Genomic DNA, 66,340 nt, shown 5'->3' on the forward strand with positions numbered 1-66,340 from the left:
TGGGATGTGATCGGCAGAGATCATCAAAAAGTTCCCCTCCTGATTCCCTGAGGGTGGGGACCCAGATCACAGAAATATAACAGGACAGTCTTCATGATTCAAGATGTCTTGATATACCCATGAACTCTCCATTAATGTATTCACTATAGAATTGGCTGTGTAGGAGCCCAGAATGTGCTAACCCCAAATATGTCTTTTTACTATGATAATTATTTGGGATTGATTATTTTGAGAAGTTGCAGACACAAGAGAAGCTCTGAAGATAGAATATACATTTCCATTTTGTAAAGAAGATTTACACGTATAAAGGCAATGTTCCATGATAAGGGTTTCTCCTGTGCACCAGGAAGAAAAGGTGACTCTAAATCCCAAGAGCTCTTATTAATGAAGAGATGCTGATTTACATGTGCATATCCACATTTACCTTTTTACTATTTCAAATAGCCTTCTCATAATTTGGCTCCCTTATCCATAAACTCCAACACCTCTCTCTCTCTCTCTCTCTCTCTCTCTCTCTCTCTCTCTCCCCCAAGAGGTTATATTGTTAAATTAAATTTGGCAGGGATGAGGGGTGGAAAAACGGTGTGCTTCCCTTTCTTGAACTCCTCCATAAAGAACTGCAACCCTGTTTAGTAGGTAAAGGGAAAACCCAAGTTCGAAGTGTACATTTGTAACAAATAGCTGAGTCTTAGCCAATCACAGCAGCCACGTTTTCAATGGATTGCAGGTTACCACCTGATTAGACCCTTGTTTAAAGAAGGCAAATGCTGGGGGCTGGGGATGTGGCTCAAGCGGTAGCATGCTCGCCTAGCATGCGTGCGGCCCGGGTTCGATCCTCAGCAGCACCACATACCAACAAAGATGTTGCATCCGCCGAGAACTAAGAAAAAATAAATAAATGTTAAAATTCTCTCTCTCTCTCTGTCTCACTCTCTCTTAAAAAAAAAAAAAAAAAGAAGGCAAATGCTCAGCTGTAACCAATCAAGCTGCTCCCTAGCTCAATTCCATTTCCTGTCTGTAAATAATACCTGTTATACCCACAATTTAGCTATTGTGAATTGTGCTGCTATAAACATTGATGTGGCTGTGTTCCTGTAGTATGCTGTTTTTAAGTCCTTTGGGGATAGACCAAGGAGTGGGATAGCTTCATCAAATGGTGGTTCCATTCCTAATTTTCCAAGAAATCTCCATACTATTTTCCATATTGGCTGCACCAATTTGCAGTCCCACCAGCAGTGTATGAGTGTACCTTTTCTCCCACATGTCCTTCAATAGATGAATGGATTAAAAAAATGACATATATACACAATGTACTATTACTCAGCAATAAAAGAATAAAATCATGACATTTGCAGGTAAATGGATGGAGTTAGAGAAGATAATGCTAAGTGAAGTTAGCCAATCCCCCAAAAAACTAAATGCTGAATATTTTCTTTGATATAAGGAAGCTGATTCATAGTGGGATAGGGAGAGGGAGCATAGGAGAAACAGACAAACTCTAGATGGGGAAGAGGGATAGGAGGGGAAGGGAGGGGGGCATGGGGTAATTAATGATGGTTGAATGTGATGATCATTATTATCCAAAGTACATGAATGAAGACACGAATTGGTGTGAGTATACTATGTATAATCCAGAGATATAAAAAATTGAGCTTTATATATGTAATAAGAATTGTAATGTATTCCACTGTTATATATAAAAAAATTAATTAAAAAAATAATACCTATTGTAGGCTGGACTTCTCTGAACCTCTTCTGGTTCAAAGAATGCTGGATTTCTGAATTGTTCTTTGCTCAATCAAATTGTTTATTTATAGTTTTGCTCTGAAAAACATCAACCCAAGTTTTAATAACTCTTTGAGTTGCTCATCTGTTTCTCCTGAGATATTATACATGTTATCAGGCTTTATTTTTCTCTTTAATCTGTGTTTTGTTAGAGTTCCAGCTGAGAACCTAGAAGGTTAGAAGAGTATACACATTTATATATTAAATATATTTATTTATGTATTTCCAAGTAAGTAAATTTTCCTTCTTTTTGGGAGATAGGGTACCAGTATTAAATATTTAACCCAGAGGTGCTTAACCACTTAGCCACATCCACAACCATGTACACACACACACACACACACACACACACACACACACAATTCTTACAGCAGTCACTGATATTTTCCCTTATAAACTATGTAAGCAACCAAGTCAGCCTTTCAAGCATTGTAGATGGATTTTATCTCTGGTCAGATGTGTGAGCCTTCTCTGGCCAGACACAATGGTTCATTTCTGGGCAGAGTGACCTTTAATTCTTTAGGAACAAGGCTGCCAGACTTGGTCAAATAAAAATACAATTGTGGTACCTGGTGAAACTTGAGTTTCCGGTAAACAACATGTGGTCCCGACTTAGGATGTTTCCACTTTATCATGGTCTGAAAGTTATATGCATTTGTTAGAAACTGTACTGTGAATGGGCTGGGGGTATTAAAGGCATTTTTTTTTTTATTGTTGGTCGTTCAAAACATTACACAGTTCTTAATACATCATATTTCACAGTTTGATTCAAGCAGGTTATGAACTCCCAACTTTACCCCGTATACAGATTGCTGTATCACATCAGTTATCCTTCCATTGATTGACATATTGCCTTTCTAGTGTCTGATGTATTCTGCTGTCAGTCCTATTCTCTACTATCCCCCCTCCTCTCCCCTTTTCTCTCTCTACCCCTTCTACTGTAAATCATTTCTTCCATTTGTATTATCTTGTCTCACCCCTCCTTTCCTCTTATATATCATTTTGTATAACCCTGAGGATCGCCTTCCATTTCCATGCGATTTCCCTTCTCACTCCCTTTCCCTCCCACCTCTCATCCCTGTTTAATGTAAATCTTCTTCTCAAGCTCTTCGTCCCTACCCTGTCCTTGTTTACTCCCCTTATATCAAAGGGGTCATTTGGTGTTTGTTTTTTAACGATTGACTAGCTTCACTTAGCATAATCTGCTCTAATGCCATCCATTTCCCTCCAAATTCTATGATTTTGTCATTTTTTAATGCAGAGTAATACTCCATTGTGTATAAATGCCACATTTTTTTTATCCATTCATCTATAGAAGGGCATCTAGGCTGATTCCACCATCTTGCTATCGTGAATTGTGCTGCTATGAACATCGATATGGCAGTGTCCCTGTAGCATGCTCTTATTAGGTCTTTAGGGAATAGACCGAGAAGGGGAATAGCTGGGTCAAATGGTGGTTCCATTCCCAGCTTTCCAAGAAATCTCCATACTGCTTTCCAAATTGGCTGCACCAATTTGCAGTCCCACCAGCAATGAACAAGAGTGCCCTTTTCCCCGCATCCTCTCCAGCACTTATTGTTGTTTGACTTCCTAATGGCTGCCAATCTTACTGGAGTGAGATGGTATCTTAGGGTAGTTTTGATTTTCATTTCTCTGACTGCTAGCGATGGTGAGCATTTTTTCATGTACTTATTGATTGATTGTATGTCCTCCTCTGAGAAGTGTCTGTTCAGGTCCTTGGCCCATTTATTGATTGGGTTATTTGTTATCTTATTGTCTAATTTTTTGAGTTCTTTGTATATTCTGGTTATTAGGGCTCTATCTGAAGTGTGTGGATTAAAGATTTGTTCCCAGGATGTAGGCTCCCTGTTTATCTCTCTTATTGTTTCTTTTGCTGAGAAAAAACTTTTTAGTTTGAGTAAGTCCCATTTGTTGATTCTAGTTGTTAACTCTTGCACTATGGGTGTCCTATTGAGGAATTTGGGGCCCGATCCCACAGTATGTAGATCGTAGCCAACTTTTTCTTCTATCAGATGCCGTGTCTCTGATTTAATATCAAGCTCCTTGATCCATTTTGAGTTAACTTTTGTGCATGGCGAGAGATAGGGATTCAGATTCATTTTGATGCAAATGGATTTCCAGTTTTCCCAGCACCATTTGTTGAAGATGCTATCCTTCCTCCATTGCATGCTTTTAGCCCCTTTATCAAATATAAGATAGTTGTAGTTTTGTGGATTGGTTACTGTGTCCTCTATTCTGTACCATTGGTCCACCTGCCTGTTTTGGTACCAGTACCATGCTGTTTTTGTTACTATTGCTCTGTAGTATAGTTTGAAGTCTGGTATCGCTATACCTCCTGATTCACACTTCCTGCTTAGCATTGTTTTTGCTATTATGGGTCTTTTATTATTCCATATGAATTTCATGATTCTTTTATCTATTTCTACAAGAAATGCTGTTGGGATTTTGATTGGTATTGCATTGAACTTATAGAGAACTTTTGGTAATATCGCCATTTTGATGATGTTAGTTCTGCCTATCCATGAGCAGGGTATATTTTTCCATCTTCTAAGGTCTTCTTCTATATCTTTCTTTAGGGTTCTGCAATTTTCATTATATAAATCTTTCACCTCTTTTGTTAGGTTGATTCCCAAGTATTTTATTTTTTGGGGGGATGTTGTGAATGGAGTAGTTGTCCTCATTTCCGTTTCAGAGGATTTGTCGCTGATATACAGGAATGCCTTTGATTTATGCGTGTTGATCTTATATCCTGCCACTTTGCTGAATTTATTTATTAGCTCTAATAGCTTCTTTGTAGACCCTTTTGGGTCTGCTAGGTATAGGATCATATCATCTGCAAATAGTGATAATTTAAGTTCTTCTTTTCCTATTTTTATGTCTTTAATTTCTTTCGTCTAATTGCTCTGGCCAGTGTTTCGAGGACTATGTTGAACAGAAGTGGTGAGAGAGGGCATCCCTGTCTTGTACCAGATCTTAGAGGGAATGCCTTCAATTTTTCTCCATTCAGAATGATGCTGGCCTGTGGCTTATCATAGATTGCTTTTACAATGTTGAGGTATGTTCCAGTTATCCCTAATTTTTCTAGAGTTTTGAACATAAAGGGATGCTGAACTTTGTCGAATGCTTTTTCTGCATCTATCAAGATGGTCATATGGTTCTTATTTTTAAGTCTATTGATGTGGTGAATAACATTTATTGATTTCCGTATATTGAACCAGCCTTGCATCCCAGGGATGAATCCTACTTGGTCATGGTGTATAATTTTTTTGATATGTATTTGAATCTGATTCGCCAGAATTTCATTGAGGATTTTTTCGTCCAGGTTCATTAGAGATATTGGTCTGTAGTTTTCTTTCTATTAAAGGCATTTTTAACTTATGATATTTTCAAGTAATGATGGGACAGAACTCTATCATATGTCAAGGAGCATCTGTACTTTTTCTTTTTAATTTGTAATGGTTTATTGCCTTACAAAATATCAGTCTTTCATTGATAGAAATGAAAAATCTAAACAGGGTCCTGATAAGTAATTTGAAAAGTACTAAAATTGACAATGAAAAAACAAATACTACTAAAGAAAACAAATACAACCGGGAAAAAACAGAGGCAATTTAATTGCCAGGAATATAGGATAAACTGAAAAGAGTGAAGAAGATTGATAAGAGAGCACATGAAGGCCACGCCTGTAATCCCAGTGGCTCAGAAGGATGAGGCAGGAGGATTGAATGTTTGAAGCCAGCCTCAGCAATTTAGCATGACCCTGTCTCAAAAAAAAAAAAAAGGAGTGCCCCTAGGTTCAATCCCTAGTATCCTCCCCCCACCAAAAAAAATCAGTTAACGTGCAAGAATGTTTTAATATTCATCAGGGAAATAGATTAAAACTACAGGTAGGACACAAGCCTGTAGATGAGTAATGTTACAGCTTTACAATACTGAGTGTCGCAAGGCCACCATCCAGAGAGGACATGGGACACAGCCCCTTAGAGACCTTGTGGGCAGCATCAATGGAAAGGAACGCACCCAGGAACACCCATTCCACTCCTTGGCTGGGAACCCAGACAGCTCCCACACTCCCTCAAATGACAGGTGGGGACAACAATTAGGCAAAAGTAGCCAGAGTGAGATGTGCTAGGCGAAGAACCCACATATATTCAGTGATCTCCTGGACCTGATTTGTCCGTCCTCAAAATCACCTTCCTCCTGGTAGGCAGATGTCCAGGTAGAGAATGAGAGTCTCTCGAAGGCATCTAGGGCTAGGGGCTGGGGAGTGTTCTGCCCCTCAGAGGTCGAGGCACTGGGGCCCTGAGGCTGGGTTGAGGCTGTTTACAGTGGTCCCTTCACCTTTTGAATGTAACCCTCCGTGCTCTAATGTTTATTTTTTTAAGTTTTTTTTTTTTTCTCTTCTCCCTTCTCCCCCTCCCTAACAAGATCTGGGAGACAGTGTTATCTTTTCTTCCCCTAGTTAATTGCCCTTTTCTTCCCCACTACAGGAAAGAGATGCCTCCTGAGGATCTGGGAAGTGAATATCTCCCAGGTTAACAAGAGAATCCTAACAAGTCCTCAGGGCGCCCTAGGACCCCCTTCCAGAGCACACCCGGAATATAACCCTTGAAGGGTTCACAGCCTTTGGGACAGGAGTCTCCTGTGTTTCTCCTTTGCTAGCAAAGCAATAAACCCTCTCTCTCTCTCTCTCTCTCTCTCTCTCTCTATCTTTTTTTCTCAATACCATGTCCTCATTATTAAATTGGCATTGGGGACAGGGACCAAGCTTTCGGTTACAAGGCTGCTGGGGACGTCCTCCTGGGTGCTGCATGGAGGGTACCCACAGGCCTGGACCTGACTGGAGAAGCCGGGTTTGTCCTCTGGGAAGAAATCCTGAGGACTGGCATTTAAGCTGCCCATTGCCTCCGGTCCGTGCCCAGAGCAGACACTGGCACTGTCATTCACGCTCCAGGCGTTTGTGGATGTAGAAGTGGAGGCTGATCTGGGTCTGGTGGACTCTTTTGGCTGGTATGAGCCCCAGCTGGGACACTGCTCGCGGTTAGGGTAGGAGGCCTGGCGCTTCACAAACCACATCCAGTAAACCGTTCGGTTCTTCCATCCTAGCTCCTGCTCTGTTCAGGTGCATCTGAACTTTTTTTTTTTTAACCACTGGTCAAACATACAGCAAAAAATTACTCACTATGAATCTGAAATTAAAACTAAATTGCGCCTTCTTGTGTTCTACTCTTTTACCCAGCGGCTGAGGAGGCTGAGGCAGAAGGATCATGAGTTTGAAGCCAGCCTCAGCAAATTAGAAAGGCCCTAAGCAATTTAGCTAGACTCTGACTCTAAATAAAATACAAAATAGGGCTGGGGATGTGGCTCAGTGGTCGAGTGCCCCTGAGTTCAATCTCTGGTACCAAAAAAAAAAAAAAGGAAGGAAGAAAGAAAGAAATAATGCTCTTCTAAAGAGGCTTTTTGCACTGGTTGCAAATGGATCTAATTAAATAATAAAGACTAAGAAACACCTGTCTTTAGGGTGTGCTCTCCTCTAAAACCCCTATTTTATAAGCATATAGAAGACGTGGAGAAGAGTCTCTTTAAAGTAGTCTTTTTATTTAAATATTTTATGATAATACACATACAAATATAATCTACCAAGGAACAAATGCAAAAACTAATGCAAAGTACCTTTTTTAGGAACAAAGAAAACCGTTCAGAACATGTGATCATGTTATATATACACACATGACAGGTTTGTTTTCCACACCTGCCCCAGGAGGCCTAAGATCAAGTTTTGTTTGTTCTAGGTCAAATGTATATTTTCACACAGCAAGGATACTCCTGCTGCATATTTGGCAAAATACAACTAAGACTACAATAAAAACAAAACAAAACAGAAAAATTACCAACTGGAGAGAAAACAATTCTAGATCATGGAAGAAGAGTGGACTTCATCTTAGCCACAGCTTATGATCTCTAAAATATATGCCCTTACTATATACATTTAGTGGAACACATTGTATATTCCTTTCATAATACAATTCAAGTAAAGAATATTTTTAAAAATGTCTATAAAACATTTCAATTCCGGGGTTGGGGGCATAACTTGACAGTACAGTGTTTGCCTAACATGTGAGGCTTTCAATTTGGCCCCCAGTACTGCCAAAAGAAAGTTTCATTTTCCTAGCAAAATATCTTAAATGTCCAGAAATTAGTCTAGAAAAGTTAAGAAAAAAAGTTATTGGAAATAGATATACAAATCATTACTGACATGTAAATGTATTTTGAAACATTTCTAGGAGCAATACAATACAATTTAGGAGCCAAACAACCCAAATCAGGCCAGTTTTTATTATTATTTTCAAATGCAAAATTTACTACTCATGTACTAAGACATGACCAGTCAATAGCTTTGGGACATCAGAATTGAATCATAATTTGAAATTATAATTATAGGATCCTAGGGTCTTTTGATGTCTTGGGCAACTGAATATAAAAGAGAATGGTTTGTAAAATTCAATTTAATCCCACAAAAATTTATTTGACATCCATGCTAGGCATTGAGGACATAAGGCCACGAACCAGGCAGTATTCCTACCATAGTAGCTGGTGAGTTTAGCTGCACTATATTGTGACTAGTAAGAAGATAATATATCCTGAGTTTTTTTTCAAAGCATTTAATTATTATAATAAGTAAAATTATCTTATATTTATAAATTTTTTCCTAGATTTTAAACTGAATATGAAGCATTCAAAAAAGTCATGATTGCTGAGAGACAAGAAGGCACATGTCATTTTTAAGACCATGATACACATGTGCAGGCGTGTCATGTACACAAACAATAATGTGTGTTCTTCCCATGTCAGTATTCTAGAATTTCAACATTTTTACACAATTTAAAGGGTTCCAGTCTTAAAGAAAACCAACAATAAAATTGGTAGCCCAGACCATTGATGTATTTTTGGAAAAATGAGCTGTTAATAATCTGTAAGGTGTAGTCATGGGCAAGAGAATGGGCAACATTCCATGTCATGAGACCCAGAAAGTTTCTTGGGTTGCTCTGCTGGACGGCTGATGAACTGGATACTTCATGTTAATTTGGTAAATTCTCAGAAGCCACATTTCCTCTGTTTTGTTTTACAAATATTGTTTGTATAGCTCACTAAAAGGCACTTCAGAAATAGCATCATCACTATGTCCTCAGTAAATCACAGGGCAACTCTGAAATATAACCCATGGAAGCAGAGAAAAACTTTAAGCTCAATGCATACATGTCTCTGCATGTCTGAAAGGTTTACAAAAGACCAGGGACAAGGAAACCTTAGAGCCAATTCCTGATGGCTAAGCTCTGGGTCAGTCTGTGGCTGGTGGCAGCTTAAGAGTACGAATGTTGCACAGTGCTACGATTGGTGACCCTGGTGGAAGATGTGGTGATGGTAGAATTAGAATGACCAGTTTCCTCTAAACCAAAATTCGACAGAGGGTCAGAGACCCCTGCACCAGAAACCACCACATTTCTGGCCTTCATAGAGGTTTCAATGGGAATCTGGTGACTGGATTGCAGAGTAGAAGCAGGTGTTAGCACTCTTTCAGTCACTGTCACGTTCTGTCCTACTGCCACATTGGGCACAACCAGAGTGGATTGCACCCCTGAGCTGGGGGCAAGGACTCTCTCTCTCTCCCTCACCATAACATACTGTGCATCTTGCAGATGCTGGGTACCCTCCAGAGGATTAGGGACACCTCCGTTGGGCTGAATTACTCTTTCAGTTACCATGACACTACCCTCATTAGCATAATGCTGATCCACCAAGGTGGAAGCTGGAGCATATACCCTCTCGGTCACAATGAGGTTCTGGGGCTGTCTAGGACCCAGGATCACAGTGCTTGGTGGTATAGAGGAGCCCGTGGCATAGGACGTTTCTGTCATTATGATATTACCAGAAGGCAAGGGCTCGGCAAGAGGTGGTGCTACCTTTTGACCCTGCCTGGAAGATACAGATCTTTCGGTGACTATTTCCTGAGTTACTTTTTCTGCATTTGCTTCATGCAGAGATTTTGGAACTTGGAAGCTGCTGCCAGAGGAGTAGGAAGTCTCTGAGTTCACCACAGTTTGGTCATAGAGTGACTGTGGAGCTGTATTCATATTTGTGTCTTTGACAGGTTTTTGCCTCTGCTCTATTTCCATATCCATATCTATCTTTTGACCCAAGCAAACTTCAGCGAGTGTCTTGAATTTAAGTCCCAAGTCATCTAAGAAGCGGTCATCTAGCTCTCCTTCAATAAAGCTGCAGCAGCCGATGGAGCCATGTGGAGATGCCGTTTCCTCCTGAGAATAAACCAGAAGGCAGTCCTTGGCCATGTGAATGTCATCTTCCTCAGTGTAGGAAGCCACTTTCTAAAATGGATATAATAATAGAGATAAGTCATCAGCGATGACTATTATTTCTGCTCATAAATGCAAAAACTTAAGTCTGATTATAAAGGAAATATCAGAGAAACACAAACATCAGAGTACACAGTTTCAACTTTATACTAACTGCTCCTTTTTTTTTTTTTAAAAAAAATTTCCTTTGTTTATCCATGGGTTATTTGCAAATATGTGACTTACAAATATTTGGGTATATTTTATACATTACTTTGTTATTATCTTTGGTTTGCGAGTGCCAAAGTACTCTGCCTGATTGCAATTCTATTAAATCTATTAAAACTTATTCTATATCACAGAACAGAACTTATTTTATACAAAAAATTTATTTTATATCTATGTCAAAAGGGAAGTGTATTCTACTTTTATGTCATTGAGTGTTCTACTGATGCCAAGTAGATCCAGCCAAAATTTGGCAGAGGGCCAGAGACCCCTGCTCCAGAAACCATGCTATTTCTGGAGCCAGTTGATAATGTTGTTAGGTTTTCTATATCCCAGGGTCTCATGCATACTAGGCCAATGCATTACCACAAAGCTACATCCTCAGCCCTTCCTTGCTGATCTTGTGGACTTGTTCTTTCAATCACTGATGGGTTAAGTTGAACTCTCCAGCTATAATTATGGACTTGTGTGTTTCTCTTTTGGTTTCACTGCATTTCAAATTTTTGTTATTAGATACTGACCTATTTTAGAGGCATTAGGCCTCCAGATGAACTGATCCATTTTCCATTATGGAATAAATATCCCCAATAGTTCCTAGTAATAGAATATGTTCTGAAATACACTTTGTTTCAAACACTTTTATCTTCTAATTCCTAATTCTAGGCATGAGCTTCTCTGGATGTTGTTCTTTGGTTTTTGGTGGTTCTGGGGATTGAACCCAGGGCTTTGCACATGCTAGGCAAGATGTACCAACTGAGCTACATCTCCATCCCCATGAGCTTCTTTAATGCATTTGATCATCATTGCTATAACTTTCCTCATCGTTTTTTAATGAATTCTCCTAACAGTACAGCAGGTAAAATCTCAGCAGACTTAACAGCTTGTGTTTTTTAGGTCAGGTATTCTCTGGTCCTCCCTCCTGGATTCAGGCCTAGGGTTGTGCTTTCTGACCCACTAACATTTGGTATGACTGTGTGATTTGCTCTGACCAATGAAATGCAAGTGTAAAGAAAGCTGAAGGCTTTATGTTGTCATAACCTGCTTCTGCCATTACTCTTTTCCCTGTGTCACAACGATGGCAGCTTCTCAGATACAATCTGCTATTTTTGCATGCAAATTGAAATGAAGCCAACATGGAGCAGAGCAGAGCTGAGCTGACTGGCCAAGATATGAACATAAGTGAGAAAAACGTCTTTGGGAGAACGTAGAAGATGTGGGGTCATTTGTTATCACAGCATAGCTGAGCTAATACTGACTAATTCAATGAGTATCATTCCTCTTTTTCTCATTGCCTATGAACATGAACTAAAAACAACCAAACAGAAAAACCCCCAAATCCCATTTAGATTCTTGGCAATGAGTACCCTAAAACCATATTCCTTTCTTAATTATTTTTTTCCTATACATAAAAACTCATCCTTACCTCAGTGAAATAATTTCTTAAGTACTCCTCATTCACTGCCACAGCACCTGCTCTAGCTCCAGCCATGTTTCCGGAAGCCCCTGTGGCTCTTGTGGTCCTCGTGGTTTCAGCACCACCCACCATGCCTCCTGTAGTCCCCATAATCTGGGTTGCCCCACTAGAAAGGAGGCTTCTATGTTCTTCCCATCTTCCATCCATCGCCGACAAATTATGTTGTGCTTTGGTAAAGGAAGCAGAGCTACTTCCTTTCATGGTGGCTTCCTTGGCCATTGTACCTCCTATTCCATTTCTTACTGCTGAATTCTCCGCATGATCCACTGCCAGCAGGGTTGGCACCACCTGTGAGCAAATACCGATGAGGACTGAGTCAGAAGGATGGAGGGTCTATATGGTAGACAGAAGCGTCTGAGCTAAGTGGGCATAAGGAGGGATAAACTATTTCCTCAGAAGCTAATCAGGAAAAATATTTTGGGCTAAATAACTTCTACTTGAGTCTTTTTTTTTTTTTGAGATAGGCATTATCATCCTCATTTTATTCTATTTTTTAAAATTTGAGTCTTATAGATATCTCCATTCTACCTTCTTATATTTCATAAGTGATTACAATCAAAGGAGGAACAAAACCCAAACTTTCCTGTATGGTTTCATCTCACTCATCGACTGGCACCGATGACATTTCAATTTTCCTCTAGGGTTTGATGACTTCTGCTGTAGTTATAGAACACTTAATTTTGTTTTTAGTTGGATGGATAAGGACTGCTTCCAAGCCTTGCAGCTACTAGGCGTAGCCACCTGAGATCTGGTTGATGTGAGTCAAGCAGAAATGGTGTAGGCAACTTCTGGGAAAAGCACTTACAGAGCGATTCTTCACTCTTCTCCCACATGCTAGTTAGGATGTGAGGACAGTAGCTAGTGTCTGGAACACAAGGAAGGTGTGGGAATGGAACTCATCTATGGAGGGATGAGTTCCAAAAAAGAAGGCACCTGGGGCTACATGCTGTGGGATTATCATGTTGATCCTGACCTGCCCACAAAAATGTCTAAGGAACCATTGTTTGAATTCACTAAACACTGACATTGATGCTGAATCATATCCTGTTGGATATGGAGCTCAAGGCAGATGCAGAGAGACCCAGGGTGAAGATGCAACAGAGAGATCAAAGAGATGGCTACTAAATAATTAGGAAAGGGGACTTCACAGCATTTTACAACTGTCATAGTGGCTGGAGGTTTATCTCTGTGTCTATGGAGGGGGATGGAAGCAGAGCAGTTCTTGGTTGAGAAAGACTAACCATTTAATATTGGGACCCCTGCTCCACATTCTCTGGGTCACTGCCTGATGCACGGTCTACATTCTTATTAGCACAGGATACATCACAGTGCAGTAAAACCACCTCAACTCCGCCCTGGCAACCAACCCCAAGTACGTTGTCCTTTGAACTCTTTGTTTAACAAAGCCAAATGTGTGAAATCTTTAGTGAAAACCAAACCACTCTTGTACTCTCTCACCACAATGGCCAACACAAACTTCTGTGACCTCAAAAGATGTGGCGATTTCTCCCTACTAGCAAACAAGCAATCAATTCTGCAGCAGGCACCAGCTGCGTGGCCTTTAAGTCAATATAATTCTGACCCAATCTACCTGGAGATAGTGTCAGATTTCACAGGTTGAGAGCAGTTCCCAAGATGACCCAGACTTCACTGCCGCTTCCATATGTCTAGACGCTATCACTTAGGAGATGCCAAAGATTTTAGGAGTTGTATGCCAGGGAATGGGGATGAACACCAAACATATATTTTACTACATCCCAACTACATTACTCTCATGACCAAAAATGTTAGAAACATTCCCCATCACCCAAGGCCCCTTTAAAATCAGAAAAGATGACAAGGAGTATCAGTATCTGATGAACTGACCTTGTCTTCAGGTGGTGCCCCTTCATTATTCCAAGGGTGCAGCATCTCTATAGTCCCAGGTATGGGCGTAAAGCCTTTGGCGCCCTCTCCACAATGGCACATCAGCAGCAGAAGTGGCACAACTGTGCAGAAGCAAAATAGAGATCTTAAATTGCAGATGTGGTTTCTAAGCTTAAATGGTACAATTTTGGAATTTGCATCTCACTTCTAAAAGTTTAGTCTTCACTTACTCACAGCCCTATTTTTCTTTCCTTCACCCTGATTCAATCTCCACAATCTTGTTTTGGGTAAGTAACATTAAAGGTTGAGGCAGAAGGAGAGGGTCACATACTCCAAGCCTGTTTATTACAAAGAGACTTGCAGTGGTTACTGGGGGAAATACTGAGACTGGATGAGACAGTACCCAAAGTTGCAAAACCAATTTAAAGATGAAAAACATTTAAACCATTGTCCAATTTTTTTTTTTTTTTTTTTTTTTTTTTTAGTAAATTTACTGTCCAAAATAGTATGTATTAAAAAAGAGCTTAGGAGTGAAAAAATTTTAGTAAAAAAATATTAAAACACTAAAACTGCTATAATACTTAACAAAGTTTTTTTTTGCACAGACATGATTGTCTAAGGTCTCAATTAACCTCCAAATTATCCTAAGTACTGTTTTCTAAAATGATTCTACATTAAAATGTGCATATCTATGTAGACACACACATTTTATCTAGCATTCAATATATTACTTTTTTTTTTTTTTTGATGTGGTGCTAGGGATTGAACCCAGGGCTTTGTGAATGCTAGGCAAGCACTCTACCAACTGAGCTATATCCCCAGTCCCCTTATGTTTTATTCTGCCTTTATGAGGAAACAAAGACCAGCTGGGATTGGCTCTCTGGTCAATGCAGTATAGAATTAACCACATCTGCAAGCAGTGTGGGTTAATTAGTCAATGGGTTTCATTTGATTTTACTGTCATTCCCATTTGGCAGTTCGACGAACTGAATACTTCCTAGATTCCTTCTCATCTAAAATAACTGACAGCATTGCAACTACAGACTACAGCTACTATGCTTAATACAGAGATGAAAATCAACCAGCAGTGATTCAACAGTTTCAGTACATTCGATAAATATTGAGTATCTGTCATGTGTCAAGTGCCACATTAGGCTCCAGAGAATCTGAGATGAGAGGCAGTGCAAGGAATCCCTACATACAGCAGGCAGTCCCAGCTCCAGGACCTACCCACACATTTGGTAAACTGAGACAAGTCACTTATCCTTATGTGTCTGTATTTGTAATTACCCACAACATGGAGATAATGGAAATAAGGTACACTGTAAACTGTTGAGCTGTGCATTCAACTGGACATCTACTAATGGCTTTCTCAGGCTCCTCCTCTCCCTCTGAGATAGCCTTGGAACTGGTGGTCTGCCTGAGTTCAGAGGTCAAATGGAGTGGGACTCCATGACCTTAGTTGGGCAGTCCTTTATTCTTTCATGAAAGGAAACCCAAGGGCTTTGGAGGGTAGACAGAGCGGGCAGATGTGGTTGAGAACAGCCTGTCATTGCTGGGATGTAATTAAGTGCATGCAGGTCTGGCTACCATTGGTACTAGTGAAGAAGCAAGCTAAGCAGAGGGGATCATGGGAGGCAGAGCTCTGGCAAGTTAAGTCTGAAAAGAGTCCTGCAATAAATTTTGGAGAATTTATCAATCACCAGTGGTCATTTCCCTATTTACCCTCAGAAGTGTTCTAGGATGGTTGAAGAACACCTGTAGAGACATCAAGGACTACTACAGTAACAAACCACTAGTGGACACTCAAATTACTAACAGAGCTAGGGAATGGCTTTTAAGGCTTACGTAGCAAGAGTAGAAGGGCCAAAATCATGAGCGCCACTGCTGCAGGTCCCAGGCCCACGTAGGAGTCATGCTGGGCTTCCACGCAGCCGCTGCCATGCAGACATTCACAAACGGTGAGCTTAAGGATCTGCTTCTCAGGACAACTCAAGCCTTGACTGTCTGAAATCAGGAACTGAATCTCACTCCTGCCCAGCTTCTGTTCGCTTTGTTGCAGCAGCACACTGGTACCTTCAAGGGTAAGAACCAGGGAGAAATAGAAGCAGGTGATTACCAAGGAAAGGGAGAAATTAAATCATGGAAAGAATGTTCTTTATTTAGCTCCACTTAGAAACCTTATTTTTTCCTTAACTTCTCATTGAATTCACCCTGTGAGCTCCTTAAAATCTGTTCACAGTCCTCCAATACTGTTCGGTAGCAAAGATTTGGACACTTTATTTTTGTGATGATTAATTTTAATAAATGTATGTGGCATATCAAATATGAGGAATACAGTGATGAACAAGGGAGGAGTTCGACATTTTCACTGACTGACTTTATTTTACTATTTCTTAAGAAAAAACTTAATGGCAATTTTCCAAATATAGACAATAATAGAAAAGCATAAGTCTTATGGTACCCATCCAACTTTAACAATTTTCAACAATGTTCTATGATTCCTTCCTTTTTGCTTTTAATACTGTGTATTTGAAATTTTGAACATTTTAAACCTTCAGAAAAATTGTAAGAATATTCCTATCAATATTGATAATACTGTTATGGCTTGAATATGAAGTATTCCCTGAAAGTTTGTGCATGAGACAAAGCAAGGATGTGCAGAAGCAAAAATGATAAGATTATGAGAGCTGAAACCTAATAAGCTGATTAATCCATTTGATGGATTAATAATTCAAATGGACTAACTGGGTAGTAACTACTGGCAGGTAGGGTGTGGCTAGAGGAAGTAGGTCATTGGGGGCATGTTCTTGGGGATTTTATTTTGTCCTTGGCTCCTCAATCTCTTTCTCTGCTTTCCAGCTACCATGAGCTGAACACTTCCCTTCACTATACCCTTCTGCCATGATGTTCTCCCTCATCTCAGGTCCAGAGCATTGGAGTTGGAGACCTCTAAAACTGTGAGCCAAAATAAACCTTTCTCCTCTAAGTTGTTCTCATCAGATATTTTGGTTACAGTGACGAAAAGCTGACCAATACATACACCCTTCACTAACTGTTTACATTTTGCATCAATACTTTCTCTCTATATATACATGCATACTTTTTGCAAAAAATTCTATCAGAACTATTTCAAGGTAAGTTATAAATAGCATGATATTCTTCAGCACAAACTTTTTAAGGCCAAGGAATATTTGTGCTCTTAAAAAATTATTATTGATACAATAATACTAAGTAATATATATAACTCATTTGCAAACTTTTCAGTTGTTATAAAAATATCCTTTTATAATATCCTACAGATCTCTGTCCATTTTTCTCTCTCTTTTGATCCTGGGTCCAATCAAGGCTAACACATTGAATTTAGTTATTATTGTAGTCCCTGCTTATTTGGAATTTTCCCACTCTCTCTTTGGCTTTTCAAGACCTTGAAATATTTAATAGGCCACTTATTTCAGAGAATGTTCTAGTTTGAATTTGTCTGGTTGTTTCCTCACGACTGGATTCAGGTTATGTTTTTAGAAGACTATAACACTGGAAGTGTTGTGGAATATCTCTTATTTTTTAAGTATATGCCTTGGTGATGATTTAAATTTTTTTTTTCACACAAATAAAAATAATGACCAGTTTTCACATGAATTAAAGCCATGATTAATTAAATTGCGTAAAACTTTTCTGACATATGTAAATGTTTATTAGAATAATTTACTTATAAGGTATGATAGAGAACACAAAGATACAAATCAAGTGTTTTGGTTTTATCTTTGTTTTTGAAGTACAAAATATTTTAAGCTTCAAGTTTTATGGAATTTGATCTGTATATTTCTAAATAAATAATAAATAAATCATCACAAAAATTCTGGGGAAATGAGGAAAGGATGTAGTCATTGGTTTAAGAAATATGGGCTCAGGGAGACAGGGCCTGGAAAAATACAACTAAATTCATGATGGGCTCTGATGGGCTATGTGGGAGGGGAGGATGGGATTTCCACTCTATTAGTTATCATCGACAAATGAAAGTTGTGACACAAATACAAAAAAGTGTTAATATTTTTTTGGGGGGTGGTGTCTTGCTATGTTGCTGAGGCTGGTCTCAAACTCACTGTCCTCCTACCTCAGTCTCCCAATTAGCTGGGATTATAGGATATACCACTATGTCTGGCTCATTAATATATTTTTCTTCTCTACTTATTTATTTTCTTTTTCCACATTTTTATTGGTGCATTATAGTTGTACATACCAATGGGAATTGTTGTTACATATTTGTACTTGTACACAATATAACAATATAATTTGGCCAATTCATATCCCAGCACCCTACCTCTAACCCCCTGGTCTCTTTCCTCTATGGATCTCCCTTTGATATTCATGAGATCCTGCTCCTCCACTTTTCTTTTCCCCTTTCCTTTCTAGCTTCTACATATGAGACCCTTGACCTTCTGAGTATGGATTATTTTGCCATACATTTTTCTGCAAATGACGTGATTTCATTATTCTCTACAGCTGAGTCAATCGTTAATTTCTTTTAATTCTAAGTAGTGAGTGTAAGACTATATCATTTAAAATCCTCTAGAATTTTCCATATTTTAAAATTTTCCCAGATAAATAAAAATAAAAATACAAAGAAGCTATGTATCATGCTAGCTGGTCGATCACCTTGTTATTTGATCAGGGAGAAGAAAACCTGAGTTAAAGAATTCTCTCTAAACTGCATCGTTATATAATGAATAATCTCAGTGACTTCCTGTAACAACACTGTTAACACACTTCCTTGAGAGTCTTATGTTCCTATGACTATTAAAAAAAAATTCAAGGACTCATCAAGCTTAAATATATTTATTTTTAGACAGAAAAGCCACTTAGAGATTTGGAGAGGCAGCACAGCACCCAGGCAGAACCAGACTGCCTGGGTTGAATCTGAGCTCCAAGTCTTAACCTAGCTGTGGCCTCAAGAAAGTCAGGAAAACTCACTGTGCCTTTGTTTCCCCACCTGTAAAATGTTGACCATTGTAATACCAAATTTCTAAGGTTGTTAACAGCAAAACGTGCTGAAGACTATGCCCAGCATGTACTAAAGTCCATGTGGTTCTCAGATAAAATAAAGGAGTCTTGGGATTCCAAGTTCAATGGAAAACTCATTTACATATCTTGGTCAAGGAAAGACAAGCTGCAGTCAGGCATTCAGGGTAGGAGTGTCCCAGGCCTCTTAGGGTACAGAACTGGTTATTTAATTCAAGTTTTGATGTCTATGATGAAACTACCAGAAGAAGCACCTTGGACGCCTGCCACTGCAAGGCCCTCACTGGCTGGGAAGTTGTCACAGAGAACCTCAACTAGCCACAAAGGTGACTCATCCTCAGTGGAAAGGCAACCTGAGCTAACCAAGGGCATGGCTGCTTCAGGTGAGCTCATCAATCGAACTTTTGGAATTAAACAGAGGAAAGTTGAAGCAAGTTAAGGACACTGTTTTAATATTTTTGTATTGTCAGGAATTTATTTACATTGTTTTATGTATTTATGTTATAAACAATTAACCCTATTAGGATGACAGATTATAACTCTAGAATGTATAATTGGCATTACTGACTTAGACTTGTGGTTTTAGGCTGAAATGTCACTCGTTTGGTATGAAAATACTGAAGAGAATTCTAGGTGCAATATATTTATAAATTCAATTTATTGGAACTTAGGGTACAAAATCACAGGGAGGATTTACTTGTTAATTTGGATCACTGAAATGTATAAAAAAGGAAATCAAATATACTTAGTTTATATAAAAAGTTTGAAATGTTGACTAGTAAACTGGTCAAAAAATTAATCAAAACCTCTTAAAATGATTATAATCACTTGCTAGACTTAAAATACCATAACAAACCTATAGACTCAGAAAAACTTGCGGATTGTATTTGAAACTTTTCTGAAATGAACACTGATTGTTTAAAACAAAATAGTTTTCTGGATAGAGTTTTTGGCATGCAAGGTCACCCTAAAGGATATCAAAACTCACGTTAACTGGAGGGCTGTGTCCAAGATGTGGACCCATGGGTGTGTCTATTGGTGTGGAGCAGAGGAACATAAGACAGACCCTTTGTCATGTGATTTCCACCACACTAGCATTTTAACTATGAATAAGTTACTGAACTCTAGTTAAGCTAAGGTTTTCTCACCTCTAATCAGGGAATAATGTTATAGATTAAGGGTTAAATATGGTAATGTACCTGGCACAGAGTAAGTGCTCAAAAAATGCAAATTCCCCACTTCAATATCTGTTATTTTAGATGGAATTATCGTTAGCATACTTCAAGAGTTATAGAAGGCACTTACTATGATTGTTGTGTCTAGAAAAGCTTATCAGAGAAGAGCTTTTGAGACTTCAAGAGCTATTCAGAGAATACCCCACTAACTCTAGACATTTTATATAAATTTTCATCTTTCCATAGGCATATACTATGTCTGTAGGTTCAGAACCTCATTTTACAAATGCCCTTAAAAATTTTATTGGAAATATATGTTGTGAGAATAAATACAACCTATAAGGATTTTAAATATCTACCATGCTTAATATTTTGATTTTAAGATAGTCCAACAATTCTGCTTACTTTCTTGTCGTATTATTTTCCATTTTTCTGCCATTCCAGGTGGTTCATCAATGATAGAGAAGCTGAATGGCTCACTGTTCAGGTATCCATCAAGGTCCTCTGCAGTAACGTTCACGAATGGCACATTCTCACAGATGTTCTGCACTGGGTCCACCAGTGTGGGACAGTTGTCATTGATGTCTTCAACTGTGATAAGGACGGTGCCAGTGATGGTTTTTCTAGGATACTCTGAACAATAAGAGAAGGAAAAATTATTTCTATTCTGATCATATTGTTGAATTGGCAAGTTTGAATTCTCTTGCCACCTTGGAGTGTACCAACCACTTACGACACTTCCTATCCCAGATATGTCTCATATTCAAGGTCAAGTACTATCTTTAGTCACTGAGTAAGTAGGAATATGAATCTTTATCCTTTAGAGAGATTAGATTTTTATATATATTCGAAATAAAAGTTTCTGATGCTGGAAGATAAAATCTAAATTCACATAATCAAGAAAAATGTCTATTTAATAACTTACCGTCTGATATAGCCATAATCTTTACAGTGTATGTACCATTTTGGACATATCTAGATTCAAAATCAGGAATTTTTACAAGTTTAATTTCTGATGTGACAGGATCCACAGAAACCCAGTTGTCTTTATCTTCCAATTTGGCATATCTGTTATAAAACAAACATCAAATTATTTTTAAAATTCTGGACAAATTGGGAATCTCTACAACTCTTTAAAAATTAATTTTCATCTCACATATGTTCTTGTTACAGAAATTTGTTTGGATGTCTTTAATTTCTTAAAAACTGCTTCAACATGTGACATTTTCTTGACCCTTCCTTATTCCTGTGGTGTACCTGAGACACACAAATAAGGAGATCACCCTTAATCTACTAATCCACGAGGTTGTCAGTTACTCTGACAACCTGTGTAGCCTGTCCTGTAGCTGTTGATCTAATCTCTCCTAAATTTGGGTTAAGCCTTTGGGGAATAACTTAGTAACAGAAAAAGACAGATGGACAAAAGTAGACTTACATTACACTGTTCACTGGGATGTTGTTAATAATTTTCAGGTAGAAATGGTTAAAAGTGGAAACAATGCTGACAAAATGATTTCTGGGTTTCCTTGCTCAAAGCAAAGAGAATGACTGTGAAAAGAGCCAGCTATGGGGAGGCAGGGAGAATGTTCCTACTATATTTTCAGAAATGTGCATAATGAATACCATTTAGTTTAACATATAAAGATACAAATATAAACTAAACATGAGTATCTTGGCTCAACCAATCAAATTGATGATTTATTTTCTATTAAGTGGTTGTTTAGGCACACAAGAATGGGTGGTTAATTTATAGCAATATATATGTACTGTGTTTAAAAATTTTTATGTATTGTATTTTTAAAAATCCAATCATACATTTGAACTATGTTTTTATGCCTCTTAGTATTTCTATTGGTAAATGATAGTTCATTTGGATTTTCACAAGTACCTCTGAATTTCCTGTGAGGAACTTTAAAGCTGGGGTCTATTTGCCATCCACAGTTTCCCTCATTCATACTTAAAAGCAAAATCTTAGTAATAAGTATCACACTTCACGCTGGATTGCCTTCTGTGATCTAACTTTGGAAATATCCTAACTGCTCTTTGTTGTGAAAATGAGATGCCATTCAGGTAGGATGGCAGCTCACATGCTGTATCAAATATCCATAAACAACTGCTACAGATGAAAAATTATCAGAATAGTATGATAAAGTTAATGATTTTTTCGCTGTCCTCATTAGGATTTCAAAATAAGGGCTGGGGATGAGGATGAAGTGCTCGCCCAGCATGCACCAGGCTCTAGGTTCAACCCTCAGTAGTGCAAAAAAGAAGAAGAAAAAAGATCTCAAAATAGCAATTACTAATTATTTAGGTGAACACTGGAAGATAATTTAACTTAGCTGTGCCTCCTATTCTTTCTGTAAAATAATAGGTTTGAACTGAAGTTTAAGATTTTTTTTTTCTCATTCTAAAGTTCTGTAATTGCAGGTTAAAGAAGCACAGCTCATCATTCTTACAGGGAGAGCAATAGTTTTTTTTGATATATTTATAGCCTTTATTAAAAATAGCAACCCAAATTTTAAAAAAGATTGGTGGGAAACAATTTCCAATTGACAGCCACAATACTATTGGCAGAGAGTTAGAACAACACAGACTTCTCAGTAGATGGCAGTGAGAATTTTCACAAAGAATGTCACGGAGAATCCTCATTTCTGTAGATTCAGTTAGGGACTGCCTTGTTCAATGCAGAGCAGGGGAAATTAAAACTAGACCACCCAAGTCAGCAGAGGCAGACTGGCTCCTGTGGGGAGGGTAGGCAAAGATGGTCACCAAGACCCTGTATGTAAAAAACAGTGGATGCTGTTTCTTAATACTATTTTAAAAAATAATCACTTGGCTGAATTCCATAGGAGACGTGTTCAAAGGAAAAAGATCATTGAAGAACTTTCTCCATTATTTCCAGTTTGGCTATAGCTGGCCATGCTACTAAATACAACGTTGTATGAAGCACTGGCACACAGGGTCATAGGCAGAAGCAGAAAAAGTCACCAAGCAGCTCTGGCCCTTAGGAAGTTGCAAAAGCTGTGTGTCCTGGGCAACAGGTGGGAATTCTTTAAATCCAACACGAATCCCTGTAATTTCATAAATAATAGCCCCATAGAGAGTTTTCTTTTCTATGGCATGGCTCTCAGAGCTAGAAAGTAAATTTACTTTGAAAAATTTAAAGTATGCAAATCCAAGATGTCACTATAGAGTAGACACAGCCAGGTCCCTTTTAGTACAGGCATGGCACTATGGCTCAGTAAATGGATTCTGAGCAAAAGCCATCATCATCAAGACAAACACAAAAAGTCTGCCAATCTCTGAAGCAAAACAGCATAATTCAGGGCAAGGTTAATTATTAAGATTTATGTATAAATAAAACTCGATTTTCCTCATTAAAACATGAAGGAAATTTTTTTTTAAATTAAATTGTGTAGAATAAATTTTGTGGTAAATTTTATCTGCTACTTTCTCACCTCTCAAGACTCTTCATAAATAAGAGAGAGTTTAGAAAACATTTTTTTTTCTGAGCTTTTCCTTTATTGCTTTTTAGGCATCTATGGCCAGAGCTGCTTCTGTGGTGAGCATTCTAGCCTCATCCTCACACACAGGTGGGCAAAGGAAGGGGATTCTGGTGAAAATTCCTCTTCATGTCAACTTCGGGAAATTTAATCTATAGCCCTTTGGAGAGTTACAACTCTGGGGTATAAAGGAATGAGGTGCTTAGATTTCATTAAGATATTTGAAAATAGGCACTTAAAGTAACTTAAAATTTGGATTTAAGCTCACAACTATATCTTACTTTACTTGAGCTGGTTGTCCAGTGTCTTCATCAAAAACTTGAAATTTTCCAATCAATAAGCCTTGGCTTGACTTATCCATTCCTTCACTAGCACGGAAAGAAATTGTGCTGCTTCTAAAATGAATGCCTTCTTTCACGTTTTTCACCTTTACTTTGATAGGGATGGATGTGGGCTTATATTTATTCCTAATGGACTTGTGAAAAGCTGCTTTATTGGTGACAATGATACTGAAGTCAAGATTCTTCATTTGTTCATAATCAACTTCCTAGAAAGGCAAGATCAAAGTTTCTTTTAACAGAGAAAACAACCAGAACATACAGGGTGAGTGCGCGTACACACATTTTAAATGTTAGATAAGATCATTTGACACACAGCAAGTACTACTGCATCGAGTATTCCAACTCACATCCATACCAAGTAATTACAAATTCCCTTTCAATCTGGATATTCATATTTGTTAAAAAAAGTTTAAGAAGCATTCCCAGTTCATTTTTTTAAAGGTCAAGTTTATTTTTAAAAGTATACACTTTTATTTTTAACAATCTAAAGTGATTTTTTTCTGTAATGGAAACATTAATGGACAGTCAGTAAAAATTAATATTGCCTAAGAGGTACTCCATATTAGTCCAAGGACTATGCATTATATGGTAGTATTACTAGTTCTGTCTCCCAGGTAGACTGACACACACACCTACATCCTAAAAACCCCAGAATTCCTGAAGTGAAGAAAAAAAAAAACAAGGCTTTTCAAATTTGTTTAAACAAAGAACCTATTCCCTTCCTTTGTAGCACAGTATCTATTAATATCTGCTTTGCTGTTAATTCTATAAAAGATTAGCCTTCTTTCAGATAGTTCTTTGTGAATTATGGCATTTATAATGTCCATTTGATATAATCTCTGTATCACACTCTATCTATATATTTTATGGTCCAATTTTCCCATTTTCATTTTATAAACATTTCTACAATATATTATTATTTAGATATACTTATTTACCATTCTATTACTAGACATTTTGGCCATCTGCAATTTTTAAATATAGTTAATACTTTCTTGAACATTCTTATACAACTTATTTTTCTGGGTGACCTATATAAAAATCACTGAAAGAATTACCTAGTCAAAGTTTATTTAGGCCCTATTCTTTCATTGCTTTTTATTTCTAGTGTTCCCAGATAACTTAGATGCATGTGCCATTGCTTGTTTCATCAAATACATACGTTTACAGGATTCTAGAAAAGCTGTTCACTTCTTTTTGGGTGATTTATTATGAATTTTGCTTTATTCTATGCAGGGTTTTGTATGGACAATTTATTTTGACCCTTTTAAGAGAATGACAGAAATTTTCAACATCATGAGCAATGTATGAGGCCAAATGCCTCTATTTTTTACAGCTTTACATATTTTATCATTTCTAATTTTGCTATTTTCCAATAACATTATGGGTTTAATTTGTTGGTAAAGCTGTGCACATTTTCTCATGTAATGATTTATTATCTCTCTTATACTGTTTATCTCCTCTACCTTTTTTTTCAGTTTGGTATAGTTTACAGACAATAAAACTCACCCTAAGTTTACAACATGATGATTTTTAGTATTTGTCATCATCATTATGATCCAATTTTAAACATTTCCATCATTACAAAAAGTTCCTTTATGCCTCCCTTATATCCCCGGCCCTATGCAATCCCTAATCTGCTTTCTCTCTCTTATTTTGCCTTGTTTAAAAATCTCTCATAAATGACATCATAGGATACGATGTCATCATAAAATAGAATTTTGTACCTGGTTTCTGAATAACATGTTTTTGAGATTCATCCATGCTGTAGCATGTATCAGTACTTCAGTCCTTTTATTCAATAGTATTCCATTATATGGATATACCACATTTTATTTATCTGCTCATCAGTTGATGGCCATTTGGACTGCTCCCAGATTATTATGTGGTTAGGAACATTTTGCACAAAAGCCTTTGTATAGACACGTTTTTATTTATCTTGGGTGAATGAATGCCTAGGAATAAGATTGCTGGGTCATAGGGTAACTACTGTATGTTTAACTTAAAAAAAAAAAAAAAAAAAAGACCTACCAAACTGTCATTTTATATTTCCACCAGCAATATATAAAGGTTCTACTTTCTCTATATTCTTCAATACTTGGTGTTGTCAGTCTTTTTGATAGCTGTGGTCTGAATATTTGCATGCCCATAGAATTCATAGACTGAAATCCTATCCCCCATAGTGATGATATTGAGAGATGGGGCTTTAGTGAGGTCTTAGGAACCCTTGTGAATGAGATTAACTCCCTTATAAAAGAAGCCTCTGGGGTCTTGCAGGCCTCTTCTGCCACATAAGGATACAGCAGAAAGGTGCCATGTATAAGCTAGAAATAGGGCCTTTGCCAGGCACTGTTTATAGGCTACGAAGTTGATGGTACTTTGTTATAGCCATCCAAAGACAGTTGATTTTAGCCATTTTAGTAAGTGTATGGTGATTATCTCTTATAGTTTTTTTAAAAATATTTTTTCGTTTTAGTTGTAGTTGGACACAATACCTTTACTTTTCAATTTATTTTTATGTGGTGCTGAGGATCGAACCCAACACCTTGCACGTGCAAGGTGAGCACTCTACCACTGAGCCACAACCCCAACCCTATCTCCTATAGTTTTAACTTGCATTTTTCATAATGGTTAAGGACATTGGGTACCTTTTCAAATGCATATTTCTGTGCATCTTCTTTTTTTTAAACTTTTCTTTTTAGTTGTTAATAGACCTTTATTTTATTCATTTATTTATATGCAGTGCTGAGAATCAAACCCAGTGCCTCACACATGCTAGGCAAGCACTCTACCCCTGAGCCACAATCCCAGTCCTCTGTGTATCTTCTTAATCTCATTTCTTTTTGATGAAATCTGATTACTGCCTTTATAATTTGTAAGCAACTACTTTAAAAAAGTATTTATTTATTTTTATGTTGTTCTGAGGATCCAACCCAGTGCCTCACATGTGTGAGGCAAGTGCTCTACCGCTGAGCCATACCCCAGCCCCTGGAAGCAACTGCTTTATATAACTGAGATAACAAATTTGTAATTCTCTCCAACTGCTGCTTTCATTGTAATGCTGATTTTACTACTTTTCATCCACACTCTCCTTGGAAGAGTGGGTTGAGAATATTTCCAGCACCCCCATCATTCACCAGCATATGTTTGCTTCTGTGTATGTTGTTGACTTTATCTCAAACATCAGGCATAGTTGAACGTATAATTGATCTAAAAATTATGCTATTTTCACATAAGCAGGTAAATTTTTATCTCTGATGATTATTTCTTCCATAATCATAAAATGTGTCTTCCTTTTAAAAATGAGAAAATGTCTTCAATTGTCTTCTGCTTAGTCTACTAATTAGTGGGACTCATCATTATTACTATGAAACCTCAATTATTTTCTACTCTGTTATTGATTTTCCCATTGTTAGATTTTACCTAGATTGTCATATATTGATTTTTATAAAAATTTAGAAACTCTGGAATCAATTTTTGTCTGCATATAACTTAATGAAATAATATTTTTAAAGCTGCAGTTTTGCATTTCATTATAAAGTCTGGCAAGGCAATTCTATCATAAACCACTTACAAGTACATTAATATCGTTCCTTGCTTATTTTGTTACATCCATCTTGTAATTTTTGTTTAAAAAGTGGGAGCTGTAAGAACTAAATGTGTAAAACCCTACATATGTTTAATAATTGGACTCAATTTTTCTTCATTGATTCAATGCACAAGAGATTTGTTCCAAAATGTAGCTCCCGCAGTATTAATATTAGAATTAATACAAGTAGATTTAATTAATACAAGTAGATTTTTGTTTAAAAGGCAAGATGCTGAGTCCCATCCAGTTAGGATTTGTGATAATGACACCCAGGAATCATCACTGTTGGCAGGTAGCTTTACGAGATGTTTCTTTGTCACACTTAAGTGTCAAGTTATCATAGCTTTTATTTTTGGATCTTATTAGTGAGGGTTGGCTCTACTGTTAGATAAATAGACTGAGAGGTGGTAAGTGAAGGGATACTCAGCAGAGGCACAAGGTCATGGTGTGGGAATGCTGTTGGGCATGACAGGAAGTGGTCTAGGCAGTGATGACGCTGGTCTCATGCTGTCGGGCTAGGATCAGAGTCCCCTGATCTGAATCTCAACTGTAGTGCAAACAATTGCTGACCACACAACTTGGGCAAGCAGGTATGGCCACTATCTTAAACAAAGGTGGTGCTGGTGGTGCATGTAAAGTTTTTGTGCTTAGAGCTCAAAATATGCTAGATTCTCTCCAGCAGCAACTTGTTCCACCCTAGTTTTGAACACTCATGACTTACCTTAATAAGGGTCACAATGCCTTCATTGGTCTGGGCATCAGTTTCTATGTGGAAATAACCCCCTTCGTTTCCTGATGCAAATGTAAAATTTGCTAACCAATTATCAGAACCTATTTCATCTGCATCGGTCACTTTTATGCGCATGACTTCTACATTGACTTGATTTTCTTCAATCGTTCCTTCGTACTGCAAAATAAGAACATGTGATTTTTATTCTGATATAATACAAACAAGTTGATATATATTTTAGTTGGGGCCAAAATATGAATAAATAGATACATTTATTATAAAAATAAGTTACCATTTCATTTTCCGTTACAGGGATATTGTCATTGACATCCAAAATACGAATCTGAACTTGAGCTTGTTTGACTGGTTTGTCTGTTATTTGTCCATTGCCATCTCTTGCTTCTACTGTCAAAGAGTAGCTGCTGTGTTCCTGCAGAGAAATAAAAGATATGCAACTGGGGTGAAAATGAATTGTTCCCAATCTTCCCTTCTGGTTTTAGTTCACATCACTGATAGGAAACGAACCATAGTATACTTTACTCATAAATAAGTTTCATGATCTGTTGTTTCTATGTTATTCATTTGTAGTCAAGAGCTTTTGAGAAAGGGCAGAAGAGGACTAGCAGAGTTACTGTCAAATTCTTAAATATTGCCATTGGTGGTATTCTCAGAAGACTCTGTTCTTAAACCAGTCTATACTAAAGGGACGCTGTTCAAAATACAGTTCATTCTGCAATGGAAGACGTGGTGGGATTGTATGAAATGTTTTATTTCCTACCCTATACATCATTCTTAGCTAAAAGGTAACCCAGAAGAACCTAGTCCCAAGAAAAACTTAGCCAGTGAGGACAAAACTTGGAGATCTTTATCCTGACCTCCTTAGGAATAGGATTCTTAGGGACTGTGTCCTAGAGAATGACTGTCATTCAAAAAGGAACCTTCTCTTCCGTGTGTGGTCCCCTTACTGTAGCTACATTCTGTGTGGCTGGATTTAAGAAGTTTGGCAGCCACTGCCAGTGCACAGAGGTCCTACGTGGGGTAGAACCTCTCAGTGAATGAAGGACAGTTGGGGCTCTGGACGAGCCACCTGGCCTCTAATTCTGGCTTTGTCATTTACTAGCTGTGCTGGACACACACTTAATCCCTGTGATTCTCAGTTTTCTTATGGGGATAATAACTGGATCTGCCTCAGAGGGTTTCCATATGGATTAAATGAGTTAATCCATATAAAGGGCTTAGGATATGACCTGGCCATGGTTACTACCCAATAAATTATGGCTCTTAATCTTGGCTAAACTTTCCACACCTCAGAAACGGTAGCTTATTACAAATCACACCACTAATTCAAAGTAATACTTTTCCTCTCTAGTTTTATGAGAACAGGTGTAGAGCAGAATGTTAGGAGTGATCAGATTCTTAAATTTTACAAAGATCCAGATGGCAAGTTGGCAACAATCCTTCCCATCTGAGCAAAGTTAATTTTCCAAGTACAATACCATACACTTGGATGATGATTTATATTTGAAGACAAAACAGTATTCACCAACATTTTATTCTTATATATTAGGATCTTTGTGCACGTAGCATCTGAAAATTCTTTTATTTTCCCCTTTAATTTAAAATTTTGAGTTAGAAATTAAAAGAATGAAAAATTGTTGAGAGGACAGTCTAGGTAAACTACTCAAATTTCTCTTTAATTTGGGATTTAAAATAATTTTCTCCTTTATAAGGATTTTTATTCCCTAGCCAGGACTCCTGTCTCTAGCCCCTTGCCCTCACCACCTTGATCCCTACAGTTCATTAGAGAACCTGCCAACTGGGAATGCTGTGTCAGGACTCTAGGAAATGGATTTCTAACTGGAGAGGTACTAGAATGGTGTTGTCTTTATGAAATTATCATTTCAACATAAACTCAAACATTAAAAAATTAAGCTGGTATTTTATATACATATATTTTAATGTGAAGTCCTCCACATCTGGTGCTTTTAAAAAAAATCTATATCAATAGGCATACAGCACATCTCAATTTGGACTAGTCACATTTCAAATGCTCAAGAGACTCATATAGCTAATGTCTACCAGAATGGGCAGTGTATCCCTACAAAAGGATGATTCTTAGTTATCCTATGGCTGAGGAATATTGAACGAACTAAGAAAATTCAAAGAAACACAGAGAGGAGCAACTGGAAAGGATAATAAGGAGTTTAAAAGATGAACAACATGAAAGTTTAATTTACCTCTCTGTCCAATGTAATACTGGTTGTATAAATCTCTCCCGTATCTTTATTTAGGTAGAACACTGGAGGATATGCAGGCTCCTGAGATACGATTCTGTAGGAAACCTTAGAATTCATGGTATTAGGCTCATCTGCGTCTATTGCGGTGATTTTCATCACAAGTGTATCTAGCATTAGAAATCAAGATGACCAGGGTAAGTCCACTTACGTGTGACATTCTATTATTTTTAATTTCAGTTTGTTTCTAAAAGGATTTCAGGTATTTGTCAAAACCACAGTTTAAGCCGGGTGTGATGGTGCATTCCTGTAATCCCAGTGACTGGGAGGTGGAGGTATAAGAATCCCAAGTTCAAAGGGATCTCAGCAATTTAGCCAGGCACTAAGCAACTTAGTGAGAGCCTGTCTCTGTCTCTAGAAATGGATGTGGCTGAGTGGTTAAGTGCCTCTGAGTTCAATCCCTGCTCAAAAAAAAAAAAAAAAAAAAGCACAGTTTACCACAATCAAAAATTTACTTGAATGAGGAAATAAGCATGAATGTCCTGTGGGTAACACTCAACTTCTGTTACAATATGGATATTAATGTTTATTTACACAATGGAAATTAAATGGCATTCATGAAAAATAATAGACTCTTACGTGCTGCACTCAACTCTTCAACAGACCCCGTGAAGACTTCCTGTGTGAACACTGGCTCATTGTCATTGATATCAAGAACCTTAATGCGTAGTTCTAAAGGTTTCTCAAGATTGTTTCCTTTTTCATCCAAAGCATAACCCATTAGCTGAAATCGTGACATAAATAATGAAATTAGTTTTAAGCTAACGTAATTGGGTTGCTATAGCATCAAAAATTAAACCATAAGTATTACAAAAAAAAAAAAATACTACCAATAAAATTGTTCTACTTACCAGAAAATATGGTGTTTCTTCTCGATCAAGAATGCTAGTAACATTCAGTTCTCCAGTGCTTGGATTAAAGACAAATATACCAAATGGTGGCTCTGTGATCCCTTTTCCAGTGTATTTGTAAGTAATTTTTAGTCCTCTTTCTTCTGCAATATCAGAATGGATCTAACATAAAAATAAGAGATGAGTATCTCAAGTTAAATTCTTTGTAGTTTACATTGTAAATCAGTGCACAATTTCTGTTTGAAGTTGTCAAGACACTGAAAGGAGGGACAGGGCCAGAACAGGCACTGGCATCCGGGAACCTGGGTTCTGATTCTATCTCGGCTGCAGCTGAGTTATGTGACACTGAGTTAGCTACTTAACCTCCCTGTGCCTCAGTTTTCTTATCCTTTAACTGGAAAACATCTGAGTGTTTCCTTTTTTAGGGTGATTGTGAAATTAAGACATAGCTGTGTGCATCTAGCAACGGGAGGAAATATGGTAAAAATCACAGAGTCAAAATCACCCTCATTAATCTATTCGATTATCTGAAAATCATTCCCAAGAGGGATTAAAACCATCAAGTGCTTCCCTACTTAGAATGCCTCAGCACATGGCGAGGATGTGGAGAAAAGGGTACTCTTATACATTGCTGGTGGGACTGCAAATTGGTTCGGCCAATTTGGAAAGCAGTATGGAGATTCCTGGGAAAGCTAGGAATGGAACCACCATTTGACCCAGTTATTGCCCTTCTTGGTCTATTCCCTGAAGACCTTAAAAGAGCGTACTACAGGGATACGGCCACATCGATGTTCATAGCAGCACAATTCACAATAGCTAGACTGTGGAACCAACCCAGATGCCCTTCAATGGATGAATGGATTAAAAAAATGTGGCATTTATACACTATGGAGTATTACACAGCACTAAAAAATGACAAAATCATGGAATTTGCAGGGAAATGGATGGCATTAGAGCAGATTATGCTCAGTGAAGCTAGCCAATCCCTAAAAAACAAATACCAAATGTCTTCTTTGATATAATGAGAGCAACTAAGAATAGAGTAGGGAGGAAGAGCAGGAAGAAAAGATTGACATTAAACAGAGGCACGAGATGGGAGGGAAAGAGAGAGAAAAGTGGAATTACATGGAAATGGAAAGAGACCCTCATTGTTATAAAAAACTACATAAAAGAGGTTGTGAGGGGAATTGGAAGAAAAATAAGGAGAGAAATGAATTACAGTAGATGGGATAGAAAGAAAAGATGGGGGGGAGGGGGATAGTAGAGGATAGGAAAGGTAGCAGAATACATCAGTCACTAGTATGGCATTATGTAAAAATGTGAATGTGTAACCTATGTGATTCTGCAATCTGTATTTGGGGTAAAAATGGGAGTTCATAACTCACTTGAAACTATTGTTCGAAGTATGATATGTCAAGAGCTTTGTAATGTTGTGAACAACCAATAAAAAAAAAAAAAAAAAAAAAGATAAAAAAAAAAAAAAAAAAAAAAAAAGAATGCCTCAGCACATCATGTTTCTAATCTGCTAGATTTTCTGTAGTTACCATCTTGAGATCCTCTACAAGGCAATTTCATTTGTATCTTTAAATGCTTCTCTGGGGTCCCCTAATGGTTCTTCATTTTCTCCCTTCACATATCACTAAAGTCATCACCACCATCTACCTGCCTGGCCAGTTCACTATTATGAAACTTCAGAATCAGTCTTTCTTCCCTTAGGCTTCCCAACAATGCACTGGGGTTGTTGGGGTTTCCACTGGGAGAAACCAAAAGATAACAGATGGGTCCTCCAACCTCCTGCTTCACCAGCTCAGCTCCTGGAGTGCGATGGTAAATCTAGAGCAGTCACATGATCATTTTTCACTGAGCTTCTGCCTGTCCTTTTGCCAAATGCATGCCCAGACACAATATACAGATACACTTATGTATGTGCATTTAAATTTACGTTATAGTATTTATAAGGATATTCTATGTCTTTGCAGACTACTTGTATGTATTATATAATCCTACTTAGGTTAAAAATAAAACAAAAATCGTGTGGACAGAACTGTTGGTTTGTATATACATATGTATGCAACTAAGAGTTTATTGCATATATATATATATATGTACGTGTTATGGTTTATGTATGAGGTGTTCCCCAAAAGCTCATGTGTGAGACAATGTAAGAAAATTTAGAGATGAAATGATTGGGTTGTGGAACTTTTTAACCAAATCAGTGCATTAATTCCCTGACAGATATTAACTGGGTGGTAACTATAGGCAGGCAGAATGGGGCCGGAGGAGACAGGTCACTGGGGGCATGCCTTTGGGGTATATATTTGTCCTTGTTGAGTGGGGCTCTCTTTTGCTTTCAGGTGTGATATTCTGAGCTGCTTTCCTGTACCACACTCTTCTGCCACGATGTTCTTCCTCATTTTAGGTAAATCTACTGAAAGATTGTATGAATTACTGAGATCTCAAAAAAGCAAGCCAAAATAAAACAAAAAAACTAAGTTGCTTGTATATGTACCTCTCAAGCCAAAATAAGACAAAAAACTAAGTTGCTTGTATATGTACCTTTATGTGGAGCCATACTTGAAACATTCCAGAGTTTAAGCAAAGCTTGGTGAGTTATGCCTGTAATCCAGTGACTAAGGAGGCTGAGGGCAGGAGGATAGCAAGTTTGAGGCCAGCCTTAGTAAATTAGTGAGATCCTATCTCAAAATAAAAAATTTTAAAAGGATTGGGAAATAGTTCAGCGTTACTGTGCCCCTGGGTTCAATCCCCAGTACCAAAAAAAAAAAAAAAAAAAAAAAGGTGGGGGGGGCTTTTATATTCTTTTATATTTAAAAAAATGTTGCTAGAAGACAGGAAACTTTATCTTCTATTTTATAGTCATAGTTTCTCTTGAAAAAGCTCTTCACATATGATCTTTATGAGATTGGAAAGATGAAGGTAAAACCTGGATTTGAACGTATACATTCACAGGAGTGCTTACTGAGCACCTGTTGCACATGGGCGTTGGTCAGGGCACAGGCAGGACTCGGGAGCTCTAAGGACTAAGCCAAGCCTTCGTGGAGCTTACACTGTCCTGAAGAAGACAGACGATGAAGCAAGCAATGTTTGATTCAGCAGTGAAATATGCTCTCAGCCAACCTGATACAGGTTAAGAGGACAGAGAAAAAGTGGGGCAGGGCAGAAGGAGGTGACACTGTACAGAGAAGGCCTGATACATGCTAATCTTGCAAATTATCTGTGGGGATCAGATTCCAGGCAGAGTGAACAGCCTTGCAGAGTGGGGGACTGGAATGAGCTTGTGGTTACTTTAAGAGGATGTAGCAGAGTAGGAAATGGGAAGTGATTGGAACCGGGGACAGAGAGGTGGCCTAGGCGAAGCAGTCAATCATATGGGGGCAAGAGGGTTATTTTTTCCATTGCCCTGGGAAGTCACTTAAAGGTCTCATCAAGGAGGTGAACATGCTTTGTCTTTTCAAAGGTTTGCTCTGGCCAACTTCTGGAGCATCGGCTGTGTAGGAGGGCTTGGCAAGAGTCAGAGCAGCAGGACCAGATGGGAACACTTTTTGTTACGAGGGATGGAGATAACAAGGCCTCAGACTATGGGAATGGAGTTGAAGAGAAGTGCACAGAGTTTGGATATACTTTGTGGGTAGAAGTGATAGTACTTGCTACATATCAGCCTTTAAAAACTGCATGGAATTATGGTGTCATTTACATAAATGGATAGAACTTTAGGAGACCAGCTTTAGGGGAAAAACAACAAGAACAAGGGTTTAGTTTTCTACAGCTAGCTATGAGATACATTTGTAGAAGGATTATCACATAATTTATTTTAAAAATTGGACCATTTGAGAGTAAAAAGGGAGCTACTACTTATTAAGCTAGGACGACAGGCACGAATCGAGATGTACAGTCACCCTCCCTCTCAGACCTCAGTTCTTTCCACTACTATCATAAACTACTTTTTTACCGTAATACCCTCTTTGGAGTATTGTAATGCTGTGTTAAGTTACAATTAAATTACTGCCAGATGTCTCAACTCCTGGTTGAATCAAAACTTAAAGTGATAGATATTTTTTTGCCAATGATGTTGCATCTTTCAGAAAGAGAAAGAAGATCTCAAAGTTGGTACTTGCTGCTAAAAGTCAGCTCTGCTAATTTTCTCTCTTTTTTTTAAGCTCTGCTAATTTTCAAATATATTCTGAATATTAAGAAATTTAGTAATCACATAATTGTCCTTAAATTTTAAAGTGGACGTAAAAATCCTCTTCCACCACAGTTTTAATCACAGGTGTGTGTTTCATATTCTTCTTTAGAAGATACCTTGGCAATTGGATTCTTTTTGGACAGATCCTCTCCTTCCCTCAGAGCCACAGGGGCGGTGATCCAGGCCCGCTTTTGCCGTATGAGGTGAGCATGTTTAGGAAGCAGCTGATTTTCATTTCTGGTGTTTAAGTCCTACAATAATAAAATATTGCCAAAAAATTATTACATATAATCGAGGATTTGTATGAAATTCTATAGTTTACTAAAGTTTAAAAATAGTGCAAATTTTAAGGTATGTTTTGCATTTCTTACCAACCTTCATTTTTCAAAGAGGAATGTATATATTCTAGTAATCTCTTATAGGTGGTCAAGAGATTATCTCCAAACCCATAAAGCAGAGAGTTTTGTTTTTCATATTAAAAAAGAAGAAGAAGAAGAAAAAGATTTCCCAGAATTACCAGTTCAAAAGGCCTTAAGGATAAATTAGTGGCCTTACCTTACAAATTGACAAGTTAGAATAACAGACCATGTCCAAAAAAGTTTTTTTCTTATTAGCTAAAAATGAAGTTTCACTTCTCCTTGATGGTTTATGGCTTGAAAATAAATTACAAAATGTTTGTAAACTGTTTACATAAATGGGAACAAAACTGGTACAACTGCCAGTTAATGAATTTGTTATCAGGACTGGGTGAAGGAGTAAATTTCCTGTCTCTTGTTTTTATAGCTTTAGGTAGAAAACTATTATACAAATTTTCAGTACGGTTTTATAGGTAAGTATGTATTTTATGAAGGAAAAGTTTAATACAGATGACATTTTATCTTAAGATCAGAAATGATTATTACACTAGGATTATTTTACCATTTACTAAGTTTGTTGCTGTACTTAAACATGTATTTTTTTTTTTGCTTCAAAACCCACTGGTTATCGTTGACTTTTATGTGCTTTCATTTGAAAACCTTTTTCTTAATTTAAACATATATAAATTATATAAGAAAAATTAGAAATTATGTTAAAACTTATGATGCATGTATGTTTATTAGAGATATTGGTCTGTTAAAAATTCTCAACAAAATTCTGGCAAATTGAATACAAAAACATATCAAGAAGAGAGTGCACCACGATCAAGTGAGGTTCATGTCAGGGATGCAAGGTAATTCATCACATCAATAGACTTAAAGATAAGAATCATATGATCATCTCAATAGATGCAGAAAAAGCATTTGACAAAATACAGCACCCCTTCATGTTCAAAATACTAGAAAACTAGGGATAACAGGTACTTATCTCAACATTGTAAAAGCTATCTATGCTAAGCCCCAGGCCAACATCATTTTAAGTGGAAACAAATTGAAAGCATTCCCTCTAAACACTGGAACAAGACAGGGATGCCCTCTTTCACCACTTCCATTTAACATAGTTCTTGAAACACTAGTCAGAGCAATTAGACAAATGAAACAAATTAAAGGGATACAGATAGGAAAAGAAGAACTCAAATTAGCACTATTTGCTGATGATATGATTCTATACCTAGAAAATCCAAAAAATTCCACCAGAAAACTTCTAGATCTAATAAATGAATTCAGCAAATTAGCAGGACATAAAATCAACACCCATAAATCAAAGAATTTCTGTATATCAGTGACAAATCCTCTGAAAGGGAAATAAGGAAAACTACCCCATTTATAATTGCCTCAAAAAAAAAAAAAAAACTTGGGAATCAACTTAACAAAAGAGGTAAAAGACCTCTACAATGAAAACTACAGAATGCTAAAGAAAGAAATTAAAGAAGACCTTAGAAGATGGAAAGATCTCCCTTGTTCTTGGATAGGCAGAATTGATATTGTCAAATGACCATACTACCAAAAGCACTATGAAGATTTAATAAAATTCCAATCAAAATCCCAATGACATTCCTCATAGAAATAGAAAAAGCAATCATGAAATTTATCTGGAAAAATAAGAGACCCAGAATAGCTAAAGCAATCCTTAGCAAGAACAGTGAAGCAGGCAGCATCGCTATACCAGACCTTAAATTATACTACAGAGCAACAGTAACAAAAATGGCATGGTATTGGCACCAAAATGGACTTGTAGATCAATGGTACAGGATAGAGGGCACAGAGACAAACCCACATAATTATAGTTATCTTATATTAGACAAAGGCGCCAAAAACATACATTAGAGAAAAGATGGTGCTGGGAAAACTGAAAATCACATGCAACAAAATGAAATTAAACCCCTATCTCTTACCATGCACAAAATTCAACTCAAAGTGGATCAAGGACCTAGGAATTAAATCAGAGACCTGGAACCTAATAGAAGATAAAGTAGGCCAAACCTCCATCATATCAGATTAAACCCCGACTTCTTTAATAAGACTCCTATAGCACAAGAATTAAAATCAAAGAATCAAGAAATGGGATGGATTCAAACTCAAAAGATTCTTCTCAGCAAAAGAAACAATCAGTGAAGTGAGTAGAGAGCCTACAGAATGGGAACAAATTTTTACCATATGCACATCAGATAAAGCATTAATCTCTAGGACATATAAAGTACTCAAAAATCTTAACACCAACAAAAAATAATAATAATCCAATCAATAAATGAGTCAAGGAACTGAACAGACACTTCTCAGAAGATGATATGCAATCAGTCAACAAATATATGAAAAAATCTTCAACACCTCTAGCATTTAGAGAAATGCAAATCTATACTACTCTTAAGATTTTATCTCACTCCAGTCAGAATGGCAGCTATTCAGAATACGTACAATAATAAGTATTGACGAGAATGTGGGGACAAGCACACACACTTACATTGCTGGTGGGACTGCAAATTGGTGCAATCAATCTGGAAAGCAGTATAGAGATTCCTTGGAAAATTGAGAATGGAACCATCATTTGACCCAGCTATTCCACTCTCCAGTCTATACCCAAAAGACTTAAAAACAGCATACTACAGGGACAGCCACATCAATGTTGATAGCAGCACAATTCACAATAGCTAAACTGTGAATCCAACCTAGATACCCTTCATTACCCTAAGTACACGAATGGTGTGACTCTGTGTTCAACCAGAGACATGAAAAATTGTGCTCTATTGTGTAATATAAATTGAATTGCCTTCTGCTATCATATATAACTAATAAGAATAAATAAAATTTAAAAATTATAAAAAAACTTATGATGCAAAAAATATCAAATTTCCTCTATCTTTTCACTCATTTTCCCAGATACCCATTGTTAACAGCATAAAGTATATCTTTTCTGAGAACACAGTTGTGCATGTATGCACACGTGGATAAAAGTCCTTCCCTATAAAACGATCTATGTTCCCCAGCACTGATTGGCACTTATTTATTTGAGAACAGCCATGTGTAAGGCAGCATGGGTTTTAATCTAGTACAACACAGCCAAACTGTCCGCTATGAAGTAAAGCCTCTGAGTCCCAGAGATAGAAATAACCCCTTGGTTCCTTACCTCAAAGTGAAGTCCATTTCCAAAGTTAAAGCAGATCTGCAAAATAAAATTACACACATGAAAACAGAAGTTTGACCACCATTGCCATCCTTCGTCAAAATGAAATGACATTGAATCTTCCCTTTGCCCTTCCCCAATGACGAGGGCCAGAGGGAGGAATCTGCCTTCTCCTTGAGCCACACTGCCCATTCCAGAAAATGCCTGGAATCTTCAAAAACAAACAAAATAATCGGCCTTGTGAAATTTTAGCCATATCTTGGTTCTTTTCTCCTCACCCTGGTTTTCATGTTCTCTGGGATCCACTTACTTTTCCTCAAGCCCTTCAGGATGAGGTGAGCCTCTCCAGTATCCCCTGGGGCACATGCACACCCCTGGCCGGGTTGACTTCTCGATTCTTCAACACTCCACCAACTCCTTTCTTTAATTCTTTGCAAGTAATATTACGATTTGGATTTCATCATCATAACATTGTACTATTCTAAATACAGTTGTTTCTTTCCAATCTGCCCCATAAACTCCTATCCTGCTTTCTGAATTTTGCTGTCATTTCTTTTTAATCTGGGTTAATTGCCTACAGGTTGTCATTGTCTCCTGGCTTCATCGAAATGAGCACTAATATGGTAGGTATCCACATGTGGCTATTTATATTTAAACTGAAATTATTCAAAATTGCAGTTCAGTGGCTCAATAGCTACCCGGGCTAATGGCTAACATTTATACGGGGCAGATGGAGAACATTTTTATCACAAAGACCAGCAGACTGCAATTCTAAAGATGTGGATGATAGCCAGGGAGCCTTCATTTTCTTGAGTCTTTGACATTCTTGACTCACATCGTTTCTGGCTCTCTGCTATTCTCATACTGTCCGGGCAACACTGCTAAAAAAAGGCTGTGGTGGCCTAAAGGAATCCTCACATCAATTAGTGTAGCTATAAAGGTGGTGGCTCCTTCTAGAGTGTTTACAGTTTGCCCAGGAGAGTACAAGCTGATATTTGTTGTGCAGGCAACCATCTGTTAGCATCCGTCCATCCACAACAGTGTGTCCAGAATACAAATTATGTAGTCACCTTGGCTTTCTCTCCCTCTTATTGTATCCTGTCATAGCATTCCAAACCTCAGAACCCCAACCCCTGAAAGGGTAAAGTTTCTAAGCTGCAAAGCCTGAGTTAAAATGTAAAGGACTAGGTATTGTAAAGTTTCTGAACTGCACACAAAACCTGAAATTCCTGGGGCAGTTAAGACAATGCCCGGTACTGACCATTTAGTTGTTAAATAACCTGGACCCTGTGCAGTTTGGCACGTAGGCATTCAGGGCCCAAACCAATCAGTTTGAATGTAGCCCCCCACCCCTTAGGAATGACCTATCACCCCTGCCCGACCTGTTCCCGCCAATGAATGTGCTAATCATGTTTGAGAGTTGTTGTTCAATTTTCCCTCGCCTCATGATGATTTGCTCTGATGTATGCAAAGTCCCTGCCCTCCCTAAAAAAGTGTACTTAAGCACTGCTCAACCCCTGCTCGGGGCTCTTGGCCGCTCTCCCTTCTTGAGTGAGCCTGGAGCCCCAGTGTGCTGGATTGGATCCTTAATAAACCCCTTTTGCTGTTGCATGAGCCGGTCTCTTGGTGGTCTCTTCCTCTGACGTTCACCGGACCCTTACACCCTGATCGTTCAGATCACACTTCTGTACCCACTTGCTTTTACACAATGGTCTCACATTTGATTTGATGGACACTGTAACTTTAATCAGCTTCTCCTTCCCTCTTTCTCCAAGGAGAGGTGTCCTGGCTCCTTTCCAAGGTTAACCAGCATTTGTGTGCTTTGCTTTCAACTCTTGTTCTACCACATTTATCATGAAACTCGTCCTTCCACTGACCTTTCATCTTCATTTCCCACTGGCTAACCAAGCACTTTTAGGTCTTTCTTATTCTAAAGCAGATCCCTCTCTTATTTCTGCTGACATGTAACCTACTGAAGCACACCCCTCCCTAACCACCATTCCAAATTGAAATAACTGTCTCTATTTATTGCATTCAGGTCCCCACCTTTCACTTATGTGTTAATTCATTGGAATGTGTCCTTGACTTGGGTTTTCTCAGTCTGGTTTGTCTTTTCCCATCCACATGTCAGTCAGTTCCTTCTCAGATGGGGGCCATCTACACATATTAGTAATTCTCTGGTAAAAAGCATTTGTCTTTTTTTCCCCCTCCTATTTATTCAATCATTTATATCTGTCTGGACTCATGTATTCATTTTATTCTGTGGGTTACAAGCCAATACTATTTTATTTATTCTGTTCTTTAAATAGTTCTAGCTTTGGCCACTGAAATATCTCACAGGTTGGATTCCATGTCCCCATGACAAGTCCCCATCTTTTGGGTTTGAGTGCTTCTTTACTTTCCAGAACTAGATGCTCCAGGTTCCTCTTGTGTTTTCTTCATTCCTGCCTAAGAATCAGCTATTTTTTTTTTTCCCAGGGAGTCCTGGCTTCTGAAATTGGAGAATGACATTTAAAAGCCCAAGACCTGGACACAGGTGTAGCATATACATTATTACATGGTTTCCAGCCTCCTCAGCCAGGGAAGATCAGTAAAGATAAGAGATTTTCTTACCTTTGTTATTACTATTCCAGAGATGAGTTTTTGAGAAGCAGTATTATCTAATGAAAAATGCATGGCTTTGGAAACAGTCACACCTAGGTTCTAGTCTTATTTTTTGCCAGATGAGGTGCTGAGAATAACATGAGAATACAGAATACATATAGTGGCAGATGTTTTCGGTGGTCTAGCTAACTGCCATTTCTTCTTATCCTCAGTGTTGCAGAACCCCATTTTGTTCAGGTGTCAGGTAGACCCTGCCTGGTTCATGAGTAATGACTGATGCATGACAGAACATGGTCGCTCTGACAGTGGTTGGTTTAGGCAGAAACGTGTAAGAGAATTGGGTCAATGAGGGATCTGCAAAGACTCTCCTTGAAGATAGGAAGAGAAGCATTCACACAGTTTCCCTTTTTAAGCACCCAGGAGATGGCTGAGCAAGGAAGTGGCACGTGGAATGGTTATCGCCATCCTGTGACCACGAGGGGAAAGCTAACAAAATGGTAGATCAGCTAAATTGAAATAGTGATATTACTGAGTTAGAGAGTTGATCAAACCTAGAGAGCCACCCTATCTCTATGTGATATTAAATTATTTTTATGTGATATTAAACTTCTATGTGATATTAATTCTTTTTGTTTAGCCTACTTTGGATTAGGTTTTGTTATTTGCATTTGAAAGCAACTAACCGACACATCTATTTTGCAGAGTTGTTGTGCAAATTAAAGAAATATCACATCAAGTTTAACTACTGCAGTGACTGAGACTCAGTAAATAGAATTTATGATAGCATTTCCTCAATTCTATGTCTTATATGTTAACATTTCTGAAATGTGGCCTTATTCATATCCACAATTTTCCGAGCCTCTAAAATACGCTAAGTAAAACAATGTTCTTACCCATTAGATTCTTACATTCTTATATACAGACAAAAGTGGGTTGTGTAAGAGCCAAAAAGAAAATCAAAACAGGGTCAGGATGGTAGAGTGATTTAGAAGTGTGGGCAGACTCTCAGAAGGCATTGCTTCTGCCTAGTGCAACCTGAATACAATGAGGGATCATCAGGGCAAGTCCTGCCAAAGGATTACCAGGCCCAGTGGTGGGAATGGCTTTGGTGTGGTCACGGTTGGTGTTGATGGAGTGTCTCTGTGAAGGTGATGTTAGAGGGAAAAGTCAGATCCTGGTCATGAAGAAGACTTTGGAGTTTTTTCATAGAGAGCTTCTCTTAGAATGACAGAACTCAAGTTTATGTTTGGAAAAGCTCTTTCCAAATGTTGTATGGAGAATGGACCACAAGGAGACAAGAACAAATGTATGGAGACCACGCCATAGTCCCTGCAGTAGTTGAGGCAACAGACAACCCTAGTTTGAACCCTGGGGGTTGCAGTAAAGATGATAGGAAGTAGATAGATACCTTCCATGTATACTTTGGAGGCAGATGCAACAAAACCTGTGGATGAATTGCCTGTGGGAGAGGGAGTCAAGATGACCCTTAGAATTTTGACTTCCTATTGAGTAAGTGAAGTTTCCAGAGATGAGAAAAAATGGGGAGGCATCAGTAGGGATGGACAGAGGGATGGCATTAAGGGAGGAATGTTACGGGAGGCAAGAGCTGTTTTTACATTCTGTGTAAATAGCCTATCAGTAACGAGTTAGAACGAAGTTTCAGCTGGAGGTAAAAATGGGGGAGAGGTCAGTGAGTTTTTGTAAGGAAATGGGATGCAAGAAGATCTCTGTCAAGTGGGTGTATATCTAAGAAGCCAGTGTAAAGCAGACAAGGCTAATTTATGCCTTAGGAAATCAAGACACTGGCCACCCATGGGGGTGGGCAGAGTCTGAAGGGAGTACCAGAAGGCCAACGGGTGCTGGCAATCAGTTTCAATGTGGTTACTGGTGACAGGACGTTTTCAGTTCGTTGAGAATACAGCACATGTTTTTCTATGTGCACTTTTCTGTATGTATGTTTCACTAAAAAGTTAAAAATGGATGTGCACCTGAAAATTGAGAGTGTCTTGGAGTCTAGGTAAATGGTTCCGCTATTTGCATTTTAGTGGCACCTACTGCAGTAGCCTATTTTCACACACTTAATAAGGCATGAGGAACTCAGAACTCAAATATTTGCTCCACTCTTGTCCGAAAAAAATCCAGGAGAGTTACACTAATGTTTTGTCAGTTGTAAAACTATGTTTTCTGACTGAGGAAATAATGACTTAGCTACTTCTTTCTATAGTAAACCATTTGGATCCCGAATCTCACAGGATACGTTTTTTTAATTTCAACAAGTAGTTCAAAACTGAGGGTGATTTTGCCCTGCTGCCCCTTCTTCTTCTCCCCACCACTGTGGACACGAGGTTATGTCTGGAGACATTGTGCATTGTCAAACTGGGTGGAGAGGAGACAAGTGCTACCAAAGGGTTGAAACCAGAGATGCTGCTCAATGACCTGAAATGCACAGGACAGCTCTGGCCCCCAACAATGCTCCAAATGGCATTGCAAAGTGCTGAGGTTAAGAAAGCTTGATCAAGCTTCTCTGATTGGAAACTACCACAATAACCTGGGTCTGACAGTTAGACATCGTCATGATGTTTATTTCCCAACTGGTCACATATTGCAGGGAATGTGAACAGACACGCGGATGCTCTCTACTTTTTATGTTCTCCACTCAGTCTCTAGCACTTCCTTTTCAACATCTCTCTGTAAGTTGTTGTTTTGCTGAGGGGAGATGGAGCCCAGTGCATGCTAGGCAAGGTCTGTAGCCACACAGCCCTGGCCCAGCCCTCTCTAAGACTGGGTGATCGTCCCACTCCTATGTTGTCAAAGGGTTGCCTGCATTGAAAAGGAAGCTGGACGAGATGGACTGTTATTTTTTCTTCCAACCATGAACTCTGTGACTTTTTTCTCTCACAACTTGGTGACAGAAAAATGTCATATGGGATATACCTGCAGAGGAAAAGTAAGCTTTTAGTGCCTGTATCTAAAAACATGTTTTTAGATGAAAAGCTTTCAAAAGATTCCCCATTTTATAAGGCTTCTCCTTTCTCCCTTTCTCTTTAAAGTTTTTACCACCGGATCCTGTGCATCTTGTAGAAACTGGTCTTTCTGGCAGCTGGTCAGAAAAAACTTTTTTTTTTTTTTTTGGCAGAGGCAGGCAGGAAGGTGAAATATCACTGCAAAACACAATCAATCAATGTGCTCTTTGTTCTCCAGGTCAGCACTTTAGAAATGATGTCCTGTTCTGAAGTCACTTTGATGAGTTTCACAAGCAGAATCTAAGAGGACTCCTGACTCATTAGATGACCGCTGCTCCTGGCTCAGATTCTCTTTCTGAAGTCCTTGGTATAAAGCAGACGATCTTAAAGCGTCCTTCAGTGGTCCCATGATTCCAAGATAAGGTGACCCCTTAAACTTTAATATCTCTGATGAACACATATCCTATTTAGTACAGATGAGATGTAGAGGGATACAAAGTAGGTTAAAGTTCTCTTTGGATTTTAAGGCATTATTATGGCTTATTTCCATTCAACTAGATATGACTTCAGGCAGAATGTTTTAAAATTCTTTGTTTCTCTCTTTTGCTGTAGAGAAGGTCAAATAAGACACCACCCTGGGGGTCCTTGGCTTACCCCCAACCCGCGCATTCTTTGTTTCTTCCACAGCAGTAGTATGGGTTAGACCTAGGGCCTCACCCCTGCTAGGCAATCTACCACTGAGCTACATCCTCAGTCCTACCTCCATTCTTAGAATGATTTCAACTTTGGCTGAAACAATATAAAGAAAATAAAATGAGATAAAGGCAATGGATGCTACTTGTTTATGTCCTCTGGTCATAGAGCCTGATTTGTCTGTTTGTACTGATAGACTAGAGATCTGACCCTTCATGGCTCTGCAACCACAAAATTTTTGGCACATTTTGGCAGGATCTCTGTAGTCATAGCAACTTACACATTCCCCAAGAATTCAAGTGGTCCAGTGCAGTCAGGATAGATCAATGATTACTCTGATGAATCTGATGGACCAGCTTTATATTCAAACTTCGGCTACTGAACTTTTCTCCTCTTATTTTTTTTAAGGGGGTGGGTGGGTGGGAAAAAATTGTTTCTATAAAATTTCTTATTTTATGAATAAACAGCATAACTTGTTTTGAAAATCCCAGCTTAAATGCACAACTGATAAATGACACAGACATTTATATATTCCTATAGCAGTCTCACTCAACAGCCGATTTAAGTCTATCATTATATTTTTCAGAGTTGTGAATTTAACGTATCTCAACGAGCAAGAAAAGCAGAACTTTGAGCTCTACTTTTTAATTCGTGAACTCTGAATCTGAACTTTGGATAGCAAATATTTTATATCTAACTAGCAAAGTATATAATTTATCATCATCTTTCCCCTGCTCTTCAGATGTTCACCTCGAGGTAACAAATGTGATTTCAGGTGAGTCATACTGAGATTAACTCCAAAGAGGAAGACATTTTCTTTGTTGTCATTTTATTGACTCAGAATTTTAAACATGGTTTTAGCAAGACTGTGCTACACCTGGCTTGTCAGATCATGCTGTGCATTTTTATTTCCAGTAAAGTTTTGTGTAATCACGGACAGCTCCTACTATTTCCCTTGGTGTAGACAGATCAACTAAAGGCCCAGAAAAGTCAACATTATTACTCAGTGTCCATTCCCTTGGCTTCTACATCATCTTTTTAAAAAAGACAGAAGTTGCTAACAAATAGTCAAAAGTAGATCTTTTGATATTGAATATTTTCTACTGATTTTCTTCTAATGGAAAGGTTAGGAGTGATTCTCACACTTGAGTGGCATTGGGTCACCTTGTTACCACCCAGACTGCTGGGTCCCCACCCCAGGATTTCTGGCTCAGCAGGTTTGGGGTGGGATCCAGAAATGTGTATTTCTAACAAGTTTCCTGGTAATACTGATGTTATTGGTCTCTCCAGGAAATCCTGTGTGTAAAATCAGACTAGCAAGGGAAATGGGGGAAGAAGAGATCCTGGGTAATACAGAAACTGGAAAATGAGCCCTTCAACACAGAGATGTGTGAAAAGACATATTCTAAACCAGAAAATTCAGGAACTGGAAGCTACTACCATCACAAGAAGAGCTTCTATTAAGAAACATTAATCAACTGCTATAGGATTGCTCTAAACGGTCTTTTCCCTTTTTATCTTTTCTTCTAATTCACGTTTTACGGATCCTAAGCATTTATCATCTTTGAAATATATTTCCCTTTTTTTTTGCTATGCATTTTCTTTAACAGCCACAAACGCTTTTTAGAATCAGGCAAAATATAAGTAAATCTGAAAAGTACATTTCACACAGATACCATGGGCTGTTTTTTATTTTTTGCTGCGATGTATTCATGAAAATTATACTAAAAAATAAAATGAAGAAAAACAGAATTTTTCCCCCCACTAAGAAGTTTAAAAAACTCCCAAACTTCAGATTGCCCTTTATCACCATTAGATGGCGCTGGTCTGCCAGAAGGCAAACTTCAGGAAACACCAGAAATTAACCAAGGACTAAAGTGGAAAATAGGCATTTTCAATTGGCATAAAAAGAGCAGACTATCAAAATAGAAGAGTGGAAAATCAAGGACTTCAGAGCATCTGGGTAATTCTCAAACAGTTTTCCAGGACTCTATCTATCTATGGAGTTAGGTAAATATGTATTTACGTTTCTTCTGTTTTTCTTTCATAGAATGATTCGAACTTGCAATAAAATTAATATTCTAGTACCAAAAGGCCTGAATTTATTGACAATTAACTATAAAACTGCTATAATAGGACGTCAGGTGACAGCTATGTATTGACAGACAAGCATTTGGTGTCAAGTAAACTATTCAACTTCACTCACTGTTAACGTTCACTAAATCCAGTGCCTGGCACACAGGGGATGCTCAAAATAATGTCAAGTTTTCTTTCTTACACTCTTCTTCCCTCACTGTAAGTTCCTTAATTGTGGCACAGGGTTGGCGGTTCATTTAGACATAGACTATTGGGCATACAGTAGAAGCACAGTTAGTCATTGCTGAATGTATGAAAGTCAAAAATTCACCAATCTACTTCTCTGAGTATTAAGTATTTCTTCCAAACAAGTGAAATTCAGATTATTATCCCAGTTTTTCAAACATAGAAATGTACTTTAGCTCATGTTTTTAAAGACTATCTCTGTGTCTAGGGCATTTAGTTAGTTTATAGATAAATGATACAAAGATCCTGCTCTAAAGAAGTTTACAGTTTAGTAGGAAAGTCCTCCCTTATCCAAGAGGGATACCCAAGACTCTCAGTGAATGCCTGAAACCTTGGACAGTATGGAACTGTATATATACTAAGCCTTTTTCCTAAGTATACATACTGACAATAAAGTTTTAATTTACAAATTAGACACAGCAAGAGAGTAACAACAATTAATGATAAAACAAAATAATCACAACAATATGCTATAATAAAAGTTATTTAACACTTAGAAATTGTTTATATCTGGAATTTTTCACTTAATATTTTTGGATCACAGCCATCTGCAGGTAACTGAACTTCAGAAAGCAAATGGGTAAGAGGCCACACCACTACACAGAAGTGGAAAACCTTAAATGTGTAGACAACAGCTACAAAAATAGTTCTGAGAAGCTCAGACAAGGTAGAAATTACTTTCTGCTGGAAGGGAGAAGGTGGCAATGAACTTGGCCTTGAATCTGCCTGTGCAGATGAAGGAAGGAAAATGCACAGATCAGAGACAGCATGCACTGGAACATGGAGATGCAAAGACAAAGAACAAGAGAGCAGTTAGGCACCTAGACGATACGACAGTGGCAAGCAGAACAGAGGGACAAGTTGTGCTAAGGACTGTTGCTCATCTTATGGCGGGGGAATCATTGCCAGCTTCTGAATAGGGAATTTGTCACAAGCACTTCCGAAAGAGTTTTTGACATTAACTATGGTGCAGCATGAAAGGCAGGAGATGGTTCAAAGACCAAAATCAGCTCTCACAGGGTGGGGAGGGGACTGGGGATGTGGCTCAGTGATCAAGGGCCCCTGGGTTTCTTCCCTAGAACCAAAAACCAAACCAAACCAAAACAAAACAAAAACCCTAAAACACAAAAACCCAGAGGGGGCATGTAATGAGGACCAGCACCAGGTTAGTAGCAATGAGTTAGATGGGTGGAGGCAGAGTCTTTATGGGGGAAAACTTGGCAATGTCTTGCACATGGATGATAGAGGAATGAACCAGAGGGAGCTAAAGTTTTAAGTGTGAGTGGTTAGAAGGATGCGATTTTCAGAGGATAGATTGCAGAAACAATAAGCTTAGGTGCCGGGGAAATCCTCTGGGTAGGGAAGAGACACTAGACACCAGTTGGCTGGCAGAGAGGCTCAGTGATGCACAGCAGGCTACTGGGGAGCTTGTCGGACATTCACCCACGTGAATGCACATGACCTGCAGGCTGTACCCTCCCAACCCCCAGGTTGCCACCAATGTCTTCCAGGCCTCCCACCTTCCAGTGATATATCTCCTCTGTCCCTCTACTGCACATCTCTCCACTGTGCTTGCTCAGAAAAACAGGGTGAGAACTGCTATTGGGTTCCTAGGAATGAAAGAAACCCCCAAAATTGAGGAAGCAAAGGAAGGAGACATTGGCAGGGATGGTGAGTTCAAAGCCAAGAAGAGATGGTTAGCAGTGTTTGGGCTAGGTCCCTTGTCTAATGTCTTAATGAGGACTTTTGGGGGTTTTTTGAAGAATAGATCATTAAGATGAAACAATGGGTACCAAAAAATGATATAATTATTTTTAAAAATATTTATTTAAAAATAAATGTCTTTATTTTATATTTATGTGGTGCTGAGGATCGAACCCAGTGCCTCAGGCATGCTAGGCGAGCAAGTGCTCTACCTCTGAGCCACAATCCCAGCCCCTAATTGTTTTTTTTTAAGTTTGCATTGCAGGGGACTTGAAAGAGCAGTGGGAGGGAAGTGTTTTAGAAGTGAGGAAATCTGAATTGTCATCTCTCATCTACATTAACGAACATTTACCCTTTCAGTCCCCAGTCAGGTAGCAACTGCTGAGACTGATGTGAATAATTCACATACTGTTTGTCTCAGAATAAGGTGCTCAATATTTTTTCTGGAGCGACTGAACATATAAAGGCTTAATCAACCACAGAAGTATATCCATTTTAAAAAGGGAACCTAGTGCCCAGCACAGTGATACATGCCTGTAATCCTAGTGGCTTGGGAGGCTGAGGCAAGAGGATGGTGAGTTCAAAGCCAGCCTCAGCAACTTAGCAAGGCCTTAAGTAACTCAGAGAGACCCTGTCTCTAAATATAAAAAAAAAAAAAAAAGGGTTGGAGATGTGGCTCAGTGGCTAAGTGCCCCTGGATTCAATTCCTGGTTCCAAAAAAAAAAAAAAAAAAGGAACCTAGAGAGTAAGATGAAACCCTGATTAGAACCCTTACTGTTTATATTTGTTTATCATTGTTTTCAATGTGGGTGTTACTAGCATTTTAGAGAGGAAAAGTATTCACAAGTGGCCAATGCTTCCTGAAGGTTCTGCAGATTGTAGGAGGTTTGGTACCCCTAAACTTTGGAAACAAAGGACTAGGGCATCCCCAGGCACTGACAACCAAATGTCTTCTTAATCCTTTTGTGTTTCACAGCCCTCCCCTCCTGACAGTAGGTATCTCCCTCCACTCTGCTGGGTGATTTCTGGCTTCTCTGCTTGTCTGATGACAGCAGACCAAGGCCTGAATGCCTCCTTATCTCATTGGTTTTCACTAGGCTAAACTGTACTCATTTAGTCAAATTCTCTTTCTTTTCTTCCTTCCTTGGTTGTGTTGGGGACCAAAGCCAGGGCCTTCTGTCTGCTAAGCATGCACTCCAGCTGTCAGCCACACCTCCAGCTTACCCTTTTTTCCTTTTCCCCTTTATCTCAACTAAAACAAAACAAAACAAAACACCTTTTCATTTTCTGAACAACTGAAACACCTCCCTACAAACACTCACTTGGCAAATAGACTTTTTTGGCTTCTTCTGTGGGCTTGAAGGCCAAAGTCTTATCTCATATGAATTCATCTGCTTCATATTGTATGTTAAAGCAGTGACAGGCTTTCCTAGCTCCTCCAGAGAACCATTCACTCTTGTCTGTAGGCCTTTGCCTTTGTTCTTCTCTCAACATACCACATCTTCTCTTTTTCTTCGTATCATCTTACTAATTCATAATTATCCTCAGATCTTGGTTGGGATGCCCAGCATTGGGTTGGATGGTCCTTCTGTAGGCTCCATGGTACTGTGTGTTTTTCTTCATCAGGACTCTTCTTGTCATTCATTACCCATTGGGAAGCTAGCCATTTCCTTATTGTATCCTTTGCTGCGAGACTATAAATCTCATGAGGGCAGGGCGTGTCTGGCCTTTTCATAACACCCCTCTTGTGTCTAGCACATTGCCTAGAACCGTGAAGGGATTCTCTTAATACTAGCCATCTACGGTGATTTCTTTTCTGGTGGGTATTCCTCACCTTACTCCCACACTGTGATATAAATCCTGGAGCTCCAAATTTCTCCACCCTCTTCACCAAGTTTTGCATAAAATAGGTGCTCAATGTTCATAATTTGAAATCAAGTTTGTTGTCGTATGATGTATACATCTGATACTTTTTTTATTTTTAATGTGGTGCTAAGACAAACCAAACTGACAAGATAATCTTTCGTCATCTATGGACTAAATATTTGAAAAATGCTTTCAAAGCTGTTGAAATTTGAAAGAAAGAAAAAGCTCTGATCAAAAAATACTCAAGAAGATCTAAACCTCATTTATGATTTCAATTAAGGTTTCTAATTTTTATTATAATTTGTCCATTTTTAAAAATACCTATCCTTGTGTATGCTATATTCACAAATCAACTATTTTGCAAAATTTAGACAAGTAATTAGATCAACTGAGCATTTTATCAATACATATTTCTGGATCTCAGCCTTAGAGATTTAATTTAGCTCGTCAGAGATTTCTAATAATCAGGGAAAATTTGGACCAATAAATGCTCATTTGGATCACAAAATACTTTTCCTTAAATTTGTTATTAAAGAAAACTTCTGTTAAGAATTGCCATTTTCCTGATTCAGGAGGCTGAGGCAGGAGGACCACAAGTTCAAGGTCAGCCTTAGCAATTATCGAGGCCCTATGCAACTTAAACAGACCCTGTGTCTAAATAAAATAAAATAAAATAAAAAATAAAAAGTGGTTAAGCATCTCTGGGTTCAATGCACAGTACCAAACCAAATCAAACCAAACCAAAAAAACCCAAAACAATAAACAAAGAAAAAATCAAGTAGCATCCTGGTCAGAGTGGTTTCTAGACTATGAAAGCAGCAGTGTGGTTTCTGGTTCCTGATCACAGGAGAGGAAGCTCCTAAGTGGCTGAGTTCTGCTTTGTGGCTTTAAAGTTATATTTAAAAGTTCTAAATCTCAAAAGGTAAGTTTCCATCCTGGAGTTGTGGAGGGAGAGGGAGACAGCTAAAACTGGAAAAATTTCCTCAATCCTTCCTAGAATTACCTAGTCAAATTAATATCCTGAGATAACTCTCTTCTTTAGCTTGTTAAATTCTGTTATCTATAACTGAACTCTGACCCAACAGACTGTAATTTATATTCCTTCCTATAAAGAAAGTATTGTTTTCTTTTTTTGTCCCAAACACTATACTTTCAACTTCAAACACATTGGATTTATCCATTATTCTTTGACTAAAGTGTGTGTGTGTGTGTGTGTGTGTGTGTGTATGTGTGTGTATGTGTGTGTATAGATAGGTAGGTAGGTAGGTAGGTAGGTAGATAGATAGATAGATAGATAGAAATTTAGAGGATGAGGTTGTGGCTCAGTGGTAAGGTGCTTTACTAGCATGTCTGAGGCACTGGGTTTGATCCTCAGCACCACTTAAAAAAATAAATAAAATAAAAATATTCTGTCCATCTTCTCTCTCTCTCTCTCTCTCTCTCTCTCTCTCTCTCTCTCTATATATATATATATATATATATATATAAAGTTATATCACAAATAGTACTTTCTATAATGAACAGGATTTTGCTCTTGTCTAGTTGGCTATAGTCACTCTTGAAGGAAGAGTCTATTATTGCCCAATGAGGTAAAAATATAAAATTGCTAAAATTAAAAGTTTGCCTAAACTATTTACTCTTTTCTCTGAGTGTACAAATTGGCTTGCTTGATATACCATTTGAAGACTGAAAGTAATTTCTTTTCTTAGATGGAGAGAATTTAATATTTAACTTTTGAGGTGTGTTAGGTGCTTTGTTAGTATTCTCCTTAGCTAGAAAACATCTAAATGAGAGGATTATGTTGTGCTGAATTGAAAATTACCTCAGCAACATTCGAAAGACGAAATGAAATAGAGCATGAAAGTGAACTTGTCTGCCAAAAGTCTGGAGTTCCTAATTATCATGCTATCTCAAGTGAAAGTTCATTGAAATATCTGGATTGGAGTTAGTCATGCTTTTTTTTTTCCCTCTTTTGCCTTTAAAGTCCATTTACCTAGATATATAAAGATACACACACACATATTTTTCTCCTTCTCCCTCCAGAACTGCAGGATGGAAACTTACCTTTTGAGATTTAGAACTTTAATTGAGTGAATGTACTTCCATTTTTTAGTTTTAAACATTATATAAGAAAACTTTGTATGATTTTTGTATCTAATCTCTCTGAAATTATATATAATATATATATATATATTTACATTTTATATATGTGTATAATCTCTGGAAGATGAAGCCACGCCTCTATTAGTACTGTACCTGTCACTTTATCAAAACCCACTTAACAAACCCCTGTAAGCCAGGCACTTTCCTTAGTTAAGAGTGCAATCCTTTAACAAACAGAAAACTGAGTTTCACATCTCATTTGATCTTAGAAACCAAATGAAAGAATCTAGCTCTGGATCTGAACACTGTCTCTCTTGAGAACCTTTTCTTTAAAAGGTCAACCTCTCCCAGTGACTGAGGCAGCCACTGAGGCTGAGGCAGGAGGATAGCGAGTTCAAAGCCAATCTTAGTAACTTTTTGGATGTCTTAAGCAACTTAGACCTAGTCTCAGAAAGTAAAAAGGGCGGGGATGTAGCTCAGTGTTTAAACGCCCCTGAGTTTAACTCCCGCCCCCCCCCCAGCCTAGTACCAAAAACAAAACCAAACAAAGTAACATCTGAAAACCCCATTTGATGCTGGTTTGATTTTCTTCTATATTTTACATGAAAAAAAGAAAAAAGCCCCCAAATATTACGTTTATTTTCTTTAGCATTAGGAAATCGTTTTAAAACACTGACTCTGAACATAAAGTCAAAATCAAAGCTAAAATTTTCTTTGTGAGTGATTTTCTTAACAGCAATGCAGACTTAACAAAAAAATTTCAGCACTGTAAAAGACATTTTTTAAAAGTGACTAGTTTTAGCTGTTGTTCTGCACTCTAACAATGTAGGCGGTTTCCTGGTTTTTCCAGTTCACTGACGTGTATCGCAGGTTAGAGAGCCCAAGAACCGAGAACTTTAAGGAACTTGGAAGAAGGCGCGGAGGTGACTCCCTACTGCCTCCAGGATTCCCGTCGGAAAAAGCCTCCTAACAAAGCCCCCATCCCCGGTCAAGGTGCTCCCCGCCCCAGCGCCCACTGCACCCACAGATCAGTTAGGAAAGGACACCAGGGCCTGAGCGCGGGGAATTTGGATACGTTGCAACCACCGGAGCTCTTTCTCGCAGCTCAGGTGGGCTCCGGCCGAAGCCTACACCTAGCCAACCGGTCCCCACCTTCGGGGACGAGCAGCAGCGCCGGGCAGGCGGGTCCTTCCCAGGCGGAAGCCGGCAGATCGGGGCGCGAGGCTGGCGCCCGCCAGTGCACTTCCCGACTGCCGGGCTCGGCGTCTCGGGTCACTGCACTTACCAGGAGCAGCAGCAGCAGCAGCACGCACGGGCGCCCCGGGCTCCGCGCCATCGCAACCTCGCTCCGCCGCGCCTTGCCCTCTGGCCGCTCGCCGCTCCACAACGCCCTCTCCCCGACGCCCAGCGACTGCAGCTCCGACTCCTCCCAGGTCCCGGTGTTTCCTCCACGCCCCGAGGCCTCCTCTGCCTTTTCTGCCGCCGCGGCCTCCCTATCCTGCCCCGAGGCGCGGTTCCAAGTGTAGCCGTCCCGAGAAAATGGAGCCGGGGGGCCCGCGCTGAGCGATCGCGCGGAGGTGGGGTGTGCGCCGAGGAGGGAGGCGCAGGGCAGACTCCCGCCCCTGTCTCACACGCACCTGGGACCGTGACGTCCCCGGGCAGGGGACTTTGGGTGGCAAGCCCCGCCCCACCGTTCCCTTTCCTGATCCCCTCCTCTTCGGGAATGGACTGGAGCGGGAGCTTTCCGGTCACTTGCGGGTCCCCGCCCAAGGGCAAAAGTGGCTTAGCGGAACGGAGACCTGTTGGGGTGCCGTGATCGCAACCAGTCGCAGCGAGGCCTGGTCCCCACTACTACGGAAAGGTGCGGCGCTTGGTGAAAGTGCTTTGGGTTTAGATCGCAGATGGCGCGAAGAGACTGGTGACGCGGGGGACCTGCGTCCTTAAGGCAGCCACAGCGGCGGTGTGTGGGGCCCGCTCTCCGGGGCAGAATTCCAGGTGGCATTTTTCTTCTTCTTTCCTGTGCCCCTTCATTGCTTCCAAAAGGTTTGCGACTTATCAGCTTTGGGGAGAAACAGTTATTAGAAGAACCAAAGGAGTTTAAAGCATTCGGCTCTTTGACTCTTTGATGGAGACTAGGAGAAAACTTAAGGGCCTTAAGGAGAAATGTTCGCTCTTCGATTTGATTTACAAATTTGCTTTCACGGATTGCAACTTTTATAGTCATAAGTCCCTCTTCAAGACTTATTGGCTTGTGGCCTAGGCAAGCCTCTCTGTGCCTCAATTTCCAGTTTGTAAAACATGGTTAACAGCATTCAACACACAAGACTGTTGTACGAATTAAATCAGAAGGATCTCTATGAAACTTTCTGCAGTGTCTAGCACTTAAGGATGCTATAAATTCTAGTTGTTAAATTGATAACTATATTATGGCAAGGATAGAATGTTAAACTGAACTCTTCTTGAAAAGCAACAACTGAGTGTGGGCACCCAAACACTGGAATCAGCCTCAGATCAGGAAACTTCAAAGTTAAAGGTTAACTATTGATAATTGGAGACTAGAAAGATCCGTTTGACATTATATTTAGCTAAAATAGCAGAGTTCCTTCTGTAGTCACAGGTGTTCCTTCTGTAGTCACAAGTGCCTCCTTTTGCTCCCCTTTTTCTTCTATCCTTGGCTGTCCATTCCAATCTTGCCAGTTTTCAAAGTTCAGTATGATTACAATCTACTTAGTAGTCCTTTCTTTCCCAGTCCCCAAGGATCACTGCCTTCCAGCTGAGAAACACATTCTTCTACTTTTGTTTAGAGTTTAACTGCAGCCTGACTCCTCATTCTGTTCTTTAAGTGGTGGTTGGTGAATTAGTTCCTTAACTAACTCAGCACCTAGGAAGGGTTTCTGCTTAGCTTCCCACTCTACTTCCTATGCCTACAATAGTGCTCAGCACCAGGGCAGAATCTCAACAACTCTGGTTACATAGATGAATCTGGAGGGAAGACTGTTTTAGCTTCCACTCCTTTCTCTTGAGCTATAAGATGTGGGTGGTAGCAAACACTGGTGATAATTCCTGCTTCCCATCATGATAGAAAAACTCCTAATTAAAGAAGGCAGACTATCAAAATATGATCACCAATCATCTTAGGAAGCGATAGATCAGTCCTGTTTATTATTAGTGCTTTTGGAGTTGAAACCTGTGGATATGTATTTATGCCTCATTTTCAAGACTTTGGTTTCTTTTTAGTAATGAAGATAATTGAAGCTTTCAGAATGAGAAATAGTACAAATTTTGTTTCTGTTAGATTATTCAGTTTCAAGATAGTATTCTTTCTGTAACACATTTATCCCAAAGCATTGAGAGTAGATAGCAATCCAATGCCATAGTATGTCATTCTTGAATAAGTTGGACTTAAAAAATTCTAAAGCTTATGACTTAGTAATTTGAGGGGATTTGTTGAGAATCAGAGAATGCATAGCTAGCTCTCTAGGTCTTGACTTCTTTATGCTGAGATGAGAGTAAATCTATTTCATATATCTCTGTGTATAAAATAAACAAATAAATAAATAAACAAAGTGGCCATTACTAATGAAGCACTAATGATTGCTTTAAAAGAAACTGAAGTGTTAATAGGATGTGAAATTTTAACTCACAGATCCCTGCTCCCCAAATTAGTTGAACTTTATGGAAAATACATTTTTCTTAAGATTTTTACAATACATTAGTTTAAACATATTTTGTGCAAATAATTATTTAATACCTAGATATATTCAGAATATCTACCTGAGTTAATGTTTTCCAAAATGCTTTAATTCCTATATGCAGGTCAGAATAATCTTCAAGTGACTGGCTCATTAGAATCTCCTCTTAATATTATCTAAAACAAATAAAAAAATTAAAGTTTTCAGAAAGTCCAATAAAAGTTAACATTTCTTTTCCATGCTCCTTATTCCCCAAATATCCTAGAATCAAAAGTCTTTTTATAAATTGATATTTCTTGGGTAAAAGTCTACTAGATCACTGACCACTTTTTTCCAGTGAAAATCCCAGTGACAATATTATTAGAATTAATGTTTGAGAGGTAAGAGTTAAATCTGGCTACTATTAAAATGCTATCTAAACATATCACAGCAATATATAGCTGTTATAAAAGCAAGATTATTGTGGTCAGGAGTCAGAACACTGGTTAATAAAGGGTACACAGAGTTGGGGATATAGCTCAGTGTAAGAGTGCTTACCAAAGTATACACAAGGTCCTTGGTTCAAATCCTAGCACCTCAAAAATAAATAAATAAATAAATAAATAAATGGCACAAAGACACAGAACAAACCATGAAATATTTCCAAGTAATGTGAGAAGGACAATAAAAGGAATAATCTGGTTTGGGTTTAGTTTCACTCACTTATTCAACATTTAGTTTGCCCCAGCTCAACAAACATTTTTATTTACATTGAATTGGAAATACAAAGATAATGTATTTGTTCCTGTATCCAAAGAAACAAAAATAGGTATATATATATATATATATATATATGTATATATATATTTTAAGTACCTATTTTTGTAGGTACTTAAAATGCAGTGGTAAAACTATGTGCAGGATAGAATGTGAACAGTGGAGAGTCCCTAACTCACAATTGCAATTCTCAGATTAGAGACGGTTGCTTGGGGTTGGTGTGGTAAACTGATTCTTGAAATATGAGTTATTGTGGGCTACACATTGAACCTGCCAGGGCAGAGTAACTCAAAGCATAGATGCTGTTGGTGAAGAGTCATGGGCTTTGACATTCTTATCACAATACCACAAATAGGGAATTCTGAAGCAAAAGCTTTCCTTTTGGTGAAAATATATTGAATTTGATATATTAGAAGAGTATTCAATTAGAAAAATCTAGCAAACAGTTTGAAATGAGGAAAGAATTGCAAATAGATTTGGGAGGCACAAATAATGACATAATTTTGCTCCCATCTATCTGGCCATTCTGAATCCACTTCTTATCCTCTGTCTGCTCATAAAATGCTTGTCTTTTGAGTTGTCCTTTCATTCTTTTCTTCTTACTTGATACTAGGCATAATTCTGCTGCCATTTCCATTATGCAAACCCATCACAGTTTTCTCTAAGATACAAACATGGGACATCACCATTTGGAGATTTCATGGAAATCTTAAACGGTCGTAATAATTTTGTACGGCTCTCCACTTCAGCTGGATTATTTCTCCATTCTTTTACCACCCTCCAATGCAAGCTTGCTCCTTCCTCCTATACCTAACTCAATCAATGGCAGCCTTGTCAACTTGGTCACCTAAGCCAGGACCCTGGCTGTCATCCTCAACTCTCCTTTTCCCATCCTTTCCATATCAAGTCACTTACTTTTTCAGTTCTCTGGAACTTTGTTCAAAATAATTCATAACAACCGTTGTATAGTGGTGGTTTATGGTTATTTCAGTTAGATCTACTACTCCACCCATTTCTCTTTCTCAAGATTGTTAATTCCATGAGAGCAGAGTCCACACATGGTATTCATGGTAGGCTCAGCCTGTAGTATCCAGAATATACTAAGTGATCAATAAAGATTTGTTGAACCAAGCCCACATATCCGAAGGAATTATTTATAAGTGCAAAAGGAGTATTATTAGGGAAGGTGTTTGGAATATTCACCTTGGATGAATTAATAGTGGATGTAGTCAGAAAAACATATGCACATGTTGGTTTGTGTATGTGTGTTTTCCCTAACAACACTGCAGTGGAACAAGGTTAGTAGATTATGGGTGTGAGTCAGGGTGATAGAGTGGACTGGCTGATAGTGGAGAGGTGTGAGTGTCCAGGATATACATGGAATTCAGTGTGGCCAGGAGAGTAATAGACTGGGAAAAGCCGGAGGAGGTCATGGGCCAATTGAAGACAAAGAGCTTATTACCCTGGTCATGGAAAAACAGGAAAGATTTATCTTTCCCCCTAATCCTGGAGAAGGAGCCAAGAGCTTAGGCCATGGAAGCCCAGATGTGAAAGCCACCATAAGACATTAGGAATTAGGATCCTGAAATTCTAGTGGACCCTCCAGTTGGGGGGACTAAGAAGCCACCTCAGCCTCAGGTGCTGAGAGAGGAGAATTGGCAGACTGAAGGAGGAGGTAAGGTCTGAAAATGTGATGGGGAAAAGCTTTGTTACCTTCTTGAGTTAGAATTTACTGAGTAATAAAGCTAGCAGACTCCAAGCCCTCTGGCCTAGCACAGAGAAGCCAGCATATCATAATGAACAGCTGCCACACTCCTGGGGCAGAAATATCACCCCAGAGAGCAGAGCTGCAGATATCAACACCCCAGAGAAAGAGATAGCCCTAGTTCTGTGAGTCATAGCGTCTCCCAGGGCGATTCCCCACATGCTCCTCCTTATGAGTCAGTATGTGAGGACCCTTGCTTCTGACGCAAAGTCCCTGAGTCTATTTTACGGAAATTGTTAACGTTCACTGAAGTAGAGAAGAATGAAGGAAGATGCAAAAGTTGCAAAACAGGATTTGGTGCAATGGAGAAAACAAAATAGCCTATCCTTGGGCCTAAGTAGAATGCTGAGCACATCTTAAGAGACCTTTTTTTTTTTTTTTTTTTAGTGAGTCACACTAGTTTTTGAATGTGAATATAAAAATGCTGGATTGAGGCATATACAAAACAGTCACCTGCCTGGGAAACCCCAGCTACACCTAGATGTTCCTCCAGATTGCCACTCCCTCCCACTGAGTAATGCCTGAAACCTTTAGCCTAAGGCTCCCTCCTGTTCAGTGCCTGTTCCTGGGAGAGTGGCCTGTTAATCCACTACCTGCTATTTAGATCCTAGTCCTACATCACAAATACATGGTGCATGCTCCACCTCGGGGTCTTTGTACTTAGTGTCTCTTTTCCCTAGCGGGTTCTACTCCAAAATTCTATAAAATGTATGCTGGACTTTACCCCCTTACAATGTTACCCTCTCAGTGAAGCCCTTTCCTGATGGATGATTTTTAGATTTTAGTACCCGGATGCCCAGAGGTCCTCCTATTCCTTCCCAGTTTTATGCTTCTTCTTGGTGCATTGCATCCTAAAAGATGGTGTGTTCTCTTAGTATTTTGTTGCCATTCCCTAGATTGCAAACTTCCTAGGGCTAAGATTTTCCTCGGTGAACTGCTATGTATCCAGCACTTTAAAAATGGTTTGATTCATCCAGTAAATGTTGGTTGAATGTATGAATAACTTTGCAGTGTTATTTGGGAGAGGGAGAGGAAGAAGAGGACTGGGAGGGAGAAGAGGGAGGGAGGGACTATGTAAGATGGAAGAACAAGAGAGCACTAAATTTCTGGAAGGATATGGATAACTGTCACCAATTTGGGGAGGGGGTTCAGTGTGAGACTTTGTTCACTGTGGGCAAAACTCCCCCACTTCAAAATTTGTCAAGGGAAGGTATTGCTAAGACTTGTCTGAGCTAGGTGAAGTTGGAGGAGCTCAGAGGTTAGGGAAGAGCATTTCTGTGCTCTTTTCTAAGACTTTTCTTCCTTGCAGAGGGAACAACGTGAGAAACCAAACAATATGGAAATCCCCTTTTCCCTCTGGAGATGAACAAGCAGGCATTCATTATAGGAGGGTGAGGCTTGGGAATGCTGATTTTTTTTTCTACTTGTGATAAATCTATGGCTTTGGTTTTGCTCTAGATTTTGTTTATGGGAATTCTTGGAAAGATAAGGGCACCAGCAATGGCCCAAGACAGAGAGGAGGGAATTCTTGGTTGTTAACAGCGGCCCTGGACTGGAATCCATCAGCAGCATGACAGGACTTGCAGAGTTTTTAACAGACAGGCATATGGCAGTGTTTACCCAGAGTGTCAGACAAAACCACTGCGCTGACCCAGTGTGACTAATGAGCTCAGGTAGATATACAGAAAGAAATCCTCAGAAGCAGAAAAAACAATCAAAAGCAAGCAAACAAAAAACTCTCACTGTTTTCTTGGTTGTTTCATTCATTTGTACACAAATGCCACTCTTATGTGTAACCAAAAGAGCAAAATAGAAGAAGAACATTAGCTTTGCAGAGAAAAACCTAAAAGTAAAACGGGGGCGGGGGTTGCGAGATCATTTTGAAATGTTCTGGGACGATGGATTAGAAATGCTTTAGTAGAGAGGTACAGAGTCTCAAAACTAAATGATTTCCATTCTAAAGGAAAAACAAGAATTCAAAAAAATTAAATTACTTGTTTGAATTTACCTTAAAAATTAGGTTTTTGGTGGTATTTTAAAAACTTCAATACCATACCTGTTAATGCAGTAATTTGTTAATAATGAAGTTCTGAATTAATTTGTAAAATGGCTTAGTTTGTGAAAATGTGTGGAGAAAGTTAGAGATGGTTCACTAATGGTGCTGCTGGCTGAGGTGTAGCTCCATGGTGGTGTGCTGGTCTTGGGTTTGTACTTTAGCACTGCATAAGGAAAAAATGATGTTACTCATTCGCATTCTGGTACCACATTGGGTGGATAAAGGAGGTGGATTCCATTGGGGACAAAGGAACTTCAGTGTGAGCTTGTGAAAGTTCTCACATACACAGTCCTGGAAAAGTATCAGGAGCCACTACTCTGGAGGCTATGCTTATATGAGCTGCACTAATTACAATATTGTTATTCTTGAACTTAAGGTAGATATTATGAATAGCGAATTATTTCTATATAGTAACTTCACTTTGGCAGCAAAAGTAATTGAAAACCTCATAACAGGATAAAAAATAATTTAATCAGTGAAGTCCTATCAACACACACCTGCCGAATTGGAAAGTTGAAGTGGCCTTTCAGATACTGTAAGAGAAGAGAACAAAACCTGTCTCTAGTGTCCAGCATTTCAGGAAGGTGTTGGTTTCTAAACCTATTTTGTTTGGATTGCAAGTTTTTTTTTTGGGGGGGGGCGGGGAGTTTCTAGTTCTCAAAGTTTTGTCAGATAGAACTATGTTCAAACATCAAGCAAAACAGAAGCAAAAGTTTGCTACAAAGGAAACAAAGGGAAAAATTCCTGTAGATAATTTACATGTAGTGATCAGTGACTCTTACCAGCTTGTCTGAAGACATTTGTGGTTAAAGATTTTCTATATAAATCGAAACATTTATAATACACCTTACTGTATACCTTGAAAGCTGGCCCGTCAGTCAGCTAGACAACTCTTGAATTTATGACACCATTTCTAACCCCTCCATTCACAACTGGTGCAACCTTCTTGAAACTTCTACTGAAATAATATCAGAATAACATCAGAACTTTGAAGAAAGTCACACCCCTTCCATGCAGAATGAGCTACAATAAAGGTAAGTCAGTCAACAAAGACTTCTTGTGACTAATTTTCCTATGAAGGAGGAGGAAAAAAATCTATCATTGTCTTTCTTTCTTAGCTTTGGGATTAGAACTTCATCTGAAGTAATCAGTAATCTCATGACAATTTGATGAGTTAAGCTGATCTGTATTACAGGGAAGACTTAGAGCTAGACAAAGTTAAATCCACATGAAACTTCATGTGAAGAATCACTCTGTGGTTGACAAGAGTGCCAGGTGACTCTTCATTATTTGGTATTGTGAGAGAGTTAGTCTAAATCTCAGAATTTCTAATAAGTAGAATCTTGAGAACAGTTTATGGATATGAAAAGGGTATAGTTTCTTGTTCTTCATATCTTGGATTTTCACTTTAGAAGTGTGAATAAGCAATTTAAAATCAACCCCCACCCTGCCACAAAAAAAAAGACCCCAAATGTGAGACCTGAGTCCTTGGTGTGTTTATGCACACATAGGTGGTCCAATACTAAAAATTGCCTGTTCCTCAAATTCCCTGCCTACTAACATTGCTTATGATACTGGAATCTCACTTTGTTTCCTCAAGTAACATATTTGAAGAATTAGAGAAATATACTCCAGCAAGGAGAAACAAAGTGCATTCTGTAATTTATAGATTTAAAGTGCTTACTGTGAAATACTTTCTCAGATGATTTAAATATTTATCTACTAGTTATGGTCATATTTTTAAAGGAAGCTGGAGGTAGTGAATATGAAGCCATTAGGCATATCATGTGGTAAAAACAAAGTGAAAACAGGCAAAAATAAAGAAAAAATTCATTTCTGTTCATTTTAGCTTTTGCACTAGCTTTTGCAAATAAAACTCCTTTTTTTCCACCTGAACAGCAGCCTGGCACCATAAATCATGCGGAAACTGAAAGGAAACCTGATCATGTTTTTATGTAGTTAATCACTTTCCTACTAACATTACCTAAAATATATATCCAGTTCCATGGTAGAGCGCTTGCCTAGCATGTAGGAGGCACTGGGTTTGATCCTCAGCACCACATAAAAACAAATAAATAAAATAAAAGACATTGTGAAAAAAATCTTTAAAAAATGTAAAAATATATATATAAAATGTAAATATATATATATATATATATATATATATATATATATATATATATATATATATATCTCCAAGCCAGGCACGGTGGTACACACTTGTAATTTCAGTGACTAAGGAGGCTGAGGCAAGAGGATCAGTTCGAAGCCAGCCTCATCAAAAGTGAGGTGCTAAGCAACTCAATGAGACCCTGTCTCTAAATAAAATACAAAATAGGGCTGGGGATGTGGCTCAGTGGTTAAGTGCCTCTGAGTTCAATCCCTGGTACATCCCCCAGCAAAAAAAAATAATAAAATGAAATATATATACCACAGGAGATTGGGTCAATTGGCATCATTCTTTACAAGCTAATTTTCAAGTAATTATTTTTTTCCCCAAATCCACTTGGCTTCCCTGTGTACTTGGTGGAAATGACATAATGAGAACTTTGCAGTAAAGGATCTTCTATTCTTTTCATTGCCATGATGTCAGCAGAATGCAATAAAATAAACAACTTACACTACCATCTTGTCACACTTAAATGGTATACACCAAACAAGATAATTTCAAGTTATCCCTTTTGAAGTCTAAATCCACTTTTCCAAGGAAGCTCAGCTGAAAAGTTGCAATCATCTGGTAAATTCTGATCAGTTTGGATATCCTAAAATTAGACATCTCTATCTGACTCTGCATTCATAGGAACTTCCAGTGCACAGTAGACTAGATGAGACAAGCCTTCTGGCTAAGGGACAAGATAAATAGAAAAGAAATATTATGGTGGCAGTTTGGAGTAGCTGAAAGAGAATTAACCCAGCTAATTCTTATATGTGCCATTGATCAACCTCAGTTGAGGTTTCCTAGCCTCTGTTTGATCATCTGTAATGAAATGAAGGTGGTTTGATAGTTCTTATGTCAGCACTCTCAACTATGAGTTTATTTTGAAGATTTAAAGTATAGAAATAAAAACAAGTAAAACAACTATTTCTGAGCACTTACTTTGTCCAAATTATATTCCTGTAGTTTTACAGAAACCCCATAAGATAGACTGTTATTATCTCCATAATAATAGACCAGAAAGGGTTTGGAGAGATTGAACAACTTGCCCAAAACCATAACTAGTTACGTGGCGAAGTTGGGATTAGAATTTAAGAACCGTTAATCTATAACTTAGGACACACAAAAGACAAAATAGAACAAAAACTTTTTCAAGTTTACCTTTGCTAATCATTAAAATGTAGAGTTATTTCTGATTGAATAGGGGATGGAATAAAATTTAAAATTTTGTCTTAGCTTTTCCAATAGTAGTTTTGATTTTCTGTAAACTTTAGTAGGTTGTTATTTTTTTTTTTTTTTGCCTGACAACTCATCATTTTCTATATCCAGAAACATCTCCTGACTTGTTCTTTTAATGGAGAGATCTTTTTTTCCAGCCAGAGTTGGCAAAGGTGGCAGTCACATGCACTGGCTTGTAAGAGCCCCTGAGAAACTATGAAGAATAGAAGTTCTACTGCAACATAAGCCTTCATAGTTGGTTTTAGTCTTTAAAAGGCATATAGCAGCACAAAAGAGGACATTCCCAGGATCCAAGAGGGTATAGATAGAAAGAAGGGCATGTCAGAAAATCAACATGCATCAAGGAATGGTGGCTCATGCCTGTAAACCCAGTGGCTTGGGAGACTAAGTGAAGAGAATCACAAGTTCTAGGCTAGTCTCAGTAATTTAGCAAGGCCTGAGCAACTTCCTGAGACCCTGTCTCAAAATAAAACATCAAAAGGGCTGGGGACTCTGTGGTAAAATGTTGCTGGGTTCAATCTCCAGTACCCCCCAAAAGTGTGTGTGTGTGTGTTTATTTATATATAATTTTTTTAAAAAACAAAATCAATTGTATATCAATTTACAGTCATTGAATAGCTTCTGAGGAAAAATATATAGCAATTTATAATAGCTGAGAGGAAGAGGGAAAATGTAGAAAAGCAAATACTGGTAGAATTTACAATTGTCTTATATTAGACAAAGGTGCCAAAAACATACACTGGAGAAAAGATAGCATCTTCAACAAATGGTGCTGGGAAAACTGGAAATCCATGTGCAACAAAATGAAATTAAACCCCTATCTCTCACCATGCACAAAACTTAACTCAAAATGGATCAAGGACCTAGGAATTAAATCAGAGACTCTGTGTCTAATTAGAAGAAAAAGTAGGCCCTAATCTTCATCATGTGGGATTAGGCCCCAACTTCCTTAATAAAACTCCTATAGCACAACAATTAAAAACAAGAATCAATAAATGGGATGGATTCAAACTAAAAAGTTTTTTTTTTTTTTTTCTCAGCAAAAGAAACAATCTGTGAGGTGAATAGGGAGCCTACATCCTGGGAGCAAATTTTTACCCCTCACACATCAGATACGGCACTAATCTCTAGAGTATATAAAGAATTCAAGAAGCTAAGCACCAAAAAGACAAATAACTCAATCAATAAATGGGCCAAGGACCTGAACAGACACTTCTCAGAAGAAGATACACAATCAATCAACAAATATATGAAAAAATGCTCATCATCTCTAGCAATCAGAGAAATGCAAATCAAAACTAGACTGGGAATTGATTACATGTTTCAATGAATCAACAGTTGGGGATGTCTGCCTTGCTTGAGAGTGAAGTCTGCTCAGACCTGCCCTTTTCATTAAGCCTTACCTCAAGAAGTTGGAAACTCTAGGTATTGTTATTACTTTTTAATTCACAAAACTA

General features: G+C 38.4%; 1 protein-coding gene across 1 annotated transcript; it reads right to left on the bottom strand.

Annotated features, from left to right (window-relative positions):
- Window positions 1-7,383: 7,383 nt before the first annotated feature.
- Window positions 7,384-55,098, bottom strand: Dsg2 (desmoglein 2). The gene is made up of 15 exons (XM_005337462.5): window positions 54,506-55,098; window positions 38,969-39,004; window positions 35,545-35,679; window positions 31,225-31,386; window positions 30,953-31,097; window positions 30,317-30,483; window positions 28,372-28,509; window positions 28,071-28,256; window positions 23,701-23,966; window positions 20,842-20,984; window positions 20,322-20,549; window positions 15,571-15,798; window positions 13,723-13,844; window positions 11,806-12,144; window positions 7,384-10,190 (listed from the first exon to the last, which is right to left on the bottom strand). Exons 1-15 carry the CDS (start codon window positions 54,554-54,556, stop codon window positions 9,168-9,170), a joined length of 3,369 nt encoding a protein of 1,122 aa, XP_005337519.2. The 5' UTR covers window positions 54,557-55,098; the 3' UTR covers window positions 7,384-9,167.
- Between the last annotated feature and the right edge of the window lie 11,242 nt (window positions 55,099-66,340).

Source organism: Ictidomys tridecemlineatus, chromosome 13 (genome assembly GCF_052094955.1).
Source record: "Ictidomys tridecemlineatus isolate mIctTri1 chromosome 13, mIctTri1.hap1, whole genome shotgun sequence".
NCBI lineage: Eukaryota > Metazoa > Chordata > Mammalia > Rodentia > Sciuridae > Ictidomys > Ictidomys tridecemlineatus.

Excerpts from the sequence above, each read along its gene's own strand:
- Dsg2 (XM_005337462.5), bottom strand. The coding sequence starts at position 54,556 with ATGGCGCGGAGCCCGGGGCGCCCGTGCGTGCTGCTGCTGCTGCTGCTC. Across the intron at positions 39,005-54,505 it reads TGCTGCTGCTGCTGCTCCTG|ATCTGCTTTAACTTTGGAAA; the intron begins GTAAGTGCAGTG and ends TTTATTTTGCAG. Across the intron at positions 35,680-38,968 it reads GAAATGGACTTCACTTTGAG|GACTTAAACACCAGAAATGA; the intron begins GTAAGGAACCAA and ends TTATTATTGTAG.